The sequence below is a fragment of the Malania oleifera genome, chromosome 13 (assembly GCF_029873635.1).
Source record: "Malania oleifera isolate guangnan ecotype guangnan chromosome 13, ASM2987363v1, whole genome shotgun sequence".
NCBI lineage: Eukaryota > Viridiplantae > Streptophyta > Magnoliopsida > Santalales > Ximeniaceae > Malania > Malania oleifera.
Window position 1 is genome coordinate 46593438 of NC_080429.1, and position 72089 is coordinate 46665526.

The 72089-nt window shown below is 35.0% G+C and overlaps 2 protein-coding genes across 2 annotated transcripts; one reads left to right on the top strand and one right to left on the bottom strand.

The window, feature by feature from the left end:
- The first annotated feature begins 22341 nt into the window (after positions 1-22341).
- Positions 22342-25893, top strand: LOC131145998 (plant cysteine oxidase 2-like). Its single transcript, XM_058095215.1, has 5 exons — positions 22342-22955; positions 24298-24419; positions 24522-24666; positions 24811-25032; positions 25578-25893. Exons 1-5 carry the CDS (start codon positions 22691-22693, stop codon positions 25697-25699), a joined length of 876 nt encoding a protein of 291 aa, XP_057951198.1. The 5' UTR covers positions 22342-22690; the 3' UTR covers positions 25700-25893.
- LOC131145997 (delta-1-pyrroline-5-carboxylate dehydrogenase 12A1, mitochondrial) lies at positions 25805-44251 on the bottom strand. Its single transcript, XM_058095213.1, has 16 exons — positions 43979-44251; positions 36917-36996; positions 36080-36183; positions 35796-35863; positions 35512-35569; positions 35227-35340; positions 34783-34866; positions 34024-34128; positions 33640-33753; positions 29935-30066; positions 29732-29821; positions 29418-29507; positions 28627-28836; positions 27648-27758; positions 26348-26427; positions 25805-26086 (listed from the first exon to the last, which is right to left on the bottom strand). Exons 1-16 carry the CDS (start codon positions 44065-44067, stop codon positions 25948-25950), a joined length of 1668 nt encoding a protein of 555 aa, XP_057951196.1. The 5' UTR covers positions 44068-44251; the 3' UTR covers positions 25805-25947.
- Positions 44252-72089: the final 27838 nt, after the last annotated feature.

The window sequence follows — 72089 nt, forward strand, 5'->3', positions numbered from 1 at the left end:
TTTAACTCCAATAGTTGCAAGTTGTGGTTCCACTTATCATATATACAATTTATAACAAAACATGATAACATGTACAATTCCAGTATTTTCACAAACTCATATATCCATATCTGGTATAAACCGGCACACACCCTCTCGGTTTACCCTTTTTGCATAATTAGCACGGTATATAACCGGCACCTGTTTTTCAACATTTTCTAGTATAACAATTTGGAACTCCGTTCTCATAATCCATATCAATAATATCAAATGTTCACAAGTTCATTTTCATCCACATGTCACACTAATTTAAACAAAAATCCGCTATATAGTATATAATACAATAAACACCATTAAATAAAAATTAAAAAAAAAAAGGGATTCAGGCATCTCCTACATACATAATAATACAAATAAAGAAGTTTTGAAACATTTGGAGACCATACGCCAAAACCCGTATTTTTACCAAAATCGTAAAATCACGAAACGCGGCATTTCAACCCGGTGAAATTTAGTAAAATAGCATTCAAATCAATCATATGAATGTAAACTATCTTTTTAGCGGTTTGGTTTTACAAAATAACTGTTGTAATCAATTTCCCCTTACCTTAAACCTGAAATCGAAACACGAACGAACCGATCGAAAACAATGACTCGGGGTCCCCAAAACCTAAAAATCGAAGAACAGTACTTCAATATAATTTCCTATACTACCGATCTACCGAACCAAAATTGAATTCAAACCCTTACCTCGATTTTAGGGAAAATCCCAAAATTCCACAAATGAAGATTCGTTCCACAATAAACGTAGAGATTCTCCCCTTGACCCACGTGGTAACGACAGATCATGGATTCCAGAAACGGATGGAGCGAAATTCTAAAGAGAGAGAGAATGAGAGAGTTTATAGAGTAACACCTAACTTAGCCTTTAAGTAATCTAAATAAATATCTCCTCTAAGATATTTATATATAAATATCTCAAAATATCTTCTCTAAAACATCTCCTCCAAAATATCTCTTTATTTATTTATTTATTTATTTATTTATTTATTTATTTTTATTATTATTATTATTATTTATTATTCATTATTTATTTTTCTATTTTTTTATTATTTTATTTTATTTTTTTGGTCGGGTTACTACAATCTCCCCTCCATATAAGAATTTTGTTCCTGAAATTCACCCACCGATACCAAGCATACTCTACCTTATGTCGGAGACCTACAGAAGAGTCGGCAGCCACCCGCAAAGTAGCTCCGGCCCGAATTTATTATCTACCCTCGCTTATGGCGGAGGTATACCATTGTTACAATGCGATGCTTTGGAAGATTACACACATACACAAAACTATCTCGAAGACCACACCACCTATACTGCAACATAACTACGTACCATCAGAAAATAACTGCAGGTACTTCTGGCATATCTCTGACTCTAACTCCCTTGAAGCTTCCTCCACTGCATGGTTATGTCATAATACATTCACCAGCGACATTTCCCTAGTCCGTAACTGCTAAACTTTCCGATCTAATATCAGTACTAGCACCTCCTTATATGATAAAGCATCACTGATCTCTAAAGGTTCGTAACTCAGCACGTGCAAAGGATTCGACACATACTTCCTCAGCACCGAGACGTGAAACACGTCATGGACTCTATATAGTGTTGGAGGTAAAGCCACTTGATAAGCAACCTAACCTATCCTTTCTAGAATTTCAAAAGGCTCGATATATCAAGGACTTAGCTTCCCCCTCTTTCCGAACCTCATCATCCCTTTCATCGGTGCGATCCTTAGAAACACCATACCTCCTACCTTAAATTCCAGATCCCGTCGACAAGTATTAGCATAATTCTTCTGCCGACTCTGAGCTGCCTTAATTCTCTCCCTGATCAACTTGACCTTTGCGGAAGCCTGTTGAACCAGTTCCGGACCCAATATCTGCCGCTCAACAACCTGATCCCAGAATAACAAAGATCGACACTGGCGACCATACAATGCCTCATAAGGTGCCATCTCAATGCTAGCCTGGTAACAATTGTTATATGCAAACTTGACAAGCAGTAGATATGGTATCCAACTATCACCAATATCCAGTACACAAGCCCGCAACATATCCTCTAATGTCTGAATAGTCCTCTCAGACTGTCCATCCCTCTGCGGATGGAAAGACGTATTGAACGTAAGTTATGATCCCAAGGCATCCTGTAGACTCTTCCAGAATCGAAACGTAAAACGTGGATCTTGATCTGAAACTATAGAAACAGGAACACTGTGGAGTCGTACAATCTCCTACATGTATAACTTTTCCAGCCTATTCAGAAAATGGCTCACTCTGATTGGAATAAAATGTGCAGTTTTCGTCAACCGATCTACCACAACCCATATAGCATTCTACCACTTCCACTCAGGGATGGCAAGTAGCTGAAGTGGTCCTCCTTCTGCGCCGCACGGATCCTCTCTTGTAAGTTCGGTTGCACCACCAAGCTGGTAAGAATAGTCTAATGATTCCCTTCCACCACCTCCAAGCACAACCTTTTCAGGTCCATACAAATCTGATGTTGAACCCCCACTACTGAGACCAACGCATCAACAGATTTCCGACTTAGAGCGTCAACTACCACGTTAGCCTTTCCTGGGTGTTAGCTATTAGTGTAGTCGTAGTCTTTTATCAACTCAAGCCACCTGCGTTGTCTCATGTTCAGTTCTTTCTGGGTGAAGAAGTACTTCAGACTTTTATGATCTGTAAAAATCTTGCACCTTTCACCATACAAGTAATGCCTCCATATTTTTAATGCAAACACCACTGCTACTAATTCCATATCATGTGTCAGGTAAGTCTTCTCGTACTCTTTAAGTTGATGAGAAATGTAAGAAATTACTCTACCCTGATGCATTAGAACATAGCGAAGACCCTTTTTAGAGGCGTCACTGTAGATAACAAATCCGCCTTTCTCAGATGGAATGGTCAGGACTGGAGTAGTAACTAGTCGCCATTTCAGCTCCTAGAAACTCAGCTCACATTCATCAATCCAATCCTACCTCATGTTCTTCCTCGTGAGTCGTGTCAAAGGACCTGCTAAACTAAAGAACCCTTCTACAAAACGTTGGTAGTAACCTACAATACCTAGAAAAATTCTGACCTCCTAAACATTCTTTGATCTTGTCCAGTCCACTAATGCCTCAATCTTACTTGGCTCCACTAATACACCTTCTTTGGACACGTCGTGCCCTAGAAATGCAATTTGTTCCAGTCAGAACTCGCATTTCTTTAGTTTAGCATACAACCTTTTATCCCTAAGCATTTGCAATACCAACCTCAAATGAATTTCATGCTCTGCAGCACTCCTAGAATACACTAGGATGTCATCAATAAATACCACGACGAACTGGTCTAAATATTCGTGAAAGACCCTGTTCATCAAATCCATAAATGTTGCAGGTGCATTAGTCAAACCAAAAGGCATAACCATAAATTCATAATGGCCATACCAGGTTCAAAATGTTGTCTTCAGAATGTCCCCCACTTTCACCTTCAGCTGGTGATACCCAGATCGTAGATCAATTTTAGAGAAGATCTGCATGCCCTGAAGCTGGTCAAATAGATCATCAATCCTGGGTAGTGGATATTTATTCTTTATCGCTACCTTGTTAAGTTCTCTGTAATCGATGCACATTCTCATCAACCCATCTTTCTTTTTCACAAATAACACCGGTGCTCCCCGGGGAGAAACACTAGGTCGAATGTACCCCTTATCTAGTAGCTCTTGCAGTTGTTCTTTCAACTCTCTTAATTTAGCTAGAGCCATGCGATATGAAACTTTCGAAATTGGCACCGTATCTGTAGCTAACTCTATAGCGAATTCCACTTCACGGTCCGGAGGTAATCTTGGCGAGTCCTCTGGAAACACGTCAGGGAACTCGCGCACTAATGCAATCGTCTCCAGCTCACATTCTTCAGTCGGCGTTTCTTTCACAAATACCAGATACCCTTGGCAACTCTCCAGGAGTAACCTCCTAGCATGCAAATCTAAAAGGATCCGTGGTGCAGTTCCCACACACGATCCTAGGAATTTAAATTCCTACTGCCCTACCAGTCTAAATATCACCTCCCTCTTGCGGCAATTGATACTGGCATAACTGGAGGAAAGCCAATCCATCCCTAGGATGATATCAAAGCCATACATATCAAATGCCACAAGGTCAACTAGTAGTACCCTTCCCTGAATTTCAACCAGGAAGTCATAGACTACCTTACTACACCTGACAACTGATCCTGACAGCGTAGCCACTACCAGTTCATTATTTAAAAATTGAACCTCTAATCCACACAATTTAAAAAATTCTTGGGAAATAAAAGAATGTGTTGCCCCAGAATCAAATAATTCGACAGCTTTATGAGAAAACATGTAAATGATACCTGTGACTACATCACCAGTATTCTCTGCATCACCAAGTGTCAAAGAATACACCCTAGCTAACCACCACGCTGCACCTGAGTATTTCCTCTTTATGAATATTGCAAGGTTTCACTATTTCCTGGTAGCCAAAAATCTCTCGCCTTATGGCCTTGCCTACCACACCGCATACAAGCCCCCGTAGTCAGCCAACACTGACCAGTGTGTTTCCTACCACAAAGAGAGCAACCATGGGAAGCTATGGTGTTTAGAAACGTACCATCACTATTCATCTTCCAGTTACCCGACCTCGCCCTAGACGAAGAACTAGGAGGCGCTGGCCTCTTCTTCAGGAACTAAACCTCCATGTCCTCAAGTAGGCTCTCCTCTTCCACAGTGGCTTTGTCGACTAGTGTAGCAAAGTATTGCAACTGCAAGATCGTTGTCTATCTATGGATCTCCTTCCTCAGACCCCTTTGAAACTTCCAGGCCTTCCTCGCTTCATCCTGTATCATGAATGGAGCAAATCGGGATTGCTACTAGAATTTGGCAGCATAATGCTGCATCGATAGCAACTCCTGAGATGGGTTCATAAATTCCTCCATCTTTGTGTTTCTGACCGTGGTTGAAAAGTATCATTCAAAGAATAGATCTCTAAAACTGGACCACTTCATCACTAGTGGTATTGGTCGATGTTCCTCCATCTTCTTAACCGACACCCACCATCTCTCTGCCTCCCCTGACAACTTGAACGTTGCAAAGGTTACTTTCTACTTCTCCGTGCAGTTCAAAACATACAAGATTTTCTCGATCTCTTGGATCGAATTCTCAACATGAACTGGATCTGCACTCCCTACGAACATCGAAGGCTTCAACCTAGTGAACTAATCAATGGAGCATCTCAACTCAGATGTGAGATAGTCCTACCCCCAATTCGCTCACACCACCTCAGCCATAAGCTACCGTGTGAAATCCCGTAATACACTCATAGAGTCACTGCCAGCCTCATAGCCGGCACCCTCACTACTATTGCCTCCTATGTTGGCAGTAATGTCACTGGATCCCATTCTGAAAGGCAAAAATGAAAATCCATTAGAAGGGTAAAAGCCTAAATATCGGCTAATACTATTTTACTATAGACTCACTCCCCTAAAATCATATTTTCAATATTGACGTACTCCATTAATGTAACATCATCATTCTAACTCAAATCCTACCCTTCTGCTTGGAAACAACACCATTAATAGATTGCAGTGATTTTTTGAACCCTTCGAATGATCCAGAAAAACATAGAAGTCTACCAAGGGAATTCCGTCTCCAGGCATATAAAACAAAACCCAAGGTCTTATCTATGTCCTACACTCTGGTATATTCTAGATTACAAAACTAGAAAATTCTTAATTCTTAACATATCCCTAACCAAGTAGCATGATTTAAATCACACTTCCGACTGGTTAAGGGCTCTAATACCAATTGTAACGACTCGGCCCTTTAAACGGACCTAGGTTGCCAACCTACATACATAATAACTTGTACCTGATAGACATACATGAACAACCCACCCTAAATAGGGACATATGGGTGTAAATCATACAAAACTGGGATATAAATGTCGCGGAAAAACATAAATATCCATCGGTATTTATATTAGGTATATACCAGAGTCTACCAGCTGTATTCTTAAATTCTCAAACATCCAACTTAATACATAAATCAGTGTTTACAACCTCCAAAAAGATGCTTATAACTAAGTTTATTACATAACCGAATACTTACACAACTAAACCAAAAACCACCCTCCCAGTCGCTCTAGCAACTAGGACCGACGTCCTGAAGGACCTAAAAATAGAGGTTGTATAATGGGGTGAGACATTTCTCAGTAAGGAAGAAAGTATTACAATCAGTCTGTGACCACATGTAAGTATTTCAATTTAAAACATATATCGATATATATAAAACAAAGGTTTTCAATACTAAAGCACAACACATATATCAATATAAACAACACCGTTTTTTCATATCAGCTTTTAAATCATGTATATGAATATAGAACGACTAACAGCTTGGTATCACAAATAATGTTTATTTTACCCCATGGCACAGGTTGTGCATTGATATCTCTAAAAATGCCCTGTTAGTGCATGCACTATCTTGTATTTCATATATAGTCCGACTACCTGCCTTGGTCCATTATTCACCAGTGATTACAAACTCCTGCAAGCCAACCATCTCTGTACCCACACCACTTAGCGTGTGTTGTTGCACTGTACTCACTAGCAATGGAATCTGAGCCTTTTCGTATAGGGACTACAAACCCCTTTACCCTGAAGTATTTCAATTCTAATTCGGTAGTATCTTTCAACTCCTTAGTCGGTAGCATCTTTCAACCTCTTAGGTAGTAGTATCTTTCAACTCTAATAGTCGCAAGTTGTGGTTCCACTTATCATATAAACAATTTATAACAAAACATGATAATCTGTGCAATTCTGGTATTTTCACAAACTCATATATCCATATCTGGTATAAACCAACACACACCCTCTCGGTTTACCCTTTTTTACATAATTAGCACGGTATATAACCGGCACCTATTTTTCAATATTTTCCAGTATAACAATTTGAAACTCCGTTCCCATAATCCATATCAATAATATCAAATGTTCATAAGTTCATTTCCTATATACATAATAATACAAATAAAGAAGTTTTGAAACATTTGGAGACCATACGCCAATACCCATATTTTTACCAAAACCGTAAAATCACGAAACCTGGCATTTCAACTTGGTGAAATTCAGTAAAATAGCAGTCAAATCAATCATATGAATGTAAACTATTTTTTGGCAGTTTAGTTTTACGAAATAACTGTTGTAATCAATTTTCCCTTACCTTAAACCTGAAATCGAAACATGAACGAGCCGATTGAAAACAATGACTCGAGGTCCCCAAAACCTAAAAACCGAAGAACAATACTTCAATATAATTTCTTATACTACCGATCTACTGAACCGAAACCAAATTCAGACCCTTACCTCGATTTTAGGGAAAATCCCAAAATTCCACAAACAAAAATATGTTCCACAATAAACATAGAGATTCTCCTCCTGACCAACGTGGTAATGACGGATCGTGGATTCCGGCAACGGATGGCACGAAATCCTAGAGAGAGAGAGAGAGAGAGAGAGAGAAAGAGAATGAGAGAGTTTATAGAATAACACCTAACTTAACCTTTAAGTAATCTAAATAAATATCTCCTCCAAGATATTTATATGTAAATATCTCAAAATATCTTCTCCAAAATATCTCATCCAAAATATCTCTTTATTTATTTATTTATTATTTAGTATTTATTTATTGATTATTATTTATTTATTTATTTTTATTTTTTTGGGTCGGGTTACTACATCTCAAATCTGAGCAGTCATTTTCATCTAAATTTGTGAGCTACTCTCATGGTTCATGATATGATTTCCAAATCTGTGGTAGTAATCTTTTCCATTAACTATGACATTTTACACCTTACTCTATAAGTCTATGAGCTGGCTTAGGATTCCATACATCTTTGTAAATCAGTATCCTTCCTTTTTTAGGGAATTTTGTAATATAAGACCTAGTCCAAAATTTGTGTCTTTTATATTTATAGATTTGTTACTAAAAGACAACAAGAGACATGTCTTTTGTCATCTTCAGTAGCAAAACCTATAAAGAGAGGCAACTGTTGCCACCCCAATTTTTTCGGAGATCTTATATTACAAAAATAAAGAAATTTTTATTATATATAGGGAAAAAATATAAAAATAATACAAATACATAAAATAAAAAAATGCAAATACAATAAAAAAGGAAAATTGAAGTTCTTCATATTGGCACTTGCACACACGCACAATTCAAATTCAAATTAGAAAAAATCATAATTTAAAACTGATTTAGCTACTTAATTTGATTGAATAAATTTGAATTTGGTTAATCACATTTAAGTTAGTAAATTAGATCTAATTTGGATTTGTTTATTTGAATTTGATTAGTTAATTAGATTAGTCATCAAGTCCTATAAATAGAAGTCTCAGACAAGCAACAGACACACAAGATTGATATAATGACAGACAAATTCATATTGTGAGAGAGCCACGGTGAGAATTGCAAAAGACTTTACAAGTAGTGAGAGAATTCAAAAAAAACAAAAAAAAAAACACACACACACACACACACGACATTCACATAGCAAAAGCATGTGAGAAATTCAATGTGTGATTTGCTGTGAGAATTACAGAGAGAAAGTAAAAATAAGAGAAATTCAGACTGTAATTTGTAACTAGAAGCCCAAGCAAAATTTGAGTTGTAGAATTCAAAGCCCAAGGAGGTTGTTAGGGAAAATTGCTGGGTTCAGAGGTTCTAGAGATCAAAATTCGGAGTTCAAAGTTGCAAAAAAATGACTTAAAGATTGAAGGAGTTGAAGACTACAGTTATGGGTTTTCAAATTTTCTTTTTTAGTATTTAATTTGATATTTGAAATATGTTGAATTCAAAAAACTAAATCTGAGGCCCAGAGCCAATTTGCATTTGGGTCTATCAAATGTGTAGCCTAAAATATTGGACTGAACCAAGGTCTGAACCCAAACAGAATTTAACCTAGGTTTTGATTTAACTCAAAATCAAATCTTTTTGTTTTCATGAGAAGATCAAGGAAAAGCCAAGAAAAGAAAAAAAAATGTTTATTGACTTATGTATGAATTTTGGGTTATGATGTTTCTACTCTTTTGTATTCTCTATACTTTTGACCTGAAAAAATGAAAAAGAAAAAAACAAAAACATAATAAGAATTTGAGAGAAATAAAAATAAATGAGAAGAATAATTGGTGAGGGAAAAAAATCACCAATATTGAGAGGCCGAAAGAGGAAAGATCGGAGAGGAAAATAAAAAATAAAAAAATCAAGAAATAGGGGGAAAAAATAGAGAAAATTCGAGTGGGGAAATAGATCTGCAAGGTCATGGAGAAGAAGAAGGAAAAAAATAGGAAAAGAAAAGGAAAATAAGATAAAAAGGGAGTGAATCTGAGAAATGGGAGATGAAGAAGAAGTAGAAGAAGAAGAAGAAGAAGAAGAAGAAGAACAGAAAAAAATAGAAAAAAAAAAAAATTTGGTAGATCAGGCGCCTTAAAAAAGTGGAGAGGAAAAAAGGAGAAAAGAGAGTGTGGAGAGAGAGAGGTTTTTTATATTTATTTATTTATTTTATTTTATTTATTATTCTACTTAATATTTTAACATGTTTTTAATTTTAAAATTGGAGAAAAGTAGTAGAAAATCAAAAAAAAAAAAAATATTGAGGAAAATTTGGAAAAATATTTTTTAAGTCAATAAGAATATTTTGAATTATTTTGACTCGAAATAAAAAAAAATGGAAAACAAAAAATATAAAATATGAGGAAAAATATTTTAAAAATCCCCATAAAATTTTAGAAAAATATTGAAAATTTTTAGAAAAATTTTACAAAAATTTTGAAAATCCTGGGAATGTTTTCAATTTTATGATTTTATTTGTTTTTTGGGTGCGTGTGTCCCGATGAATTCAAAAAAGGTAACAAAGCATTTCAGACGTCACTTGTATTAAATGTGATGGGGGGTTTATCTAACAAGATCCCCTCATTTAGAGGTTTTATTAGACATTCCTAAATCCCCTAAATCGCAGACTAAAACTTATGGTTCCTTGGCTAAGGAATAGTCTAGAGACCAATCAATGAGTAGTAAATAGGTGTTTTGTTGACCTTATAGGTTACAACTAGTTTTGATAATGACAAATAATAAGGTATTTAATGTCAATCAAGCTTGTGTGCATGTCCATAATAGCATATCACTTGATGGCAGATGAAGACTCAAATTCTAAAGACCCAGATGATTTCCTTTTATTGTAATTTATATTATTGCTCTATTCGGGTCTATAATAGTAACATAGGAAAAGTGTTAGCTTTGGTGCAATCCCAAGAGGGGGGTGAATTGGAGATTTAAAAAATTTCCTCCTATGTTAAACTAATCTAGCAACAGTATAATGCAACCTAGGAGCAGTCCAAGTATATATGAAATTGTAGATATGATATATTAAACAGTTTTCAGTACATGCACCACAATTTCAATATTTCTCAACCAGATATAATTTAGGGTCAATTAGATATGTAGTATATTCAGTAGGGAAATTAAATCAAGCACAAAGCAGAATATAATGCAAGAAATGTAAAAGTGACACTGAATATGATATCAGGGTTCGACCAATCCTATCTACGTCCCTGCATTGGCTCACTAGCATAAGGATTACACTATGGGCTCATATAACGGGTGGAGTGGCACCTAAATACAACCAGGTCAATTAGCACAGGGCTTACCTCAACCTTTACATACAATCCTTACCAGACTGGATTATAACTTCCTCAGGCCACGCTTTGAATACAACAGTATTTCTCAATAGTAAACTAGGTACAGTGATTATGCTTCTCAATCAAGAAAATATGTATCAAATATAACCAATCAACCACACATCAACTGTATAGTAATTGTAAGTGTCACAACGTCCTTGGCACTGCCCAAAGAACCACTCTCGGGCAAATATGTGAGTACGGCTACGAACTGAGAAAAATGGATGTGTGATTTTGAAAAAGTTTTTCGTGAAAAAAAAATAATGTGTGATGGAGTCGCCACTAACGTTTTGAAGTGCGGTTAGAACACTTGATTGCTATCTCATTAGGGGTAGAATCGGTCTGCGTCACTAGAGTTAGGTTTGGGAGTACGATTATGCGAGGGGAAGGTAATAGCACCCCTACGCATCTGTTCTTACGAATGGTACCAGATTAATCAAGAATTATCCCCAAAATAAATCTAATAAGCTTGTCGAAACTACTTCCTTTCAAAAATTAAAAGAATGAAAATACTATATAGGTATTCCCTCATATATGGGGCAATCCAATACTCCAGAGAGTCTATACCCTTGATTGCAATCATCAAGAAGGAAAATCAAGAAAATAAAGTACAAAATACGCTCCTGGGGGTTTTAAAATTCTTAGGTTTTTATAAGTAGGAAAATACTATTCCGAGAGGTTTTTGAAGTTTGTTCGGGATGAAAATTATTTTATGTGCCTAAAAAAATATTTTTTGTGATTTTCTCCAAGTGTGAAAAACATTTTTGTGATTTTTTGTGATTTTTCCCAAAGTTCAAAATAGCACAAATAAAAACCATGGAAATCAAAGTATGAAAATAGTTTTTGGATTTTTGAGAATTTTGTGATTTTTTGTAAATTTTTGGATATCTAAATAAATATACAAGTGAAATGGAGAAAATCGGCATGAACCGGTTCCGGGGAGGAGCCAGTCAAGCAATGACCAGTCCAGGGGGAAAAACCAGTTTAAGGTCTTGGTCGAGACCATGAGTCAACACGCGTTGCCTAATGCGCAGGCTATGTGTTCAGGTGTATGCTGGCAGTATTGACCGAACCCCGATAACATATTTTGTGTCGGCTCTCTATTTAATTTCCGCACTTTCAATTCCACACATGTATGCTAGTACTTGAACTATTGTGAATGTTTTTATTGCTTTAAATATCTGAATACATATTTATTTGGGGAATACTGAGCTTGCTATATTTTTTTTTATCATTTGCTCAGTTTTATATTAGTCGTATTTTTGTTTGCATAGAAAGACCCTAAGTTGCGTATTACTATACGTGGATTCAAATTTGACCTAGGCATAATTTTTTTAAATACCCAATTCACCTCCCCCCCCCCCCCCTTTTTCTCTTAGGAATACACCAATTCCAACATTTTTTGTGCTGTTTGTTCTTTGATTTCTCATTTTTCTTTCTTTCATTAATTGGCTTGTTTGAAGTTTGCATAACAACTAGTATTAGAGCTCTAGGTTTGAGTGGGAGCGATGTATATGAAGTGCATAGGAAGATGGAGAAGTTCAATGGATCGAACTTTGGGTCATAAAAGCCTGCAAATCAAATATTATCTCTATGAGAAAAATTTGTATCTACCACTGTTAGGGACAAAACCAAACAAAATGAATGAGGATGAATGGAAAATATTGGATTGGAAGGCTCTAGTGCAAATCTGATTGTGTCTAACGAAGAAAGTAAGGTTTAACATCTCCAAGGAGACTACTAGTATAAGGATAATGGCAACCCTAACAAAGTTGTATAAAAAACTCTTTTCCTCTAATTATGTTTTTTCTTTTGAAGAAATTATTCCATATGAGAATGTCTAAATCTTGTGATGTTTTAGATCATTTTAATAATTTAATATATTGTAGAGTCAATTGGAATATATTGCTATTACCTTTAATGATGATATGGGGGCTTTGATTTTCTTGTGCTCCTTGCTTAATAATTGGAGTACTCTTGTCATGGTGACTATAACTAATTCTTCTACTGGATGGTTGAAGTTTAAGGATGTAGTTAGTGTTGTCATGAATGATGAGATGATGAAGGAAAGTATCAATGAAATCTTAACCAGCACTATTCTATCTATCGAAAGGGGGAGATATGAAGAAAAGGGAAGAAGTCTAGTCAGAGGAACTTTGATTCAAACTAGCATATCAAATCCAAGGGTAAGAAAAAAAAAATTTCTATTGGAATTGTAAGAAGGAAGGACATGTGAAGAAGTACTGTCTTGAACGAAAGAACAAGAAAGGTGGAGATAGGGCAAACATTGTGAGCCCAAATAATTAAAACATATGATGACTTGTGTTTATCAATATTTACATATGTTAAGTCAGATGTATGGTTTGTGAAATTTGGTGCTTCATTCCATTGTGTTGCATAGAAGGAATTCTTTTGTAATTATGGCCTAGGAGATTTTGTGTTGACCTTATGGGTCACGCCCAGTTTTGATTATGACAAATACTCATAATATCTAATGGGTATTTGAGGTTTTGTGCAGGAACTAATATTGTTAAGATCGAGATGTGCACAAAGCAAATAAATATTAAAGACCATTGTGTTGTAATATATATAGTTCATTCATGTAAATGGTCTATAATAGTAAAAAGGTCTTTGGTTTGTAATAAGCTCACACACATCACATGTATGATAATACGTAAGCTCGAACAAACCATAAATGAGGAAAGACCTTAGGGTTTACCCTCGGTCAACCGACACCGGACTTTTTCGGTGTCTTGATCTTGGATATAAATGACCCTAGGACACTCACATTTGCACATATGTTTGTTAGGCACTTGAATATGGTTCATATGTTTCAAAATGAGACCAAAAGGCACACTTGGTACACTTTTAGTCGACCGAACCAGGCAATTCATTCTGCCCTGGTCAGCCAAACCAGGCCTGGGTCAACAGTTGACCAAGGCCGTGGTCAATCGAACCAGGTAGTTCAAAAAGCCCTGGTCGACCGAAACCTCCCTAGGTCAAATATTTGACCATCTGGTCGATCGAGCAACTTTTGTACACCAACTACCTAGTCGACCGAGGGTCCTCAGGAGAAATACCAATGGTCTAGTCGACCGAACCAACCAGTTTAAAATGGTCTGGTCGATCGAACCTCTAAAAATTAAGAAATCGCCCTCTCTTGGTCGACCGAGCCTTTAGTTCAAAACTCCCCTGGTCTACCAAACCATATGAGTTCTGGTCGATCGAAACATTTCTAGTCGACCGGACCTCTCTGGTTGCCCTCATTTTTACCGTAGTTAAAAATTTTTTAAACAGGGTTAAAATGCTTTAATTGTCATTAAACTTTCTTAATAATACCCAATAGGTCCCCAACGGTCATATTTTCTCCCATGCCTATATATATGAGATCATTTGTGAAAATGAAACATGGATTAGCCACTTTGATTAAGGGAGAATTCTTTGAAAACCCAAAAACCTATACTACTCATTTTTTAGCCTCATTCACTCAAACTTACCTTCTATTAGTGTCTAAATCATTTGTAAATGGATTGAGTGTCTGTTTGCAAAGGTTTGCTCTCCTTGTTCTATTTGATAGATACAATTTTATTTGAGAGCACAACCTAAGGATTCTTAGGGGACTTTGGTTGATAAGTCTATCCTGAGAAGACTTTGATAGATCTTCTAAGCTTGCACCTTCATTGCAAGATCTTGAGAAGATTGTATTTGTTTTGGGTGCAAAATATTTTCAAAATACCTTCAAATATCTAGTGTGCTTTATCTTGATAAATATTTTAAAGAGATATTTGTTTGTGTAATAAAAATCTTTGTTGCAATATTCATTGATTCATACCTCTAACTGAATGCAAAGATTACACATCTTTTGCAAACCAAGCATATACTTCATTTGATACTTGCAAGCTTGAAACATCCTGCTGATTGAAATACTTAAGACTTGACATCTTTGTGTGAACTTATTGGCTAAACATCTTGTGATACAAAGATTGCTTGTTTGACACTCTCACGTATAAATACTTTTGAGAGTTGAACCATCTAGACCACACTGAGCTTACATATTGAATCATATTGTGGTGTATGTTATTGCGTGCATTTGGGTACATATTTCTTTACACCAAAGCACAATCACTGTACCATTTGATTGTAATACACATCTGTTGTATTTCTAGGCACGGACCTGAAGAGGGAGACTAGCCCTAGAATAGTCCCGGATTGGTTTAGACCCGATTATGAAAGTTAGGTGCGTTGTCCTATTAAGGCGTGTAGGTTGAGGTCAGCCCCACTAATTGACCTGGTTAAGGTTGAGGTTAGTCCTGTGTTAATTTGACCTGGTTGTAAACGGTGCCGCTCCACCCTTAAGTGAGCTATTAGTGGAATCTTTTGGCTTGCGAGTTAGAGGCGGGGACGTAGGCACAGTTGGTCGAGCCCTGATAACATATCGTGTGTTCATTTACATTTCTGCCCTTTATATTTACCGCACGTATATGTTATTGTGTGAATGATGCGTTTGATTTAATTTTCACATCACTTTTATCCACGCATTAGGAAATTGCATAGACAAACCCTAGGTCATGTATATATCGCCATTGGATAGATTTACTTAGGATAAAAAGTTTAAAATTCCAATTCACCCCCCTCCCCCCTCTTGGGAACACACCTTTTCTAACATTTTGGGTATGTCACTATTGGTAATGGTTAGGTGTGGAAGATTGTTGAAAAGGAACAATTTCTCTAAAATTGTCTAATGGTGGAGAATTTTTCTAAGTCTAGGAACATTCTAAATTTGAAAAAGAATCTCATAGTTCCTAGCAAGTTGGGCATTGAGGGCTATTATATGACTTTTGGCAACAATCGGTGGAAAGTGGCTAAAGGGGCAAGGGTAGTCACAAGAGGTGAGAAGGCTAGCTCATTATATATGCTTTTTAGTACCAATAACTACTTTGTTTCTTTGATTTTTTTTTTTAAAAAAAAGAGAAGGGTACATTATGACATCATAGACTAAGGCATTTAAGTGAAAGTGGTATGAGAATTCTACACTTAATCAAATGCATTGCGAGGTATGAAAAATGTTGAGTTTGATTTCTACGAGGATTGTGTCTATGGAGAAAAAAAAAACGAGGGTTAGCTTTTGGAAAGATGGAAGGGAAAAGAAGGTGGAAAGGTTGGACTTGGTTCACATAGATGCATGGGGGGCTTGCTCTTGTGACATTTTTTGGGGGAAATTCCTATTTTATATCCTTCATTCATGATACAAGTAGGAAAACTTGGATTTTTTCCATTAAAGAGAAGTATGATGTCATTGATGTTTTTAGGAAATGTAAAGCTATTGTGGAAAATAAAACATGATTAATGATTAAATGTCTCAAATCTTACAATAGTGGTGAATATTGTGATGGAAGGTTTGAAGAATACTTCCCTAATCATGGGCTTAAGAGGATTAGGACTATACCGATGATACCACAACAGAATGATGTGGCTAAGAGGATGAGTAGAACTATCTAAGAGCATGCTCGATGTTTGAGGATACACACTGGATTCCTCTAGATCTTTGGACAATAATTATGGATACTACAGTGTCTTGAATATTACATTGGTGGTGAGCATTATAATGGAAGGTTTAAAGAATACTACTCCAACAATGGGATTAAAAGGATTAAGACTTTACCAAGAACACCTCAACAAAATGATGTGATAGAGAGGATGAACAGAACTATCCTAGAGTCTGATTGGTGTCTGAGGATACATGCTAGATTGCCTTTGCCTCTTTGAATAGCAGCTTGTGGATACTACAGTGTTCTTGATTAACAAAGTTCCATCAAGTGCCTTGGATGGAGGGACTCCAAAGGAAGTATGGTCAAGTAAATTGTTGACCATAGTGTATACTGATGTTGGTGAAGTAGAGTATTGTCAAGAAGCTATCTTGGATGAATCTAGGTTAAAGTGGGAGCAATCCATAAAGGATAAGATGGCTCACTTAAGCAAAACCAAACATAGGAGTTGGTGAAGAAACTAGCCTGAAAAATAATCTTGTGCAAGAAATAGATATACGGAGTGCAAAATGAAGTTGGAGGAACAAAAAGGTACAAAGCAAGGCTTATGGTGAGAGGTTATCGAAAAAAGAAAGGTATTGATTTAATGAGATATTTGGTCATGTTTTGAAAATGACTATAATTCAAATAGTTTTTAGCATTATGACGATTACAGATTTGCATTGCCAACAATTAGTGTGAAGAATGCATTCCTTCATGGTGACTTAGAGGAGGGAACTTATATGTATAAACTTAAGGGTTTTGAATTCAAGGATAAATAGAAAATGGTTTTTTGTATGAAAAAGAGGTTGTATAGCCTCAAACAAGCTCTTAGACGGTGGTACTTGAAGTTTGATAGATTTATGCTAGAGTCTAAATTTACTAGATTTCACTAAGATTATATTTTGAGAAGTTTATATGTATATATATGATATGCTTGTGGTAGGTACAAGTGTGGAAAAGATCAATAAACTCAAGAAGAAGTTGGAAGGTGTATTCTCCATGAAAGACTTGAGTAAGGCAAAACAACTTCTTGGTATGAAGATAATAAGCGACAGAAATAGAAAAAGCTATAATTATCTCGGGAAGGGTATATTGAGGAGGTTCTAAAAAGGTTTAACCAGGATAAATCGAAGTCGGTGACAATTCTACTTGCAAGTTACTTAAGCTTTCAAAGGAGATGTGTTCCAATACAAAGGACGAGAAAGAATACATGGATAATGTGCCTTATACATTAGTTGTTGGCAATCTCATGTATGCCATGGTGAGTACACGACCGAATATGGCACATATAGTGGGAGTAGTGAGCAAATTCATGAAAAAAAAAATCCCCAAGGAAAGAACATTGACAAGCAGTTAAATGGATTCTTAGGTACTTGAGAGGAACATCTAGGCATTGTTTATGTTTTGATGGAGCTACTGTTAGCTTTACCGTGATCCCAAGAGGGGGGGTGAATTGGTATTTTTAAATTTAATCCCTAGGTGAATGTTCTAACACTAGTATGTTCACAACCTTAAGAACAAACTAATGCAACTAAAGTAAATATACCAAAATTTAAATAAAGAAATTTAATTAACGCCGCATGCACCAAAAAGTAGTAAAGTAAAAGTGAAACACAGAGATGTTATCGAGGTTCGGCCAATTGCCTACGTCCCCGCCTTGGCTAACAAGCACAAGGATTACCACTATAACTTACTCACTTAAACGGGTGGAGTGGCACCTATACAAATCGGGTCAATTCAAGGGCTAACCTCAACCGATACTTACAATCCTTACCGGGCTGAATTACCGCCCCCTCAGGTCATGCCTGGAAACACTCAGATTTTACAATCAAATGGTACAACAAATAAGTATTTTCACGTAAAGCAGATTTGTACCTAAATGCGCACAATCGCATACACATCAATAGCCTGGATATAGTGTAAGATCAGTGATGCTAGTTTTTTTCAATCAATACTCAATACAGTATACTCAATATGAAGCTCAAGAGTATTCAACGCAGTATAATCAGTATGATGCACAATCGTATTCAACACAAGCAAAGTCTCGGAATCTAAACAGGATATTTCAGTAGCACATCAATATTCCAAGTATACTGAACAGATAATCAAACTAGTTCCAAAAGGATTTTCCTCAATGAAAGATGCACAACACTAGTTTGAATAACACTTGCTTGTTTAAAAAACCTTTGCACACCAAAAAAACGAAGCTATTGGACACTTGCAATGGAATGCAAATATCCTAAGCTTTCTTGGTTCAATCCCACACAAGATTTATAAAAGAGAAATCCATGGGATAAACCTAAGCTAAAGCTCCCAAGGAAAAGGTTTCAAGCACACATACAAATGAGAGTATTAGTAACGAACAATAATCAATGAACACAAGAAACACTCTCACACTCTCAGATTTATCGAATGGATGCAAGATATGAGAGTATTTGGACAAAGGGTAATTTTTCAGTAGAGAGGATTTTTGCTTAATCACTTTTTGCTAATCTCTTTCTAATCATGCAAATGAAACTATATATATAGGCAGGTGAAAAATTATAACCGTTCGGGATAGAATGGGTATTATTAAAAAAGTCCCAAAAGGTTAAACTCCAATTAGCCCGAAATAACTCTCTTTTACCACAGTTAAACTAATTTTAACTGAGCGAGGTTTGGGTAGCTGAACCTTGGTTCGGTCGCCCGATCAGACACAGTTCAAAAAGTTATTCAACTAAGTTTGGTCACCCAGATATAAGTTTGGCAGCCCGAATCAAAGTCAGTAGCCAAGCTTTGTGACTTCAGGTGCCCGGTCAACTTTTGGATGGCTTGAAGATTAGTGTTTAGTCGTCCGGGGATATATTTGAACAAAAATCATAGGGCACTCGAGTTGGTGAACAGTCCTTTTTTAGGGGCTCGTGCGCCTAAGGAAGATGTGTGCATTTAGGGTTCGGTCACCCGAGGGCAAGTCAACATTTTGACTTTCAAGGTTTGGGCGCCTAAGGAGTTTTGTACTCCAAAGGTTCGGTCTCCCTACTCCTCTTAACTTGCTTAGATTTTCCAATTTTAAGCACAATTATAACACACTCATATATTTTATACTATGTGTATGAGTGTTGGAGCTTAGGGTCTTGCTATGGTCTAATTGAGCTTACGCTATATCCTATATGTATGATGTGCAGGTGATAAACATACAACCACAGTCTAGGTTACTATTACAGACTCATATAAATTATTACAGACCGATATGAATTACAATTACAGAAACAAGTTTTCATGGTCTTCTTGTTTCTTCAAGTGTCCTTCGTTGGAATATTTATTTGATCCTACACAAGCACTTGACAATCATCAAATATCAGTATTTGTCATTATCAAAACCGGATGCGACCTATGAAGTCAACATCTACCACTAATGTGCAGGGTTATGTAGACTTGGATCATGCAAATGATAAAGATAGTGGGAGGAGTATTATGAGACATGTGTTTATAGTAAAAGGAACAACAATTAGCTGGATCTCTAAGTTGCAGAAGTTTGTTATCTTATCTACTATAGAAGTTGAATATGTTGCTACTACTAAAGCTAGTAAGGAGATTATTTGGCTTCTGAGACTAATGAGGAACTAGGTTTTGAACAAGTGGATTGTGTGTTATAGAGTGATGGTTAGAGTACTATTCACCTTGCAGAGAACTCGACATGTCATTCAAGAACAACTTAAGCACATTTAGTTGAGATACCATTTCATACGGTCATTGTTGGAAACTTATCTTAGAGAAGATTGAGGATAGCAAGAATCCTGCAGACATGTTGAGGAAGGTGGTTGATTGATAGAAGTTGAGATTTTGCTCAACTTGGTTTGGCTAGGTTGATTTATGGAAGTTTTAGTTATGATTAATGTCACATGTTGCAAGGCCTTTAATAGTGAATGTCAATCAATCTCCAAATGGGAGATTGTTGTATTAGAGTCTGATATCTAGTATATAGAGTATAGTATGAACAATATATTTTGAGTGTGACGTTTGTTTGCAGCTATGCAAAGGGGAGGCAGAGGGGGTGCACCCCACTCCTAAGGGTGGTCATGCTAGCCACTTAGCAAGCAAAGGTCTAGGGAGCAATGCCTCCAAAACAAAATACTTTTTGGTTGAGAGTGATCCTTATGTAATTATGTAATTTTGTGAAGGAAATTGCTCTAAATTCCCGTAGAAATTATATTATTCTCAGTTAGAGCATTGCATTGTCGAACACGAAGAAAGTTAGGTAAAGGGGTTAGAGCATTCTGCTTGTAATTATTATTGAAAAGTAGAATTCGTGATTTGATTTGTCTTTAAAGATATAGACAAATTGTTGAACCTCATAAATCTGTATGTTTTATGTGTTGTTTGTTCTTTGAATTCTCGTTTTTCTTTCTTTCATTTGCTAGCTTTGTCACAAGTTTGAGTAACACTTTGCTCCACAAACAGTACTTTCATTTTTGGTTCCCATGAGGCCTACATTAGGCCTAGGCTACATAATGAGAAGTAACTATTCTCTCATCTATTATTTATTACTCCTCACTACCGGAAAAAATTCAAAAAAAAAGAAAATTTTCCTAAATTTTAATCATTAGAATGTCTCTTAAAGGACAACGATACAAATTGGCACCAATTGCTATTATATAAGTTTCAAGTTATCTATTTAATGTTGGATAAATAATCCTTAAATTTAGTGATACTTTTTGTTAGTATAAGGAGGGAGGGAATCGCCATAAGAGGAAATTTTTACTAGAATTCACTAGAATTTTAAGGAGATTTTAATCTCGAAGACATGATAAATAAATAGGAAGAAAAAAAATTAAAAAAGAAAAAAATTGCCAATTTAAAAAAGTTTCTCATCTTTGTGTCAGTGTTCTCATTTTGATTGGTTAGTTAATAGAAAAGTTCACCCATTCTAACCTAAATAGGTATGATAACTAATTTTCTATCTGAAAAATCTTTTATTATTAAAAGCATTAGACTAACTAACTATAAAATAATAGAAAGTCTCATAATTGTACATTTGAACCTTCAGATAAGAAAGGTGGCTCATATCATTACTTGAACATGAAGAAGTCCTGCTTTAGTCAATAAGATTATAATAATTGCACATTTTTATTTGTCAAACTTTGTTGTGCATATGTGAACCCAAAGGAAAACAACTTAGCATTCCAATCTATGAATTTGACTAAACACAATTACATGTATGTAATTTTTAGTAAAATTCAAAATGAAAAAAATTTTAGAGACACTAAATGAGCATACAAATCAGCATGCTCATCATTTTTGTCATCTTAAAATCCTCCCATACAACTCCTTTAGGTTATATTCATATATTAAAAAAATTTTAAGTATATTTTAATTTTAAATCACAACATTTTTTTATTTAAATATAATTTTAATTCTCACAAATTTGATCTAGTAATGATCGAGAGCTCAATTTCATTTTATAATATTGTCAACGTATCACAATAATTTTCTTTTAAAAATGAAAAAACATCTCCTATATACAGCGTGTTAAATAAACAAATAATATATATATGTATGTATATATAACTACAGTTATAAATATGACTACAATTGGCCTAGTTGGTTTAAATGATTGTTTCCGATCTAAGATTCTCTCTTTAGCACAGTGGCAAAGAAGCAACATTTATCTACATTATATTGAATAATCACGTGAAGAACGTGACTCAAAATTTTAATAAAAAGAGAATATTTGACGATTCAAGCCTTAATAATTTCCTGAAGTCTCGAGTTCGAGTTTCATGTGGTGGTTTCCTTTTAACCTAAACTTTTTTTTTTTACTTATATATAATTATATTACATATATTAATTAATTGGGGAGTTGGTTTGGCGTGGAAGAATGGAGAGGGTGGCATTTACCGGTTCACAGGTTAAATGGAATAGGATTGCACACTTCACCATGAAGTGTGTGACTTTTCAAAGGTGACAACGTCAATCTAACTGGCCGGATTTAAACTATTAAAACTAAATCCGCCATCCGTACCATCCCCACCCCGCCCACTGGAAACGCCTTTGCATGGCCCCTGGTTTTGCTTCTTTAATTTTCGACTTCTCCCCCACCAATACCATTCTCTCTCTCTCTCACTCACCACAATTCCTACATGCCTTCGCTATTAATTAATATATAACCTATATTATATATACAGATTCATTTATATAATAAATACTCACTCATATATATATATATATATATATATATATATCCCATCCGGCCATCAATCTCTGAGGCTAATGTCCTTTCCACAGTAAACCAAATCTCAACATTTTCCTTCCTCTTTATAAAAAAACGACCCAGAAATCATTTCTAATTCCGGCCAATCCCAGTGAGGCTGAACTATATATATATACATACTTGACTGTATCTGTATGAGGGTGGAGGCGAGGGAGGGCGATGAAGAAGTGCAGAATGGGAGCGAGTTGACGTCGGAGAAGAAGCAGAATAAGAAGAGTAAGAAGAAGAAGAAGAATAACGGCGGCAGCGACGAGAGGGAGAAGAAGAAGAGTAAGAACAGGAAATCGATGCCCAACGTTGTTCAGGAGCTCTTCGAGACGTGCAGGCAGGTCTTTAGAACTGGCCGCGCTGACTACATCCCTCCTCCTGAAGACATTCAACGGATACGCCATGTCTTAGGTATATATTTCTTATAATTTTAATATGTATGTGTAGTTTTAGGTTGATTCAGTAGAACTCCTCCTGAAGACATTCAACGGATACGCCAGGGCTTAGGGATATATTTCTTATAATTTTAATATGTATGTGTAGTTTTAGGTTGATTCATTAGAACTCAATTTGATTCGTTTAATTTTTTTTTTTTTTGGGGTGGGGGGGTGGGGCGTGGGTGGGTCTTTTTTCTTGAATCCTAAGCATGTGTGGGTGTTGGGGTTTAGCTAGATTTGGCTTTGTACAGCATTTATGGATATGCTAACTTTAGCTTTCATTTTGTGCTGCTGTTTGAGAAATTCAATTGAGTTGCTTAGACAAATCTCGTAATTAAGGAATTAGATCGCGAGTTATGTAGAAATTCTAGTGTTTAGTTGAACCCTTTCTAATCAATTTATTTCCTAGCTTGTTAATTTCCTGTTTCTACATTCATTTGGTGACTCATGCCTCTCTCTCTCTCTCTCTCTCTCTCTCTCTCTCTCTCGGTAACTCATGCAATAATAGAATCTTAACAGTCAAGGCCTCTGACCTCGAAAGCAATGCAACATAATATAATACTTATTAGAGAATTGTTTTTCATGAGCTCTCTCCCTCTCTCTCTCCCCCCCTCTCCACTAGCTTAATTTTCTTTTCATGGGACTCCCATTATGCTGAAATTTTTAATTGATTGAGTTAAAATATTTCTATTGCCCGGACAGCAGAAACCTGTCCGGGGTTTACTTTTTTGAGAATAATTGTTGCATCATTCACTGTTAAGTATATATGTCGGATAAAAAAAGCATATTAGTGCTTAAAAACTGTTTCTAATCAGTGCTGCACATGCAAAAAAAGACACGACCCTTATGCTGGAAAAAGGTAAAAAATAAGATCTCTTGTTGCAGTGTATGATCTTTCCAGCTGCCCCTCCTTTAATGATCACCCTTTTGTTTTTGTTTTTTGTTTTTTTGTTTTCCAATTTTTCCTTTTTGTTCTTGTTTTGATCAAATCTTGATTAGCACTTACTCTAACCAAGACGAATGGAAATCCTCTTCTGTAAAGCAGCTTTTGTCCTACATCTCGCGTGCATTGTTTCTAAATTTGCAGCTTAATGCATATCAAGCACATTCGTTTTGGATTTGGTAGAGCAACACTAATCAAAGTGTATCTGAAATTGACAACAAAAAATCATGCATTTTCTCTCATTTTTTTTAAAGATTTTTTATGTGTATATATACACACACAAGCTTCTTATGACTGTCTTATTAAAGATCTATTTTCCTCAATTTTTCTTCTAAATGTTAAATTGGTAAGCATATATAATTTCTTCATGCAGACTGCATGAGCCCACAAGATGTGGGGCTGCGTCCAGACATGCCATATTTCACCGAAAATGATCCGACTGAAGGAGCTCCTCCAGTAACATACATACATGTCTACGAATGTGAAAAATTCTCGGTAACCCATCATATCCTCTCCCTTACACTACTTATCTGGTATGTAGAGAAAGGAAATCGAATGGAATTCTAAACCTGATGTTAACTTCATTTTCATGTTCAGATGGGGATCTTCTGCTTGCCCCCGTCTGGTGTTATCCCCCTTCACAATCACCCCGGCATGACTGTTTTCGGCAAGCTGCTTTTTGGGTCTATGCACGTCAAATCTTATGACTGGGTGCATGCGAATATCAGCTCCTCGACTTATTGTGAGTTATCCCTAATTTTCTCCCATTCTCAGTGTCTTTATGTAGACGTATATATTCTGTGTAAACCTAGATTCTCATTGCACATGCAAGGGGAATAGGCATATTGTGAATGTCTTGAGCTTAATGATGTTAATGGTTGCATAGCCCGACAGCCTGGGTTGCGGCTGGCAAAGGTGCAAGTGGATTCACAGTTCACAGCCCCCTGCAGCCCCTCCATACTGTATCCAGCTGAGGGGGGCAACATGCACTGCTTCACTGCCTTGACTTCATGTGCAATATTGGATGTTTTGGGTCCTCCCTACTCGGATTCCCAAGGCCGCCCGTGTACTTACTACCAGGAGTGTCCCTTAGCGAGTTTTCCTGCAGGTACAATTTTATTCTTCCTTAATCATTTTACATGAGCAAAAGTCCTTAACCATTTTCCACGAGCAAAAGTTTCCAAATTATAGGCGATATTTTTGTGTTTAATGATGGCTCTTAGACTAAGTTGTCTTCTATGTTGTTTTGGGCCTTTGAGGGGAGGGGGGTCGGTGTTGAAGGAAATTTTCTGGGCTTTCCCTACCCGAGCCATGGTCAGAACCTAGCATCGTAAAAAGAATTTAAAATATGAATAACAATAAAAATAATGATCTCCATTTTAGGGCGCCTGTTGCTATTGTTTGTGTTGGCTTCAATTCATGCCAAACACCTTTCTTGGATCCTTAACCCAAAAAATTAAAGGACACACATTTGTTCCTACTCATGCAGCAACCAGGCAGACAATTTGGGAGAACCCCACAAGCTCACTTTTTTCATCTCTCTCTCTCTAGGATTAGGACAAATATATTAAAAGGAAGACAGCTTCCAAGGTGGAATAAAAGATTACACGTATTGTTTGCTGAATTTGATACTGATGTGTTAGATATATACAGGTGAAACAGGGCTGTTGCCAGACGAAGAGGAAGGACATGCATGGCTCGAGGAGTGGGAGAAACCTGAAAGCTTTGTTGTTGTTGGAGATGACTATAGAGGCCTGGAAATTGTGGAGAATTAAATTTTCATGCCTTATTACTTTTTATTTTTATTTTTTATTTTTGGTCCAGATAGGGGATGGAATTGAAATGAAATTTCACAAAAGGGTACAGAGAGCTCTATGCTATGTATAAAATATTATTTTCTTATTAAACACTACCAATCAGTCATTGTCCCCAAAATAGACATGTCAATAAAGATCGTCTCTCAGCCCAATTTGCATTTCTCATCGGGTTTATTAGCCGCAGAGTTCTCTGTCAACGTGATGCCTCAGGTTGCTGGTGGAATTTCCCAGGGTTTTGGCACGGGACCCAAATCGTATATGATTTCTCTGTGGCAAGACCAAACAAGCCTTATTGCTTCTGGGGTTCCAATTCCTGCACCCCTTGGATCTCCGGATGGTCCAAACCTGTGGCACATAAATTCTCTTTTTCAGAACCTTGCAAGCACATGGAAATGCCCTTCAATCAGCATGCACAACAAAATTGACTTGAATTGTGTTTGGAAGTACAGTTTACACACATTGCATTTAAAATTTTTTGGTGCATTTAGACAAAACTCAATATAATATTATACTCAAATTTATTCAAATTCACACATTAAAATTTATTTCCAAACCCCACAAAACATAAGACCAGAATTTTTTTTTCTTTTTTTTTTTTTAACTCACCAGTGATTCTGTGGAGCCCCTGTTGTTCTTGCTCGCAGTCCAACATAAGTCGTCCCGTTCACTGATTTTCCAACAACCTCCTGCCGAATAAAATTGAATTTTGATTATAGATAAATTGAAATACTGAATAATCTAATTTAGAAGTCATTGCTTAAGGGACCATTGGACTTGATTCTTCAAAAAAGTATTTTCTTTTCAAAAGCAAGAAAAGTGACACTTAAATCAAACAGAGCGGATAATTTCAGTTTTCATGTGGAACGGATCTGCAGCTAGGGTTAGAGAACCATAGAGCTGCAAGAGACAGGATAACTTTTTGAAATAAAGTAAACAAGCTTCACGCTCTTTTGTTTAAAGTTCTATATTTGCTCTTGGTATTTAGTTTAATTTTACCTCATTACACAAAAGCAGTCCATAGAATTCTGGATTGTCACAGCTAATGCATATATGGTAAGCCATACGTAACACTACACGTAACAAAAGCTTGTCAAGGTTGAGAATTTTTACTCTAGCTAAATCCATTTATGAAGAATAACTAAGTCAAATTTTTTACCCTTGTATCAAAAGTCAAATTCCTCAACTGAAAAATGGTAGGTGGGTTTGTTGAGATTAGTGGGTTTGACAAAAAACACAACAGCAGACCTATGCCTCCACCATATTTTGAAGACATAAAAGTATCGTAAAGCACCCTGTTACAAGTTTTGCTTCCATACACACTTTTCTAATTTCTTAAACAATCCCCCTTCTGTGCTGAGTCAGTAGTAAATTCTTATTCTATCAGCATTTTCCTTGTACAACCTCTCTCTCTCTCTCTCTCTCTCCTGAGTCGATAACAAATTCTTATGCTATCTGCATTTTTCTTCTACAATCTATCATTAATTGTAAAAAGGAAACTAGTCAAACTTCAACCCATCCTCTTCCATTTTATTAATAACTTACATCTTCTTCACATTATTTTCCACAAAATCTATCATGCACGTTCAGTAAGAACTTAAGCAATCTCAGTAAAGTATATTGTAAAGTATATTCAACAATATCAGTTGATTAATGACAGCTGCGGGCCACAGCCAAAAAATTACCACTTGTTTGATAATCAAAGGATCCTCTTCAGATCTCTTGATAGCCCAAGTTCAGTTTATATCAGATTCGTCCCAGTTGAGTATTCAATGCAACAATATGGTCATCTTCATCTAGAATGCGCACACAATTAAGAGGTAAAAAAAAAAAAAAGGCAAAGAGAAAAATAAAAACAAATCTAACGCTGAATTTTGCCCAAAGGTGGGAAAAAGAAATTAATTCTTGCCTGCAGAAACAGTGGATCATTTGAGACTACAGCAGCCGTTAGATGCGCATGCATCCTCTCAAGAGCATCCAACACCAGCAGCAGTTGATCTTCTTTATAGTCAGTTACAATCTGTCAGAAAATACAGTTACATTACTAACTGCTAACTATCAGCTGAGAGAAAAGCCTATTAAAATGAAAATGCATCCTTTAAAAAAAAATCCTCTGATAAGGCTTGAATTATATTTTTGGTCCACAACCATATATTTCTATGTATAGGCCCCATCTGAGACTGCAGGCTACATGTTAAGAAGTGTTAAAAGTTTGATATCCTTGGATTCATTTTATACCATAAATATATGCATACATATACATACATACATACATACATATATATATATATATATATATATTGCAATTTCCTTTCCTCCCTATTCCTTTATATCTGAACAGAGCTTTTTAGTTGCACACATCTACAAGATTAACTGGACCTCATTTCTCAAACTTGGTTGGTTTCATCTTCAAAGAAGCTGAAGCCATAAAAACAATGGGTTAATTCAGAACACCACATATGTTCTGAGGCTGTCTTTTATTAGTCAAAGCAGATCCATGAAATGGTAAACTCCAGCTCCTCATGATTGAGCATGAGAAAATCGGTACCTAATTGGCTAGTTGTAATCATGATTGAAGCATTCAAGGGAGTGGGTCTACATCCCGCCTATATCCATTAACTCATTGTGTTAAAATATGACAAATAGTTTGATCACAATTTGTTTTCAGTATAACTCCTTGCTCCAAGAAAGAAAGTATTTGGGTTAACAAGATGCATTTTGCATTTTCAGAATTCCTATCTCTACCCTTTTACAAATAGCAATCAGCTCTCTGAGATTTACTCAAAACCCAATAAATGAAGGATCAATTTTAGATAACCTCCTACAAGCTCATCAAACAGACTAGATGTAGATTGTATACAAAGATCAGAAAGGTGCAATCTCTTTACCTGGAATGGTCCAAAAATTTCTCTCGTCACAAGTTCATAATTGCTGTCCTTTAATATTTCTTCAAGTGGAATGTAAATGGCTGTTGGTTTTAGAGCACCATATATTGGTGGAATCGAATGATTTTCTAAAGCCTCACCACCGAAAAGCAGCTTTGATCCAGATATCTGAAGCAGGTTATTCATGTGTTCAAGCATGGCTTCAGTTGTAAACTGCAACAACAGAAAGTAAATGCCAAATTAACATACAGATGTCAAACTTTAAACAATATATGCAGTCATGCAATATTGACTCTGTAGGAAAAATGGTTTGGCGGCATTATTAAAAACTTCAAGTGAATACATCATATATTTATAGAGTTGGCAAGTAAATTTGAACGCAAATTCGCTTTGGGATGAAAGTTCATTGTTCAAGCTTTCTACAAAGCTGATGTTAGAAAAAGGTCACTCCACAACAAAATTATTGCATGCTAATCTAAAAGTAATTTTACACTCCACTTTAACTTCAAAGCTGCCCAAATGGACCCTGATTAAATATGACAGCAAATATAAAAGTTTAATCAATGTTTCAATTTCACAAAACAGCATTTATTTTTCTGAACCATTTACTCTCCCTTAACAATACAAAACAATAGCCTCGCAAGTATATAATTAAAAAAAAAAAAAAAGGAAAAAAGAAAACAGTGTCTCTGCACATCAGTTGGGTGCATAAACAGCAGACAGGAGCAATACTTGGTTAAGAATCAAACAAGATACTAAATTATAAGCTATAACAAAAGTATCAGTTTACTTACAGTAAGAACTGGGCCAATTGTTAAATCTTCTAACTTTCTTCTCTCAGCCAGATCTTTCATTTTGGAAATAAGTGAACTTTTAGACCAGTTCTGTTGAAGAAATATCATAAAAAGACAAGGGTAGTGGAAGAAGAGGTAAGCAACCTATTCAGAGTTCCAATATTACTATCAATGAATATGGCAAAAAGTACTCAAAACACGTGATCTAAGATGGAAGTTTAGGGAGAGGGAGAGGGAGAGAGAGAGAAAGAGAGAGAGATTGCGTAACCTGTTATAACCTGCCAAGACAATAATATCAAACAAAAGCAGCTAACCTCATGCATGAAAAGGATTGATTGTGCAGAGCACTTTTGACCACTGCATGCATACGCATCTTGGTCACAGACCCATGCAACATAATCCACCTGCCATTTAGAAACCAAAAAAGAATGAATTAGAAATGACATTGCAAGTAGAGTCTAATGATCCACATATAGTGAAGCTAAGTGATAAAATAAAAAAATAGTGCATAGCAAACCTCCTGAACATCAGGCCCCAGGACTTTCCAGTCAAATCCTGCATCTTCCAATTTAACACGGCCCTTGAGGTCAACAGCTAACTTATCAGCCACCCTTGAGCTACCAGTAAAGAGAGTCATTCGTGGCTTTGCCTGTGAAAATAAAAATTGTGGGCAGTCACAAAGCAGTGCTGTCATATATAAGCAGCAAGTTAAGAAAAATGCAAATAGAGTAGCACTCTCCCTGCACTTCCTAACTCCTACCTTCTTTCCGCTTTTCATCCTATCAATAGTATGGTATTGCCAATGGATGAAACACGCCGGTCCTAACTTGCAATAGACACTAGGGACAAAATCAATGATTTCATTGATCACAAAATTTTTCAAAAACAATTAACTCACTAACCCATCCAAAGATCTGTTTATCCACTGGAAGAGAACTGAGACAAAACACCCATTTTCTCTTACACTAACAAAAGCACCACAACCACCACCAGTACCAAGTATCTCCTACCAATATGCTTGCATATGCTCCTTTTATTCCTTTCTATGTAGTACTTCTATAAAACAAGATTTAGGTTTTTCTTTCCCACAAATATGCATGGCACAAAGGTAAAACATTGATTTTCTTGCTTTTTTTTTGGGATAAACAAAGAAATGTATTAAAAGAATAAAGGAGTACAAAAAAGAAAACAGAAGAAAAAACAAGGAAAACAAGAAATCCTCTCATTACAAAAGGAAAGCAGTGAAACAAGAAGAAAGTAAAAACATGAAAAACCTAACATAGGAATGCCAACCAATCCCGCAACAAGTCTACCAAAGAATGGCGAAAGAATCCATTAGCCAAGCGCCAAAGGGATGCAAGGAAGACAACTCTTCTCCAAAGAATACTACTAGAAGTGGCAATACCTATAAATTTTCTAGCATTTCTTTCCAACCTAATGCACCAAATAATAGCCAGAACAGTACACTTGTCACAAAATTTTCCTCTCTTTCCTCTAACCAAAACCTCTAAACATAATAAAAATGCTCCAAAGTAGCTAAGCACACACCAAATATTCCAACCAAATTATCCCCAAGACCCCAAGAGAAAGGACAATGTAAGAACAAGTGAGAGCAATTCTCTCCATTCCTAAAACAGAGGACACTAACATTGAAAGACAGGGCCTTGTTATGTCTTCGCTTCTGAATTAAATCATTAGTATTAATTTTCACAAGGATAGCAATCCAATAAAGGCCTTCTTTGAAGGAATTTTAACTTTCCAGATTAGTGAACAAAGGGCAAACCGGGAAAGGGGCTAACATTAGGGTCATGGATCAAAAATGAGGAAATAAAGATTTGCACAAGAATCCCCAGATGAATATTAGGACTGCAAATGAGCTGAACCGAGCCGAGCTTTCACATGTTCAAGCTCGGCTCAAAGAAAGAATAGCTCAGCTCGGATTAGGTCTCAATTCAATTCGAGTGCCAAATATTAAGCTAGAGCTCGACTCAAAAAATTTATCATAGGCTCGGGCTTGGGCTCGAACTCAGCTTGGTTTAAACCACAAACATGTCAAGCCCAGCCAACTTTTGAACTTTCAAAGGACTTTTATCGCCTGGGGTTAGAAAGGAATTTTTGGAAGCCCATCAATAAACGGATCCAAATGACTCAAAATATCCTAAATATAACCCATAACCCATAATATTAAAAGCCCATGACTGCAGTAAAATAATAAGCAGGCCCGCAATGGAGCAAGCCCGCAGCAATGGGAGAGGTGGAGAAATTGGGTAGCTGGACAAGAGGTTTTATATAAGCTGCTGAGGCAGAAAATTTGTGGATTTCCGAAATGAGGGACAAAAATGTGTAGGTGCAGCCTCTCTCCCCATGCTTTCTCTTTCTCCCCACTTCAACTCCATGTCCCACATTGGAAGATTGAAAATCTTCCTTGGTGAGCCTCTTCTATATTAGCCTCATTTGTTTCACATTTATTCACTTGATAAATAAATATATTACTAAATAAATAAAGTAATAGTTATTAGTTATAATTTTAGTTTATTTTGTTGACTTATGTGAAGTAATACATAATAAATAAATAAAATAAAATATTTTAAGAATTAAATATAAAATTGAGCTCATTATCGAGCCTAATCGAGCTGCTCACGAGCCTAAACAAGTTGAGCCCGACTATGTTCAGGCTCGGCTCATTTATTAAACGAGCCTAAAAATTGAGCTCAGGAATTGCTTATTTAAATCATAAACGAGCCCAAACAAGCTCTTATTGAGCTGAGCTCCTCATGAGTGACTTGGTTTGTTTGCAGCCCTAATGAATATAGACTCCAAACATGTTTATCACTACCCAACTGGACATGTAAAGAATCGAGCACAATAGTCAAAGAAGCAAGCTCATTAGTTTCTCTCTCATTCAGATTCCTCCCAAAATGAAAATCCCACAAATGGCCATCCTCTTGCAAAACAAGGACGGCAGCAATAGGGGGCTCATGAAGATTAGATAATTGGAAAAACAAAGGAAAAACAAATAAAAGGCACATTCCCAGTCCAATTATCCTCCCAGAAACAGATTCTCTCCCCATTACCTAGTTTATAACAAACATAAGGAAATAGATGTGAGAAATAATTGTCCAAGGACTCAAGTAAGTAATATAAACTCCTGCAATACTAAATTACTAACAGCTCGTTTCGTTTGCAGAATAGTTATTCCTTGGAATAGGATGGAATATGGTGAAAATTTTGGGAATGTAGGTAATAGTTTTCCTTGTACGTTCCTTATTATTTCATTCAACATATAAGAAAGAATTAGATATTCCCATGATTAAATATGGGAATAGTTATTCCATGTCTATTCCTTGTCATAGACTCATAAAAAGTCTCACATTGTTATTTGTTTTACAGTATCGACATAATTTTTTGTATAACTAATTGTAACTAACTTATTATAATTAATCAATTCCTAGGAATTGACATTCTGCAAACCAAACATAGGGTAATAGAATATGAGAAATGCTAACAGAATATTTGAGAAACAAAAACTAACCTGTGTTTTTTTTTTTTTTGTCTAAAAACTCCCCTTTAGATAAAATTTTTATTCAATATGATTCATGTTTCACACTATGAGAACAAAGAGCATGCAGTAATATTCTGGATAGCACGTTTAATGTTAAGGATGGAAACCCATTCATAATTGGAAATTTAAAATGTACAAACTACAAACCAAGAGATTGATAGGGTATGGGGGCTTTCTGGTTTCGCACATAGGTGTCATTTTTTGTAATAATCATATCTGCCTGCCCCAAACTCAAGACTCTAATTTAGCACATTCTTATTCCACGCTGACATCTGGTTCATGCTAGAGGAACCTTTGCTTGGTTTTGTAAAGGTATTCAATGAAGAGTTCAGGAACAAATGACGAATCAGTCCTGTTCTAAGCTGTGAAACCTGTTCTTTCAATTCAACTTAAGCTTCCAACACGGATTTTTTTAAGGATTTGCACATGCCTTTTAATAGGCCTACTTATGCATCCAAAAAAAAATAATTGCATATTGTGGCAACATAAACATGTTAAGAGATTGTCAAGACTTGAACAATAAAAAGCAATGAAAGCAACTCACAATTCAACAAGAATAAACTACTAGCCTCCAATAATGTTAAGGGCTAATAATTGAGAAGCAAATGGATCTAGTATTTAAGTCAATCTATCAATATGAGGGTGTCTGGAAAAATTAACCTCCAATAATAATTTATTCATTGTCTTCCCATCAGAATTGATGAAGTCCACATCTTCCACAGGTAACCCGCAATAATGAAGCAAACGAATCATTTGCTCCATCACAATGCTCACCTAATGAAAAGTTTTAGTTAATAAATCAATATGCATGGTCATAGGAACTTAAGTGGGTACAATTGAAAAACAGAACTTCATTTTCTTAAGGTTTGTTTCCAAAAGAGGAAGAAACATTATCATAAATTTAAAGAACAAAAAATAAATAAATGGAGTCTGATGCTAGCTAATTCCTAATTGATATCAATAGAGTAATTGATCAATATTATGTCAAATAAGTGGAATTTAACACTATCTCAAGACTTTCTGAAAGAACTTGCAAGAGCATACCTTGCTATCGACTTTAAGAATGGGTTTGTTGCCCATATAAAGTGCACCCATCAATTGAAGTACAGGAATCTCCAGAGGGAAATTGAAGGGAGTGACAATTGCCACCTGCAGAAACAATATCTTAGAAATTGCATTTCATAAACAAAATTTGCATCATAATTATTTCGTGAAAGAAAGTCATTGTGACAAGCCTAATAGAGAAGAATGCAAGAAGGGAAGCTTATCAGAGGAAGATTGCATACATATTTCATATTGATAAATTTTTCAGAAGACCAAGCCTGAACTGAATTTTGTTGATATTTTCAATGAAAAATAAATTATGCTGGTTAAAATAGGGAGATATACAAGAAAATTATTTCTTAGATATTCAGAAAAATTACGGAGTATATAAATAAGATGCATTTGAATGTGCTTCATCTCTCGTGAGTCAAAAGTCTAATTGTACAACATAGATGCTAAAGAAAAGAATTTAACTTGCCCACTCCATAAGGTTTTCCATCAAATACACATGACACTACAAAACAGCACCCAGGTTTCAGTTAAACATTTACAAAACATTGTGTTGCTTAGTTAAATATCATCAGGAGACTCCTATATTAAAGATATTAGAATAAAATGCTATATACGTCATTTACACGATAAGAATCAGTTAATACCAAAACTTTTTCCAATGGTAGAAAGGAAATGCAATCTTCAAAGGTCTAACAACATGGCATTCAGAAATATGAATTTAATATTGTCAAAGAGGGTAGGTCTTACAGGACCATAAGGCCACCTAAAACCATGACTCTGCTGCCCGAGATGATTTCCTGGTACTGCAAAAGATCTCGCCAAGAAACGAACCTGCCAGATGCATAAAATATGGAAAGAGAAAAGATAAAGCAATAAGCTACTCCAGAAACTTCTTAAACAGATCATAGATGAATTGCAACTATTTAATAACAAAAATGGCTTTTATGCTGTTGAAGAGAGTGTATATTCATCAAGTCTATGGAAAGATTGGACTGTATTAACAAAAAATATTAAAAGATTGCAATAGAAAAGAATATTAGGTATATAGCCAAAACTAATACATAAAAGAAAATTTTATCAATGGTCATTCAACCAATCAGGTTGCCACACAACTGGTGTTATTTTGCAGGGCTTTTTTCTCGATTGAAAACAGGAAGGTTCAACGCTTCAACTTCACTAACATCAACAGACCTGATCACCAGAGAAATTCTCAAAAAACTTTTGCGTGACATAAACTTCACCCAGGGCCTGCTGGTAACTTTTTGGAGAAACCCTTTGTATCAACCTAGAGAAAAAATTGGAAACCTGAAAATCATACGAAGCTGAGGTTATTGCAAAACTAGAAATTTTTAAAAGCCAAAAAAAAATAAAAAATAAAAGAAACATTGCAAAAGCCTTCACTCAATAACATAAAACAGAAAATTTAAAACAAGAAAAAAAAACAAAAAAAAATCTTTATTTCTTTTCCTGGCATACCTTTGGCAGAGAAAGCATGTGAGCTGCCTTTGTCGATATGTCTCCAAATAAAAGATACCTGACAAAACACAGCTGTGATGAACAGTTTTGACTCCAAAGTATTGGAATATCATTAACAAGATTTTTTTCTCAGTTAAAAGGGGAAAAACCATTTAACAGTACTCATATTCTCTGCCAAATAATCTCCATTGCACTCCAATTGCAACAAAATTAACCAAAAATAAGCAAAGAGTAATTAAAATATAAAAAGAAAAATAAACAAAAATAGAATATGCAACACAAACCTCTCTGGCGCTTTAAATGGATTGTGTAGACCATGTTTGGGGCACCTAGACAAGCTCTCCACAAATGGCTAAATAAGCAGTCAACAGTTAGAAAAACTTGGATTAGGAACGTGCACAGTGCGAGAAATGAAAAAAAAGCAGAATATATTTAATGCCTAAAAGGTCAATGCCTACAGATAGGAACCAAGAAATGCACTTAATTAAATTAAACAGAGTCCATGCGCACAACCAAGGGCTTGAAAAGAAATCAGAATATCCATCATATAGCTTATGCGGATCACTACCTGTATCCCTGTTTCAGCTACCTCAGCAACTTTAATGAATGATTCTCCATTTAAAGGATCCACAACTGAATTCGAGCAAGAGGATCCAATCCATTTACCCTGAGCTAAAACAAAAATTCCATGATCATAATACCTGATTGTTGTGGGTTATACCAAGACATAGATATAGAGCTGAACAAAGGTTTTGACATTTGGAAGCATGGAGTTAAAGTCATGGATTTGGAATTATGTGGATATGGATAAGATACAATTCAATTGACTTTTGAAGAATTCCACACAATTCTGAATCCAAGGCTCTGACTCAATGCTCCCATATGCAGCATTAATAAAAAATCTGAACCACAGGGACTTCTCAATGCAGCTTCACCTTTTCTATATCATGTACATCCAACACAGTGGAGTTTACATTTTATTCCACATGTTTAACAAATTCTCTCTCTCTCTCTCTCTCTCTCTCTGAAAGCCAATGTATACAACTGCACAATATTATATGCATAAACTCATGATTGGTTTGATAACTGAGATATCATGGCAGAAGAGAAAAAAATTGGATTTACAACAGTAATTCCAGTTCCATTAGGACATACAACAGTAATGCCAGGCCCAACTTCTAATCAAAACTCTGATTTTCCATTTTTTCCCTACACTTTTAAATAATTAAACCTACTAAAAGCCACTGGAGAATATGTAACATGAAGGTGAGAGTCACCAATGACCAAAAGGTCATTAGGGAAGCATGTGTGGTTTGGCCTTTCTCCCCCACTTTCCAGTCTGCACCATTAACAGGCAACCTGATCAAACATGAATGAGAAATGCTACTAAAGTTGCAGTACCTACCCAAGTTTAGTACTTCAGCAGGCTGAGAACCCGATATCTCTTCAACTTCTACGGTTGCAAAAGATAAGGTGTGAATTGTTCTGTAGAACAAAGAGAGTTACTTTTTTAAAAAGGAAAAAAAGGGGGGGGGGGGGGTGGAAATGACCAAGGGAAACCATTGAAAGTACAATATAAAAGCTGACACATGCAGCACTTCACAATATCTGCACAGATGGCATGATGCCATAATCAATTCTTCCATAATAGGGGCACATCCTCCTAGATAAGGTTATATGCTATCATCAGAGGGATCAAGGGATGCAGATATTTTTCTTGCAACAAATGCAAAACTTCAAAACATGTGTTAAGTTGTTGAGGCTCGAGATACATTGTTGGCTCACAACATAACAACTAAGCTTCTAGATAAGTGGTGACCTACAATGGTATCAAACCCATGATTGTTAGGAGGTCCTAGGTTCAATTCTAACTACCTACATTTATCTTCTTTTGTTAAATTATGTTAGTCCTCTTTGGCTGTTATTGATTGTTTTTTCGCCTCTCCATGTATGATTAGGCCACAAAATTCAGGGGAATGTTTAGGCTTGAAACATACGTGCTCAAATTTTTAGGTGAAGTGGTGTGAGGAGAAACTTCTCTTCCAACAGAAGTTGAGGTTGAACATCTATTTATGCAAATTTCAAGGGGCTGAGAAACTTTTGCATACCCAAATTGATCAATATTGAACTGCTTCCCAGTGTAGTATAAAATCTAATGTACAAATTCATCATCATAAATTTGTAGATAACATAAATGACAGCCACAACAGTCAATGGAGAAAGCTTAAGTGACATTTCGGTAATTGTAAAAGTCAAGTCATAATGAAGCCAAGGGCTAGCTCAGTTATAAGAGAAATCCTTACCATGACCAGGTTATGGGCTCAGGCTTCATTCCCCTCCCCATCATTGTACCCAAAAACATTTATTTATTGCTCCCTAGGCAAATGACTAATATCCATCTTAAAATGCTTTAAAATACAATGGGGTATTTGTTGGAGTATAGCCTCACAGATTGAGAAAATGGAATTAAATTCTAAAGAAGCATGTGTCAAAGTAGGAAAACAGGAAGAAAATTAGTTATTCTTTCTGTTATTGTATTTTAACTCTATAGATACTTCTTTGTACCTAATTAATTCATCAAGTAAAATTTCCATTCTTCCTCTCAGTTTCTGTTTCTGTTTTCTGTTCATCAGAAACTTGAGATGGTATCAGAGCAAGCTTTCTGATTCTTGCTTCCGCATATTTTTTTTTTCTCTTTCCCTATTCTGCTCTGGAATTTTTCTCATAGAATTGTCTGCTCTTTTTGCTCTGCAATGCTTCATATTCTGCTCTGGAATTTTCTGCTCCTATGATTCTTGTATACATTCTAATCTCAATTTTTCCAATTCAATTTTTCTGGAATTTTCTGCTCTGGAATTCTTTTCTTGAATTCTGAAACTCAAGAATTTTCTGATTCTTGCATTTTCTTGAAAAATGGCTGCATCAAATCCTCCAAATTCTTCAGATTCTTCTCGTTTATCAGCTGATTCACCTGTAAATCCTTCAGATGATTCTTCAAGCCCATATTATCTTCATCCCATTGATAATTCAGGTTCTTTATTGGTCTCAGTAGTCTTTGTAGGAGACAACTACATTGCTTCAAGTTGATCGATCACTATGGCTCTAACTGTCAAGAACAAAATAGCTTTCATTGATGGTTCGATTACTGCTCCTCCTACAAATCAGCATGTTCATCATACTGCTTGGCTTTGTGCCAATAATTTGGTACTTTCTTGGCTCATGAATTCTATTTCTAAGGATATTAGAAATAGTTTGCTTTATGTAGCATCTGCTATGGATCTCTGGAATGAATTAAAAACAAGATTTGAGAAGTGATGGCCCAAGGGTTTTTCATCTTGAAAAATTTCTAAGTTCTATAACTCAGGGTTCTTCATCAATCACAGAATACTTTAGTGCTTTCAAAACCTTATGGGATGAGTATGTTAGCTACAGGCCATTGCCAACTTGCACCTGTGGAAAGATGGCATCATGCACCTGCAATCTTTTTTATTTCTTGCTACTTCGACAGCAATCTAACTATGTGTTAAAGTTCTTGGTTGGGTTAAATGATTCCTATGCTTAAGTCAGGAGTCATTTACTTCTTGTTTTCCCATTGCCAAGCACGGCTAAAGTTTTTTCTTTATTGCTTCAAGAGGAAAGTCAAAGACAACTAACCAATTCGGTAAGTCATGAAACCCATGCCTTGTTAGTCAAATAGAATACTCAACCATTTCCTCAGACAAAGGTCTCTAAAGACAAGCAGAAGAAATCTTCTTTACACTGCACTCACTGTGGATATAATGGACATACAGTGGACAAATGCTTCCAACTTCATGGTTACCCTCCTGGTTGGATTGGACCTAAAGGGAAGCGAAATCTTCCTACTGCCCATGCTGCCATTTCATCTAGAGAAGTCTACATTCAAAACAGTAATGAGAATCAACAGTTTTCTTTAACTTCTGAGGAATTTACTAAACTATTAGCACTTGCAAATTCAAATCCATCACTTACACCAGCTGTGAATCTTGCTACTTCTCAATTCTCTGGTAAATTAGTACATTCTTGTTATTCAGTTTCTTCAACTTCACAGCATAATTTCTCTTGGATTTTGGATACTGGTGCAACAGTTCACATGATCTGTTCACCCCTCTTATATTCTTTTGCACCCAAGCAAATTAATACTTCCATTAATTTTCCTAATGACATTTCTGTCCCAACTACTCATATTGGTACTGTCTGCCTCTCGAAAACATTATTTTTGCATAATGTGTTGTGTGTTCCAAGTTTTTCATTCAATTTGCTATATGTTTCCAAATTAACAAAAGAATCTAATCTCTCTGTATTTTTTTCTTTATTCTTATTGCCTTTTACAGGACCAATCAGTAAAGAAGGTGATTGGGATTGCATTTGAAAAGCATGGACTCTACCATTTATCCCCAACTACCTCAAAAGAGGCTACCTGCAATCCACAATAGTTTAATTCTTCATTTTTTGTTTCAGCCATTACTCAACCTCAATTAGATCTCTAGCATTATAGATTAGGTCATGTTTCTACCTCAAGATTACCTTTTCTTGGACAATTAGAATCATCCATATCTCTTGGTTCCTCAGATGTTTGTGATATATGTCATTTAGCAAAGCAAAGAAAGCTTTCTTTCCCTACATCTCAAACTAATTCTAATAAAATGTTTGATTTGATTCATTGTGATATATGGCGTCCTTTTGGTATTATTTCATACTCTGGTTACAAATTCTTTCTCACTATAGTTGATGACTTCACAAGATGCACTTGGGTTTATATGCTCAAAACAAATTCTAAAGCTCCTTCTATACTTAAAAGTTTTTATAAAATGGTAGAAACACAATTTAATGTTTCTGTCAAAACATTAAGGACAAACAATGGACCAGAATTTTCTCCAACCCAATTCTATAATGATCATGGCATCATACATCAAAGAAGTTGTGTGGAAACTCCACAACAAAATGAAGTTGTGAAGAGGAAGCATCAACATTTGTTAAACACTGCCAGAGCCTTAATGTTTCAAGCAAATATGCCTTTAACCTTTTGGAGTGATTGTGTGTTAACTGTTGCACACATCATAAACAGAATTCCCACCCCCCTCCTCAAAAATAAAACACCATTTGAAATGCTTTTTAACAAGCACCTAATCTCTTCCATCTCAAAGTCTTTGGTTGTCTTTGCTTTGCCTCAACACTTACAAATCACAGACATAAATTTGATCCAAGAGCCACAAAATGCCTTTTCTTAGGTTACCCCTCTGATATAAAAGGCTATAAACTGATGGACCTCAATACAAACAAGATATTCATCTCGAGAAATGTAGTTTTCTGTGAAAACAGTTTTCCTTTCAAAGCTCTTCCACCTATTTCATATTCTGAGACACACTCCTTTTTATTTCCTCCAACCAATTCTACTTCAGATTTTTTTTTTTTTTTATCAAATGAAAAATAATCAAATTTCTCCTTCTCTAATTCAGAAAAATCAGAATCTACCTTCTAATAACCCAATTTTACATACTTATTCATCTTCTTTTCCCAATGCTCAGGATTGTTCCAATATTACTCAATCCTACCAATCTGTCCCAAACACACAGCAACTAAGAAAATCTTCAAGAATTAAACAACGACCAATTTTCTTGCAGGACTACTATTGTGGTAATGTTCTTACTGCTTCAAATACAACTCAATCATCTACTTCTGCTGGTTTGTTCTATTCATTCAGGTACTCTCTATCCTATTTCTGATTTCCTTTCTGTCAATCGATTATCCACATCTCATAAAGCCTTTCTAGCATCCATTTCAACCTCCCAAGAACCCGAAACCTACAAACAAGCTGCCAAAATACTTGAATGACAAGTTGCTATGCAAAATGAATTAAATGCCTTAGAGTTAAACAAAAGTTGGGAACTTGTTACTCTTCCTAAAAACAAACAAACCATAGGCTGCAAATGGGCATTTCGAATTAAGTACAAGGCAGATGGCACTATAGAAAGGCACAAAGCCAGATTAGTGGCTAAAGGCTACACTCAACAAGAAGGCTTAGATTTTTTTGATACATTTTCTCCAGTAGCCAAGATCACATCTATAAGGTTGATTCTTGCTATAGCAGCAATTAAAAATTGGCATATTTACCAACTAGATGTAAATGCCTTTTTACATGATGACTTACATGAAGAAGTTTGTATAGAATTGCCCCCTGGATTGGCTGTCAAAGGAGAACACAAAGTTTGTAAACTTCTCAAAAGCCTTTGTGGTTTAAAACAGGCCTATAGACAATGGTTTGCAAAACTGTCCACTGCTTTACTTGGTTATGGTTTCACTCAAGGAAATTCATATCGTTCTTTGTTCATTAAGAAATCTGAATCCTCTTTTATAGCACTCCTAGTATATGTCAATGATGTTTTGCTGGCTAGTGACAGTTTACTAGAGATTGACTTGCTCAAAAATTTCTTACATGACAAGTTCACAATAAAAGATTTGGGGGAACTCAAATATTTTCTTGGCTTGTAAGTGGCAAGGTCAAAAAAGGCATATCACTCTATCAAAGAAAGTATGCCTTAGATATACTTCAAAACACTAGAATTCTTGGTGCTAAACCTGCTGCCTTCCCAATGGATTCGAATCTTAAACTTACAGCAGCATATTCTGATCTCTATGAAGATCCTTCAGCCTATAGAAGGATGATTGGAAGATTATTGTACTTATCAATCACTAGACCTGATCTTCCATATTCAGTTCAAGTTCTAAGTCAATTCCTTGCCAAACCAGCTGTTAGTCATTACCAAGCAGCTATTAGAGTTCTCAGATATCTAAAAGTTACACTTAGGCAAGGTCTATTCTTTTCCTCTTCATCAGAATTGCAGCTAAAGGCCTTCTCATACAGTGACTGGGCATAGTTTGTTGCTACTAGAAGGAGTGTAATAGGTTTTTCCATTTTCCTAGGCAACTCATTGATCTCGTTGAAAAGAAAAAAGCAGGCTACCATTAGCAGATCTTCTGCAGAAGCAGAATATAGAGCCCTTGCTACAACAACATGTGAGATCCAATGGCTCCTTTTCGCCTTGCAAGACTTAAATATCAGCCACCAACAGCCAACACTACTTTATACTGACAGTAAATCAGCATTATCTATTGCTACCAACACAGTTCAGCATGAGAGGACAAAGCACATACAAATTGACTATCATCTTGTTAGAGAAAAGCTGCAGCAAAACATTATTAAAATTTTCCATATTCCTTCAAGATTGCAACTAGCAGATATATTCACAAAGCCTTTAGGCTATCTTCATTTTCATTGCACTCTTCGCAAGATGAACATCCTTAATATACATGTTCATCTTGAGGGGGGTGTTGGAGTATAGCCTCACAGATTCAGAAAATGGAATTAAATTTTAAAGAAGCATGTGTCAAAGTAGGAAAACATGAAGAAAATTAGTTATTCTTTCTGTTATTGTATTTTAACTCTATAAATACTTCTTTGTACCTAATTAATTCATCAAGTAAAATTTCCATTCTTCCTCTTAGTTTCTGTTTTCTGTTCATCAGAAACTTGACAGTATTGATTTTTTAGAGGAAAAAGAAGCACCCTCAAGAATGTTTACGACCCAAACCTCCTTCAACCATTAAATTGCCAAAAAAAAAAAAAAGAAACATTACAATGCACTCTTTCAAACAATACGTAGAACGAGCAGAAAATATGGCAAATGTCACTGCAGAAGCGTGTGTGCATGTGTGTAAATCCCAACAACTCAACAAATGAAGAAAAAAGAAGAGAGATTATTTACAAAATCTCATCACAGAAAAATTAAATCAATTAGAATAACAACTTTTTTTTGTACCATTTAGAACTTCCGGTAGAACACCTTGACATGCTCTGAAACCCAACAACACCAGGACTCCATCAGGGGGGCAAACTCCCCACCCCTTATTCCAGGTGCATCAGGGTGTAACCCAGGTGCCATTCAATCAAAACAGATGAGTAATCACAGAAAACACTGTTGAAATCTCACCCAATACCCAGCTACTATTGATAGAACATGGAACATCACTGAATTTTAAAGTACTCAACGACATCTATTGATTGCATCTAAAACAGTGCTACTGGAATTTTTTTTCTTTTTCAGTAAAACTGATATACCCCATACACATTGATTGAAAATAAGTAGGAACCGATCGGGATTTTTTTTTCCCCCTAAAATTTCTTCTCGTAATTAAAAAAAAAAATGAAAACCATTATAAACACCCGATAATAAACTGTGCCTGAAATGCAGCCAATTTTTATGATTTTTTTCAAAAAAAAAAAAAATTTGATTATACCAACACGAATGAAAACAAAAATAAAACCAATTGTTTACAGGGAATAGGAGAGATCCATTCATCCTCAGCAGTCATCAATTTTTCAGAAACAAAACAAACTCTATCAACACTACAAACACTCAAAAACTCAAAAATTGCAGAAGCAAAGTACCTCGGCAAGCTAAATGAGCTGAACCAACTTGAAGCAACGGCTTGAGCTACTCTTGGTCTCATTTCTCTGCATCGCAGAACTCGGTACATGGCGTGTGATGAGTGAAATAGGGTGTGATGCCTTAAACCCTCAGACCTTTATAGGGTTTTATATGTCGTCTAACGTTTTCTTTTCCCTTTTTCCCAACTCTTGTCCCAGTCACTCCCACGTTTGATTCCCCATAAATGGGGCCACAGCTTCAATAATGATACACACCCACAGAAGAGTTTTCCCACTTTTTCAAAAAAAAATGCTTAATAAAAACTTTCCATATACATTAAATATATATTTCACTACATAAATGCAATGTATATGCTTGATAAAAACTTTCCATATATAGACATATGCATAGACATACATAAATATCTCTCTAAAGAATATTGTGAAAGTAATTTTATAATTTTCAATGAATTTTAGATATATATTTAAAATAAATTAATAATTTTAATTATAAATATTAATGTATGAACATTCAAAGTTATTTTTAAAAAATAATACTTGTTTTAAAATATACTAATACAAACATTAACATGAGATATTATTACGGGCACCATGCAAATACAAAAACATGAGAAAATTTTAAAAATATAATATATGATATGACATTATAGACATTGGACACGGAATGACTGCTCTTTAATTTTTTGGGTTTTTGAAAATGAAATAGCTATAGAAGATCTATCCATCGATTTCCTAACTTATTATTTTATTTTTGAAAAATGGGGCCGTCATTTTTTTTTTTTTTTTTTTTTGAAAATGTATAAATAAAGGAAAAAATCTTTTTAGAACCTGAGGTAGGAATACATCTGTAAATAGGGAAAAGTAATCCGTTAATTTTTTAAAATAGAAAATCGATTGGCTAGCACCCTACTAACACATGTTTTAAGAATCATTATCGCACTTATAATGCTTGTGTCTCTCCATTAAAAAAGAAATGCTTTTCTAAAATTAAAATTTAAAAATTTTGCATAAAAGTGAGAGTACGGAGGAGTTAGCTAACCATCCCTAGGACCGATCAACCATGTCTTACTCTCGGTTAGGCTAGTCAAGTAGCCCTCAGTGGGTGATCGACCGCCTATAGCAGGTTGCAAAGTCTTTTTTGATTTTTTTTTTCAAAGAAAATGTTACAAATATCCCCTACAAAGGTATTTCATAGAATCTATGTAAAGGCATAAAGTCTAATGGAAGCTCAACTACTTTGGTTACCTTTCTAATTTTATTTATTTTTATTAAATTTACAAAACACATCAAAAGTAAAAGAAAATATATATTTTTTTAAAAAAATTTGGATGAACCTACTCTACATTAACTACTTACATACCCTCAGAAAAGGCATGAAGAATATTGTAGTTCCCAAAAATATTTTTAAAATTCAGTGAATTTTATTTGAAAACACCTTGAATTTATTATTAAAAAATATTTTTTTGAAAAAAAAACTTTATTTTTTTTAAATCACCTTGAGAATGCTGCAACTTGAAAATGAAAAGCTTTTAGAAAAAATCATTTTTTATCTATCTTAAAGTCACAACAAGGGTAATTCTCTTAAAAAGGTAAATTTTTTTTTTTCTAAAAAAGAAGAATTTTAGCTTTTTTAAGAAAGGAAAACCATAAAATTTACATAAAAAAACACTTTCAACCTTGAAACTATAAAATTATTCAAAAAAAAAGTTTATTTTTAAAATGTGTCCAAAAGTTGTTTCATAAATAATCATTTTTAAATCCTTTTTTCGAAAAAGATTTATTTTTGGTTCTTTAAGTGAAAAACCATGCAACTACCACAAATTAATTATTCAAAAGACTCGACTAATCACTTCAGGGGACAAATAAACATAGAAACATCTAAAAAATAAAGAAAAAGTCTAGAATATGACTAAAATTGACCTCTGAATTGGTCAATTGACCGTGTCTTAATGGTCGACCAACCACCTATAGTGAGTTATTCGATCGACCCTGCCTTCGAGGCCAGTCAACCAATTGCATGTAATCTCTAAATTTTTACAAATTTCATACTTTTTTTTTGTTTTTTTGTGAAACTAGAACATCAACCTATTTTGAACCTAACCCAGATGATGTGTCAAGACTTAGTATTAACATGCATATTTAAGAATCATATGAAATTCTCGACATAATATTTCATGCATTTATAGAAATATGACACGAATTATGAATGGAAAACATAAAGAGTTAAAGTATAGGACTAACTTGAAGATATTTTCTGTGTAGAACAGAAGGGAGACATTCATTCAATAAAAGATGAAAGGAAAGAGTATGATGAAGAAATGTAAATTCTAAGAATATAAACCTTTTAGAAAATATGCACGATGATATGTCTTAAATATATCAGTTTATAAAAGGAAGTCAAAACCCAGTAATCACTACCCAAGTCAAATTCTCTTGTAAGAGCAATTAACTCTAATCCAATAATGAAGGGAAAGATTCACGATAGCACTTTAAATCTCCGGAGTGATCCAAGCCCCTGCATCATAATGACAGATCACCCCAAGGATCAAATCTCGTCACTATAAAGAAGGATGATGCAAATAAACCAAGGTAACTCACTCTTAACTCACTTTACTGTTGCATTCAACATCTTTAAAGCGTTCATTTACTTAGACATCGGAGTGATCCCCCACAGTACACCCCGAATCCTCCAAGCCTGTTGTGTTTCCATCCTTTTCAGGTCATCGAAAGTCGGAGAGCGACGGTCATAGGTCATCACCAATTTTATCCCGCAACACACGAAATTCCCTATATTTCTCTACAATTCCTCTCTTTTCTTCTTATATGGCATGTCCAAAAATATCCTTCTCATAGTCTATTTATCGAAAAATCAAAGAGAAAAAAAAATTATTTGAATTTTTAATTTAAAAATTCAAAATCTAACTAGCAATTAACACAAAACGGTTACTGGATAAACCAATCAATCAATCAGAACTAGAAGATAAGAATTTAAATTTAAAAAATTAACGGGACTGGTTGATGGCTCAATGGGTTAATGTCAATTGCTTTGCTAATGTAAGAGGGATCAGTCTGTTGTCCATAAGTGCCTCCTATGGAATTTCATTTTTCTCTTTCCTTTTACCTTAGAAATTGCTTTTTTAGTTGGGTTATTATTTGTTTGATAAATAAAAATGACTATTGAAAGACATAAATGCTTTAACTGAGATCATGGGAAATATTAAATTTTAATTTGTCATGAAAAATTAATGAGTAGTTTTTCGTTATTTTTTATTATATAAAAATATGTGAATAATATTATATAAGATATTTTTAAAATTATTAGTAATATATATATATATATATATATGTTTAAAATAAATTAATAATATAATGTCATACTTTATTGAAAAATATATTTTTTAAAACTATAAAATATAAACATCGACCATATAAATACAAAAACATGAGAAATCTTTAAAATATAGAATATGATATGACAAGAATGTGATTTTTAAAATATTTATGATATGACAATAAAATTATGTAAAATATTAGATTTTAATATTCATATAAAATTATAAATATGATTTTTAATAAATACATATATATTTTTCATTCTTTTATATTTTTTGAAAATCTAATAAATGACTTCACATAATCAAAATATTAATATGGTTATTGCAATTTTCTAAATTTGATTTTCTTATAAACTTATTTTTTTTAACCATAAAAATGTAAACATAGAGATCTGATACTACCATATAGATACAAGAAAATGACAAATCTTTAAAATATAGGATATGATATAATAAAAATGCTCTAAATAAAATTATGTAAATATATATTTTAATATTTATGCAAAAATAGAACTACGATTTTAATAAACATATATATATATATATATATATATATATATATACACATTCATTTTTTATTTTGTAAATAAGGTTATTGTAATTTCTAAATTGTGATTTGTTATCTAAAATATTTAAATTAAGTTTATTTTTTGTTTACTTAATAATCAATTAAGGATTTTTTTTGTATTTCAAATAAATTTTTATTATTTGGGGTACTTCTCCATTTATAATTTTAATTCAAAAGTTTATTTTCTAGAAGTTATATTATTATTTGTTTAAATAATGTTAGACAATACTTCAAAATAATTATAAAGAGAAATTTACTTATTTTATTTTGGAGTATACTTTTTATTTATAATTTATAGTAATATTATATTTTAATTAAATAATCTTAACTTATTTAAGATAAAAATCTTGAATGTAAAGTAATCTAATTTTATTGAATTTAATTTCTTTAGAAATAAAGCTTTCGTCTACAAAATGACTTGTACTATTTTTTATTATTATTATTATTATTATTATTATTATTATATATATACATTTATATAATACTGTCAGCATCGGGCTATCTAATTGACTCCTTTTATTTTAGAAAATGGGGTCGCCACTCTATTTTAGCTTTTGTTGACTTTTTAAGTTTAATCCTTGTTTTGATGCTGACAAAGCATAAGTTTCTTATATATGTATTTAGCATGTGAACATGTCTATTATTTTAACACACACATAAGGGAATAGAAATGGAAGCTTGAGGAACGTAAAGCTCACGTCATCTGGCGTACTCCATGAAGAATCAAAAGAGCAAAAGAAAAAGAAGAATACATGTTTTGAATTGTAAATGCATTTAATTTTTATATTTGGTATGTAATAATGTATTTTCATGCATGATATGGTTGTGTTGGAATTGATATGATCCCAAGAGGTGGGTGAATTGGAGATTTAAAAAATGCTTCAGCTAATTCATACATTTCGTCGATTCACCACAAATTATATCTCATTCAAATATATTTGTGTATGTAAAGTGATTAATCTATGTGTGCAGACACACACATATGAAGAAAATCTCATTCAACTTAAATGTGTGCATGCAAAATAATTGTATTCATGAATGAAAAAGCATACACATACAAAATTTAAAAGTACAGTAATTAAGTGAGATGGAGAGAGAGTGAAATACGATATTTGTTATTGAGATTTGGTCAAACCAACCTATGTCCCTACCTTGGGCATACCCCTCAAGGATTGTACTATCCCTGTTCACTTAAACGAGCGGAGTAGAAGTCATTACAACCTTTCCTTACGGGGCAAGATAAATCTCAACTCAATTATCAGGCTGAACTCAACTGGTCTCCCTTACAGGGCGGAGATACCTCAGTTCAATTATGGGCTGAACCTAACCGGTCCCACTTACGAGGCTGAGACTCCCCCGTTCAATTAACGGGCTGAACCCAATCGATCTAATAAAAATATTTTTGTACACAATAAAATGCTTTTAAATACAAGTAAAGATGTACACATTTAAATTCAAAATGCACTCTCTAATGATATGAAATATGCTTAGGGAGTAAGGATGTTTTACTTAAAATAATATTTTCAATCTTGAAATGGATGTATATGATAAGCACATAAAGATTTAGACCCTAATAAGATTTTCTTAAACAAAATATTTTTCAATAAAGAATATAAAAAAAACCTAGAGTTTTTAGTTCAAAAAGATATTTGTCAATAAGCACAAGTGAGCTTATGAATCTTTGCAATGAGTTGTGCAAAGATTCACAATGCCATAAACAATTTCTCCACAAGAATATTTATCAAAGAAACTATGGGAGAAACCCTAAGTATACTCTCCAAATGATTTTGAAATAAAAACTTGAGCGAGAGTATATGCTATGGATACAAACTAAATGCCCAAAGTAAAATACTCTCTTCTAAAAAAAAAAAAAATTCAAAAGAAAGATTGCAAGAGAGTATGAGAGAGTTTAAAATATTTTACCCCCAAAAAAAGATTTTTGCATTAAAAACGGTTTGAGGGAACTTTGATTAAGAAATAATTTGAGAGGTTTCTAAAGCTAATTAAAGTTGCTAATTTGAGGTTATGAGGGGGTATATATAGAGTTTCAAAAAATTTTGACTATTGGGGACACGCTTGGTATTTTTTAATTTATTTAATAAAAATTTAAGCGTGTTTAGGCACTAAAAATTAACCCAACTCGAGAGGTTCGGTCAACAAAGGGTAAGGGCCGGTCGACCACTTTTATAAGTTTGGTCGACCAAGGCAAATTTGAACTACAGGTTTGGTCGACCATATCAGGGTATTTCTGAACCCTTTGTGGGTTCGGTCGACCATGGTAAGAGGCCGGTTGACCATTCATGAGATTCGGCCAACCGAGGCAATTTTAAACTACAAGGCCGATTGACCAAGTAATTGGAAAAGAAAATTATAATGGAATGGTTGACCAAGGAAGATTAATTCAAAAACAGGTCGGTCAACCAAAACAAGTCAAACTGTTGACTTTTCCAAGGTATGGTCGACCAAGGCATTTAACACACCAAGAGGTCGATCGACCGAGCTATGGTCAACATTTTTTACTCCGGGGCAAACAGTGGTTTGGTCGACCATGAGATATGGTCGGTCAACCAAGGGCGTTAAAATTCCAATTTTTCCCCTTAATTTGACCTTAATTATTTCTAAATCTTTTGTATGATTTTTATGTTTATGAAAAAAATTTTTTCTTAGGAATGTTAAGTACCCTAAGGTCATTTGGTTCCCTATGGTCAAACTATAGTCCTGTCTGAGCATATAACCATATCATACAGATGCAAGCACTATTATAGACCAAGTATAAAAAATTAAATGCATTTAAAAATTAAAATTAATTGTCTTCTTCTTCTTCCTCTTCATTGCTCTTCTCTCCACGGAATGCGCCAGTTGAATTAAGCTTTAAGTCTTCTGGCTTCCATTTCCCTTTTGCCTTATGTGTGTGTTCAATAGTAAAAAAACACACATAAGAAACTGGTGCTTTGTCAGCATCAAGGCAAAGATTGGACTCAAAAGTCAACAATCTCCCCCTTTTTGATAATGACGAACACCCAAGAGTAAAATGGGTACAACTTGAAAAGGCTCTCCCTAAGAATATGCATAATGTAAAAATAAACATAGTAGCTCAAGCATATTCATGAAAAAAGACAAAACGAATAAAATTATGCATTTAATTTTTCTTTAAGACGCATGCTCAGATATTTGCCCCTAAAATTTTTCCCTTTTAAAATATTTCCCTTTTTGGTCATTAGCATTTTACTCATAAAACATTCTCCCCCTTTTGGTATCAACAAAAAGGGATAAGTTAAGTATAAAATATTTTTATCATTTGAAACAGACTTAGCAAAGAGAATCCCCATTTTTAAAATAATTTTTATTTTTCTGAGAAAAACTCTCCCTCCTTTTGGCATAGGATTTGAGCATAGAAATAATTGAACTGATTTGAAAGATATGATAACTAAGCATATAAAACAGTATAACTGGTCATTTAAAAGATTAAAATGACATGTTAACAAGATCAGACCAGAAATATTGTCGAACCATTGCAATTTAAGCACAACGTAAGACACGCAAAAGATTTGAATTTAAAGCATACGACATATAAAAAATAGGTTTGAGCATAAGATTGATCTAACCAGTTCGCATGTATTTCCATGTAAGATCCATGAACATACAATTTTTAACACAGAATAACACAAGTCATGAAGGCATTTAAGCACACAAGTAAGACATAAAATATATTCCATATAAGTTCATTTCTTGCAATTGAAAATAAAAATATAATATAATATAATATATATATATATATATATATATATATATATATATATATATATCTCCCTTATGATTTTCAATAAATGCTTGGGAGCAATGTTTGCTGAAAAAGAAACTTTAACATGGGAGTTTGAGCAAGCAATGTTTTTATGATTTAACACATAAGCACAAAGCATTTCAATAATTACCCAGAAAAACCAACTATATAGATCCTAAAAGTATTATAATAATTTTAAAAACAAGGATCACATGGTAGAGCAAAGAGCTGTGGCTAAGTAGTAAATTTCAATAAAATTATCACATTTAAGCACATGCCACAATAAATTCAAAACAGATCTAAACCTATAATGTTGGTGAGTATAACAAGATAGAATTTTAGTTAAGATGCTCCCCCTATCAATTTGAATATGTGCTTAGATTCGATTAATTACTTATATTGTTTACTAATTGTGAAACTTTGTTAAGCGATTAAACATTATAAGTCCTATAACCCTCATGCACTAGAAGTCTAACATTTTAGGTCATGTGCAGTATTATGTGCCCTAAGAACAATCCATATCAAATGTTGATTCAATAGGTGAAGGATATGATGTTCATGGTACCTAAAATAAACTTTAGACTCAAAAAGTAGAAACAATAAGAATGTGAGTCCACGGGGCAGGTGATTTTTATCTTTTTCTTAAGAATGAGTCTTAAACTCCCCTGTATGGTCTCAAGCTGACATAAGAGCATTTACATTCAAGGATGAATTTCATTCGAACGCATCCAACATATGTTCATCCTTTTTTATATTACTTAGCATGGAGGAGATTATAGACATTAAGGTTTTATTCATTTTTCCTAAAAGTGGCGCTTAACCTCCTCGATATATTCTCAAGCACACATTAGTGCATTTAAGGGCAAGGATGAATTTTCATTTAAGCACATTTAACATATGGTCTTATGACAAAACTTAGTATGCAAGAGACTATAGGCATTAAGCTCTTACGAATTTTCTTAAGAGTGGGGCTTAAGCTCCTCTGTATATTTGCATACATGCTTACTTGCATTTAATTTAAGGATGATGTTCATTGAAGAGCAATCGTCATATATTCATCCTTTCAAAGGATTTTAGCATGCATAAAATACTAGATGTTGTAACCTGGATAATTATAGGAATTAAATAATAAATAAATGAGAGGAAAAAGGAAATTTTAAAGGAGGACGCAGTAGGGCCTCGTCGGCGAACAGTCTTCTTGGGCTCTTCGACGTGGACGCGTGTCTCGTTGATGAGAATGTACTGAGGGGCTATTTTCAGGAACTGAAACTTGTCGACGAGAGTTGTGTGTTTGTCGATGAACCTCCCTACTGCACTCGTCGCTTGTCGACGAGTTGTCATGGCTCGTCGACGAGTTCATGTGGACAACATTTTATATATAGCCCCAAATCCAATTTTCAGTAAGAGAATTCATTTTACCTGTTTTCTTTCTCTCACTAACTCAGTTTCTCTCACTTCTCTCTACGATTTCTGCCCTGTTTCCCCCCATTTCGACAATCAGAAGCCGCCACGTTGATCCTAGGGAGATTCTCTATAAGTCTGCTGGAACAGATTGTTGATTAGGGCAACTTGGGCATCATTCCACAATCAGGGTAAGTAGATTATTTAGGTATTTTTAGTATTAGCAAGCTTATTTGAGTCCAAATTTTGTATTATGTGAGAATATACTTGAGCTTTGTAGAGTAAAACTAGGGTGTTACGTTTTTAGAGTTAGGGTGCTTTTGAGACCCTACAAGCATGGGTTGAGGTCCCCAATGGATATTTTTCCAAGAGCCCATGTAAATTATAGTTTAGAAAATTATGAGTCTGTAGGTTTGGGAAATTTAGTTAATTTATTGAAAATATGATTATATGCATTACTTCAGGATTTTAGGAATAGTACGCCGTGAGCGTCAGAATAGAGTTGGAGGCGAGCCTCCTAGCCAGTTGGGTAAGGGAAATATGCTATGCTAGGAACTTCAGAATGTTTATAGAAATTATGTGTTTTCCAGATTATTATTCAGTTTACAAATTATCAGTATATCAGAAAATACAGTAATATGAGGTATTTACTAGTTTTGTTGTGTGGCATGAGAATTTAACAGATAAATACAGAAATTATACAGTTTCTTGATTATTATGATTTATAGTATCTACAAAGAAATATGTTTATGACACCTTATTAGATTAGTATAAAAATGATATACTTTCAGATTGGTATGATTTATATTATTATGTAGAGATATGTTTTATCAAATTTTACATGAGTATGAATTACAGTGTTTATACAGACAGATATTTTACAGTATATATAGATTACCATGATTTCCAAAATGCTAAAATCATAACACTACGTTATTACAATTTATACAATTCAAAGAATACAATATTTTCATATCAGTTTCCGGTGTTATAGTTATTTTCCATAACACTATGGTATTACGGTCTATACAGTACATATATTATAGTATTTTCAGATTAGCTTTCGGTGTTATGGTTATTTTGGAATCATGATGAAACAACAAGATAATTAGGTATATCAGTACTATATAGTATTAGATCCTGATGAATTAGCTCAGTAAATATTCAGTTATCAGAGCATGGTACCATTGCTATTATAGATCAGAGTGCAACCACACATCTTAGATAGTGTGTGGAAGGTTTCCGTCAACTGTGCCTGGAGGGATTGTAGGGTCCCCAGAAGTATGAGTTAAGGTGGCCGGTTTGATGAGGTAGATACCAGTACCGTGCCTAGGAGAGGTTGTAGATTGGTCGGGCTGATGATTGGTAGAATTACAATTGACTTACCTAGTAGGCCAACCAGAGTTTAAATCCCGCCTACGGACCGCACAACCCTGTCATGAGGGGTTAAATCATGACATATAGTTTTCCAAGGTATTATTATTATAGTGATCTATATGTATATAGTTTTACAGAACAACAACTAATATATTATATTACTAGAAGTATGAATAAATAGAAAACTCTGATGCTACGGTTGTATTTTAAAGCATATAGGTGTGTGTTGTACAATGTATTGTTTTGTCAGTTAAACTTAGTTTTAGATATTTATCAGTATAATATTTGTGAAAGATTAGTTGCCACACACTAGTAATAGCATATTTCCTCTTATTGAGCATTGTCTCATCCCAGTGATTTAATATTTTTAGGTGACCTAGTTAGGCGAGCGGATTAGGCTTGCCAATAGAGAAGGGGACTGCACTACTCTGTCTGTAGGGTAAGTGTATTCAGGTGATTGTATTTTTGAGTGGATGATATTGGGGTGATGTGTAAATATGTATGTATGGTCTGGGAAGAATTACTAAATTTTGGTATTATTTATATGGATGAATAGTTTTATGTTTTTCCACTACATAGGTGTGTAATATAATCAGGTTTTCCTTAGTGCTCGCTTGGGGCCTAAGATGTTATAGTAGATTATACAGGAGTATCATAATGTTATATTTTGTAGTTTATTTTATTTATAAAAAAAATTATAGATTTTCGGGTTGTTACAATTTGGTATCAGAGCCTAGGTTGTTAGGTTTTGCAGACTCTAGAGTACAACGGAAAATAATACCAGAAAATAGGAATGAAATTTGAGAAGAGTGGAATAGGATATCAGTGAATTGATGTTGAGGAATTAGGACGACAATTTAGGGTTCTGTTTTGTGGTGTGGAAGCAGAATTTTGGGGTAGTTTCTGTGATTTCCTAGGGTGACGATTTCAGGAAAACCATAGTAAACTATCATCGATTTTTATTTTCATGTGGTAGGACTAGACCTTAAATTAGTGATAGGAAGTGTGGGGTATTTTAGATAGAATAATAGTATAAGGTTTGGATCCTTAGGATAATTTAATGTTATTGCAGGATGGATCCAAGAGGTAGTAGTGCCCATGCTAGTGGCGACGATGAAGCAGGGCCTTCTGGTGCAGGAGGCGGGGACTCAGATGCTGTCTTATGCAATGTAGCTCAGCAAGTAATGACTGAGATTGCTCAGAGCTCCAGGGAGTACGGAGGTCCATCTACAATTCAGGGATGCACGATAGAGAAGTTCACAAAGATGCATCCTCCGACGTTTTTAGGAGGAGTTGACCCTGTAGCTGCTGATAACTAGATGTAGGAGATCGAGAAAATACCGACGGCGCTCTAGTGCACCGATGAGCAACGGGTTCTTTATGCCTCGTATAAGTTGACAGGCGAGGCTGAGAGATGGTGGGTAGCTACGAAGTTGTTGGAGGAACAGAGGCCTATGCTCGTGGATATGATCTGGAGCAGATTCATGGAGACATTTTTTTATAGATATTTTCCTGCCACAGTTAGAGAGGCTAAAGTACAGGAATTTCTAAGTCTTTCCAGGGATCAATGATAGTCCGACAGTACGCGGTGAAATTTATTGAGTTGCCGTGCTTATGCCCTTATATCGTTCTGGATGAAGCTAAGAAGATTAGGATGCTCGAGAGAAATTTGAGGCGAGATATATACAGGCAGGTGGCAGTATTAAAGATGCAAGATTTTTCTAAGCTGGTTGATAGAGCCACGATAGCAGAGGAGAGTGCGCAAGCAGATGTAGGAGGATCGAGCCAGAGGAAGAGGCCCACACCTCCAGATTTTCAGACTGGGTCTAATCGGGATCTATGGAGAGGAGGCGGTACTGGTGGGGGTCAGAGGCAGACAATAGGACACAGTGGATATCAGGGAAGATAGATTTACCCTACATACCCTAGGTGTGGTCGGAGACATCCGGGCGAGTGTCAGTTTGGTGAGAATGTCTGTTACTGATGTGGGAGACCTGGCCATATGGCTCGATCATATTGGGGACCACCAAACTATGCACCAGCTCCTAGACCATATTGGGATGGACAACAACAGGCGCCCCGTGGAGGCCAATAGAGGAACACTGCACTGACGAGAGTCTATGCATTGAAGTCAGGAGATGCTGAGACTGCTGGAGACGTTGTCACAGGTATACTTACTATTTTACCATATAAAGTTGTTGTTTTGTTTGACATAGGTGCCACCCATTCCTTTGTATCGTCGGGGTATGTTAAAGTAGCTGGGATAGGAGCTAGTTGTTAGATATTGAGTTGTTGGTATCCACGCCTATTGGATCTATTGTGAGGTGTAGGAGGGTTCTTAGAAATTTTTCAGTGGCCATTCAAAAGGATAGTGCTACCAGCTGATCTTGTGATACTAGATATGCAGGGATTTGACGTAATATTGGGTATGGATTGGCTAGCAGCTAATCATGTCAGCATAGATTGCCATTAGAAAGAAGTAATTTTCAGACCCCCATATGAGCAAGAATTTAGATATATGGGTTCATGTGTGCACGCCTCGCCACAGCTAGTGTCAGCTATTCAGGCGAGGAGATTGATACAGGGTGGATGCCAAGGATATGTAGCTTACATAAAGGAGTTGCTGAGGGAAGAACTGAAATAGGCTTGTTAGCTTTGGTGTATTCCCAAGAGGGGGGGGGGTGAATTGGAACTTTAAAATTTATTCCCAGGTTTAGCAAATCTAACAACAGTATATTCGCAACCCAGGGTCTATCTATATAGTTCCAAATGCGCAGATAAATATAACGTTCGAAAATTAAATCATGCGTGGTATTCACAAAATAACATACACATGCGATAAATAAATTACGAAAAAATAAAATGCACACACGATATGTTATCAAGGTTCGACCAACTGTGCCTATGTCCCCGCCTCTAGATCGCAAGCCCAAAGATTCCACTAATGGCTCACTTAATGGGTGGAGCGGCACCTGTTACAACCAAGTCAATTCAAGGGGCTGACCTCAACCAACATGCCTTACCAGAATGGCGCACCTAACTTTCCTAATCGGGTCTAAGCCAGTCCAGGACTATTTAACAGGGCTAGTCTCCTTTTTCAGGCCCGTTCCTAGAATACAACCAATTTATATAAAATTTTGCGTACAAGTAAAGTTCTTCTTACACTAAGCAGATTTGCACCAATATGCTCAATCAAATAATACACTCACATATGATAGGATATTAAGCTCAAGTGAGATTTTGTTAACTCAAGTGTTAACTCTCAATCAAATGTATATCAATGTATGTGTGTGAGAGTGAGACTTTTGATATCAAGCTAATATGCTTATTGTGGGAACAATCAAATAGTCTTAACAACCTTAAATTGATATCACAAAAATATTTCTCAAATATTAAGTACAGTAGATAATGAGGTTTATAAGCTTGCTAAAGATGTTATCGTCAAAGCACAAATCAAACTTATGATACTTGCAATGAGGATGCAAGATCTTAAGCCACATAAGGGTTTTTCCCAATCAAATATTTATGAATGAAATATTATGGGAAAAACCTTAAGCAACTCTCCAAAAATCAATACACAATCAAATAAAAACTAGGGAGAGTTTAGCATATGCAAAGAGTATAAAGAATACTACCTTTTTTCAAGATAAATAATTGGATGAGTATAGGAGGTAGATTTTTGAAATAGGATTGAAGAGATATGAAAATATAGAGATTTTGGACAAAAATATTTTCAGAGAATTTTTCCTAATCTCAAATCCTAATCCATGCTTAATCTTAGCAAATGAGGGGTTATATATAGAAGTGGGAAGAATTATAGTCGTTGGGGACATACAAGGTATTATTATAATTGTTTTAAAATATTTTAACCCAATTAACCCTGTTTAAATATTTTAACCTTGGTAAAAATAATGGGGCAACCTGAGAGCATCGGTCGACCAAAGCAAGGTTTGGTTGACCGAGTTGTGCACGTTCGGTAGATCGGGCATACATTGAACTTGAAGTTTGGTTGACCGGATACTAGGGTTCCAAGGGCAATTTCCTTTTTAGTGCGGTTCGGTCGATCGGGAGCTTTTGAACTGAGTAGTTCGGTCGACCGGAGCGTTGAATTCTCACACGTGGGAACTCGGTCGACTAGAGCGTTGGCTTAAGAATTTGGCTCGGTCGACCATATGGTCAAAGTGTTGACTTAGTGGGAGTTCGGTCAACCGGGCAGTGGTCAAAGTGTTGACTCGGTCCCGGTTCAGTCGACTGATAGATATATGCTCGAGAGGTTCGGTCGACCGAACATGCATATTTAGTGCATTTTGGTTCTTTTCACTTATACGATCACCCTTTCCATATAATCATATATATGTGCATGAATGGGTGTCCTAGGGTCATTCTAGGCCCTTTTGAAGACACCGAAAAAGTCCGGTGTTGGTCGACTGATCCCTAAGGTTCTATGGCCCCCTATGGTCAGTCTATGGTTATCATCGAGCTTTTATCCATATCATGCATGCAATGCATTAATTATTACAGACCACATCCTATTTACTATTACAGACCAAATAGAAAGACTAAATGTAATACAAGTGAAATTTAAATGTCTTCAATCTCCTTTACTCTTGTGACTTCCTTGGAATACGCCAGTTGATGTACATGTCCTTCGAGTTTCTTCTGGATTCCATTTTCAGTCTCCTTATGTGTGCGCTAACATATCAAGTCTGCTTAAACAGTGGATATACACATAAGAACCTTGCGATTTGTCATTATCAAAACTAGGTATCAGACTCAAAAAGTCAACAATCTCCCCCTTTTTGATGATGACAAACGCACCAGAGCAAAATGGGGTTGAGCCTAAAAAGGCTTCCCTTAAGAATATGCATAAATTAAATTTAAGCAATATGACTTAAGCATAAATACCAAAGAAGACATTTTAACTTATATGCATTTAGCTTTTAACAATAAGACACAAATACATACATGCATGCAACTCAGATACTTACCCCATTTAAAATATTGTCCCTATAAAAAATTTCCCATTTAGTCAAACATTTTGCATATATAACAAGTTCTCCCCCTTTTGGCATCAGCTTAAAGGGCCAAGTATAAAGATTTTTCATTTAAAACAAACTTAGTAAAAGAGAACTCCCCCTTTTTAATGTTTAAGCACAAAACATTCTTCCCTTTTTATTATATAGTGTTTGGGTATATAAAACAATTTTAAATATATAGCATTTAGGCACAAAAGCAAGAAAATAAGATATGTATCATTTAAAATCATTTCTTGCCATAAAAATATAAATATATATATATATATATATATATATAAGTAAATAAATATATATATTCCCCTTATGATTATCTGAAATTAGGATAGCTTCCCAAGAGGGGGGGGTGAATTGGGATTTAAAATTTTTATTTTCAATTTAATACTTCTGAGTTATAACAATAAATACACTTCAAACACAATCAAAAAATTAATTCAAATCAACTGCAACTAAGATAAAATAACCAATCACGTGCTTCTTGTAGCAATAGCCCTGTAGCAATGTGTAAAGCTTGCTGGATTTGTATAAGTCCTGTTGTTAAAATTCACAAACACACTTCTTCCCAATGTTCAGCTTTTAAATAAACTTTCAATTTAACAAGTTAAGGATGATTAACCAACGTAGTCCCTTTCGATTTCCACAATCAATGTTGATCAAACCAAAACAAATTATCTTTCGATCTATTTAACAACCAAACACTCAGAATTCAGAGATTTATAAAGCATCCACGTAGTTTGTAAATTTTGCTGAAAAATAAAGAGTAGGGAAGAAAGATAGAAACACAAGGTTTTACGAGGTTTGGCTTCAACATAGCCTACGTCCTCGCCTTTGGCAAAACACCAAAGGATTCACTATCGTAGTTCCTTTACCGGGCGGAACAACACTGATTTACAGCACTCCCTGGTTAAGGCTAGCGCCGACCTTCTCCAAACAATATTCCCTTGTTTGGTCCAATGATTCAACACTTGAACTATCTATCAATCTGCTACAAAGATTTGAATTAAGACGTACAAGAATTGCTCCTCAAACAACTGATTAGTACAAATAAAAAACTATATACTTCAATAAAATTCACAATACGAAATTCAGATTGAAGCTCTAGAAATTTTTCACTGTATAATTCTTTCAATGGACGAAAGAATTAGCAATTGTGGCTCAATATTAGTGAGAAAACCAGCAAGACTTTAGGAAACTTCGTGGGAGTTGTGAGCAACAAAGAGCTTTGTGATTTTCAGAATGCTTGAGAGAGAGTTTAATTGCTGAAATTGAATTCTTGGTAATCAAATCAATGTATCTTGAGGGTATTTATAGATGTAGAAAGGTATTTAACTTGTTCACCAAGTTTACTTGGAGCAGGGTCCAAGTTTTATATTAGTTTGAGCCTCAAGTAATTGAAATTTTAAGAATATGTCCGTTGAGTATTTTAAAAATTTTCCCAAGACAAATGACTATGTGGTCTTTGGTAGTTGGCTGTCCATGCATTTCAAGTATAAACTTCACAAACAGTAAGGTGGCAGTCGTCTGTCATTAGGGGAGAAAGTCGCCTGTCACTGGATAACCAAGTTCTTAAAAACTAACCAGAAGGGTGATAGACGACTAGCAAAACACACACAATCGTCTCAATTGTCACTGATAGTCATCTATCTAGTACTTGACAGTCGTCTGTCATGCTTCTGTCTACTTAATTAAAGTCCTTTAACATGCCCGTTAACTGACCATTGAAAGTCAGTCATCTGTCAAACACTCATTTTTCATTTTAAGACATTTTTAATTTCTCTCTTCTTTATTGCTTATTTTATCTTGGAATATTAACTTGTTTAACTTTTGAAAAATATGTTCCAAGACTTTAAAAATCAGGTCTCTAAGTATTTTTGTCTAATGAGCTTCAAAATGAAAAATCATACTTGAATCATATTTGAAGTACTTACAAAGTTTGTCCTAAAAACTGATTTGACTCCTTTTTGCTTTGAGTTCTCTTTGTCGCAAATGTTTGATCTTTCAAACTTCGTTGATGCTTTCATTATGGATCATTTTCTTTTATGTAAGGCCTTCCATATTCCTTGATCCTTGTGAGCTTTCAAGATATGTCATTTAAAGTCTAAGTTGAACAAGCTTTCAGAATTATCCTTTTTATCATCTGAAATCATCTTTGCCTTCAATAATTGAATTAACATCATTTGGAAGAAAATTAGATAGCCTTTTCTTTGTTATCATCAAAATCAAGAGTTGTAAGCCTAGCTAGGCCAACATTATCAATGAATACTGGGGGCTGCTTGCGGAAAAAGAAGCTTTAAAGATCAAGCAAGCACTAATTTTCTAGTTTGTCAATTAAGCACAAACAAAAATATAACCAGAAAACCATAATCATGATGATCCTAAAGATTTAATAATTATATGCAAGATCATATGGTAAATCAAATGACTGTGGTAGATCAACATGTTTCAGATTATGATTTTTAATTTAAACAATTCATTCAATCACATGCCACACTTAATTCAATAACAGATCTAAGCAAACAAGTTTGTGAGCATAATATGATAGACATTTTAGTTTTAGATGCTCCCCTTATCAATTTGAATACATTCTTAGACACTGTTAACTACTTATACTGATATTAATTATGAGAATTCATTAAGTTTTTAACAGAGTATAAGTATTAGAACAAATCAGACTCAAAAAGTAAAACCAATAATAGTATGAGTCCACGGAGCTTGGTGATTTATAATCCTTTTCTCAAGGATGGGGCTTAAACTCCCCGGTATAGTCTCATGCATACATAAGTGCATTTACGCTCAAGAATGAATTTCATTTAAGCACATCCATCATATGTTCATCCTTCTTAGTATTAGTTAGCATGCAAGAGATTTTAGGCATTAAGTTCTTATTGATTTGTCCTAAGATTAGGACTTAAACTCCCTTGTATATTTGCATGCATGCTTACTTGAATTAAGCTCAAGGATGATGTTCATTTAAGTGCATACTCATCCTATCAAATAAATTCAGCATGCAGCAATCATTCAACACATATACATGACATATTGCATTTTATTTTAAATGCACGATAGTCAATCAAGACTATACTCAAAGGTATGCAATAGGGGTTCAAAAAGGATGACACAACTCAAAACACAATGAGTGTGTGCAAAATGAAAAACTCCCCGTAAATCATGCAAATTCTTTAGTCAATGGACCATCATCAACATATGGGACGTTCAATTTAAAAGATGCTCTACCATTTAGGTCCGGAGTGAAATTACATAACCCAAAGAATTTAACCAAATGGTGTCCATGAACTAAGTTCATCCTAAGACACAAACTAAATGTGTACATGTCTTCAAAATATATAGCGGTTTGGATTTCATATGTACTATCCTATGCAATTATTGTGCATCCAAGGAAGGGAAATGTGTTACTTATACTAATCAAAAATTGATTTCACTAAGTATACCAAACAGTATAAGCGATCCTTTTAATGCAACTATACTAATTATCTGTTAAGGGATTTTATCATATGTTCAGTATAATCTTCCTTATAAGCCATAGATGCATCAGAGAGTATATATTAATCCATACTTTAGAATTAATGACCCATAAACATTCCATATCAAATTATAAAGCTTTAAGCACTAGATATAATGTTTAGGGTATTCTCAAGAGCCTCGATATTCAGCAGACGAAAGTGATGCATATGGATCATTTATGTGCTTCCTATAGGGATGGATTTGAGCCTTTCTAAATGGTTGATCCTTATGCTAGGATGAAGTTTAATTATTTATTAGGTTTCACTCATCCTTTAAAAAATGTTTTAATATTAACTTTATCATAATCATCTTTAGCACAAGATTTTATATGGGAAAATCCTGATGAAATTTTGGTAGCATGTCGTTTGTATATAGGACATTTTTCCCATAAAACTTGTACTTTATAGGTTCAAACAAGCAATTTATATTTCAGTTCAAGGCACACGAGAACCTATATCCACTACCAATATGCAATACACATTAACTGCATTCGCCATGCAGAAGGCATTCTAAACTAAGCATGCAATCAGGTAGTAAGCAACAATTCATAAAATATAATCTATGCAACAAAGAATATATATGGTAGAGAGTAAAGGATAGATTTGAGTTCAATACAGTGTTGTCATTCATTAAGGCATATAAACTATGATCATGAGAGCATTTAATATAAATAGTCATAAAAGAGAGATGCTCCCCCTAAGTTATGTACTTATTCATTTTCCGCCTTCTCTTAATTTCTAATTACTTAGCCAAGTGTTTTAGACTTTTTTATGATTATATCTTCGCTTTAAATGCTTTCAACTTATTGGACCAAAAAGTCACAATGAATATTTCTTTAAATGTACTAAGCCAATATTGCCTCTATTTATATGAATTTCAATACGTATGAGAGGCATACGATTAAGTACTCTCAAGGATTAAAATTTATGTTAAGTTCGAAGAGTATTCATTATGAGTGGACATTTTCAAAAATGTTTTCGTGCTTAGTAATGATGTCCAGGTATGCGCAAAGAGCATCTAGGAGAGTATGAATTTTGAAAACAGCTTTTTGAACGGTGGTATGTATCCTTTAGATATAATTATAATTATGAAGTAAGGATACAACTGGTGAGTAGAAGGAATGTCTTGTGATGAACACGCAATATATATTAGTCATTTATGATCAGTAGTGCCTTAAGCCTAGAGTGATGACTTGATTTTGATTTAAGCATTTCATATTCAAAGATGTGTTTAGGACAAGATGATTAAATTCATTTCCTAAAACTCAAACTTGTGTAATGGACAGAGTATATTTAAGCGAGAGTTAAGCAACTTGAATTGTTTACCAATCAAAAGTGCTTTGTCCATTTTAAAAGTGGATTTTAATCTTAGTATAACAAAATAGTATACAAAGAATGCAAATACTAAGTTTTGGAATTTTAAGCACAGACCACTTCCTAGCCTTTTAATCATCACTACCCCCTAAATCCAGTCTTAAGATCTAAAAAAAATAACTAATTTGATAATTTTAATTTAAATCCATTTTTCCTTAGGACTTACAGGGTTTGCCTTACTGATTATCCATTTCTTTTCCTTTTCTAAGCCTCCTACACTTCTAAATAGACATTTAAACCACATGTGCCACATAGTTTTGCAAAATAAGCAGGTATTGAAAATACATAAAAGAGTATATTTATTTAATCTGTTTTTACTCAATAAGGCATGACAGTGGGATTCGCAAGATGCACCCTTTTCAAAAGATTTATTTCTTTCAGCTCCTAAGGGTTTATTTGAACTATACTTCTTAGATTTGAAAATTATTTCAGAATAATTGTCAAATTTTCTTTCTAAGCAGATGATTTTCAAGACCTTCTTAATCTTTTTTTTTCTCAAGGGTAGCATTATGTTCCTTTAATTTTTCTAATTGTTGAGCTATCCTTTTATTTTCATTTTTGAAAGCTACCTTCTTCTTGTTCACCCTAACTAGAAACTTATTCATTTTCAATAAAGCATTTTCCAGTTTCTTACACGAAGGCATGCTTTCATTTATCAATTTAGCACATGATTCATCAAACGAATTAACACAATAATTTTCACATGAATCATTGCATGCAATAACAACAATATTTTCACAAGGAATACCAGATGATTCATCATACAATATATTGCAATATTTTTCATAAGAATCATCACGTGCATCAATAACAAGATTATCACAATATTCAATAGATGATTCAGCACATGTAGCAACACAACATTCAGCACATGAATATTCAAACGAGCTAGAGTGAGAATCATATACCTCATGTTCTGTTGATGCACTATCCCTATCACTTACCACTCCCTGATCATTTGAACATGACATCTTTGGAGTGATGGTTTCCTTTTCCTGGGTCTCTCCATATCCGAGTTCCAACTCAACCCAGATTTCCCTCACATTTGTACATGCCATAATCTCAAGCAAAATATTAGAGTCTAAAGCACAATACAACTTGTCCATGGCATGTGAATTTGCATGCAACAAATTAATATTATTTTCTACTGGCATACAAATTCTCTTATCAATCACCTTCCAGGCCCTCCAATTCATATATTTTACAAATATGCACATTCTAATTTTCCAAGCCGTGTAATCAACACCACAAAATAATGGAGGATTGGAAGGTGATTGCCCCTCTCCGAATGGGGATACACCAAATTGAGTCATTGTGATCCTTTTGCAAAAACATTTAAGTCTAGTGCAACAAGGCTCTGATACCAATTGTTAGTTTTGGTGTATTCCCAAGAGGGGGGGGGGGTGAATTGGAACTTTGAAATTTATTCCCAGGTTTAGTAACAACAGTATATTCGCAACCTAAGGTCTGTCTATACAGTTCCAAATGCGCAGATAAATATAACGTTAGAAAATTAAATCATGTGCGGTATTCACAATATAAAATACATGTGCGATAAATACATCACAAAAAAAAAAATATGCACACACGATATGTTATTGGGGTTTGGCCAACTGTGCCTATGTCCCCCCCTCTAGATTGTAAGCCCAAGGATTCAACTAATGACTCACTTAACGGGTGGAGCGGCACCTGTTACAGCCAGGTCAATTCAAGGGGCTGACCTCAATCAACACGCCTTACTAGGATGGCGCACCTAACTTTCCTAACCGAGTCTAAGCTAGTCTAGGACTATTTAACAGGGCTAGTCTCCCTCTTCAGGCACGTGCCTGGAATATAACCAATGTATATAAAATTTTGCGTACAAGTAAAGTGCTTCTTACACTAAGCAGATTTGCACCAATATGCTCAATCAAATAATACACTCACATATGATAGGATATTAAGCTCAAGTGAGATTTTGTTAACTCAAGTGTTAACTCTCAATCAAATGTATATCAACGTATGTGTGTGAGAGTGAGACATTTGATATCAAGCTAATATGCTTATTGTGGGAACAATCAAATTGTCTCAACAACCCTAAATCGATATCACAAAAATATTTCTCAAATATTAAGTACAGTAGATAATGGGGTTTATAAGCTTGCTAAAGATGTTATCGTGAAAGCACAAATCAAACTTATGGTACTTGCAACGAGGATACAAGATCTTAAGCCACACAAAGGTTTTTCCTAATCAAATATTTATGAATAAAATATTATGGGAAAAACCTTAAGCAACTCTCCAAAAATCAATACACAATCAAATTAAAACTAGGGAGAATTTAGCCTTTGCAAAGAGTATAAAGAATACTACCTTCTTTCAAGATAAATAATTGGATGAGTATCGAAGGTAGATTTTTGCAATAGGATTAAAGAGATATGAAAATATAGAGATTTTGGACAAAAATATTTTCAGAGTATTTTCCTAATCTCAATTCCTAATCCATGCTTAATCTTAGCAAATGAGGGGCTATATATAGAAGTGAGAAGAATTATAGTCGTTGGGGACATATAGGGTATTATTATAATTATTTTAAAACATTTTAACCCAATTAACCCTGTTTAAATATTTTAACCATGGTAAAAATAATAGGGCAACCCGAGAGCACAGTCGACTAAAGCAAGGTTCGGTTGACCGAGTTGTGCATGTTTGGTCGATCGAGTATAAATTGAACTAGAAGTTCGGTCGACTGGATACCAGTGTTCCAAAGACGATTTCCTTTTTAGCACGATTTGGTCGACTGGGAGCTTTTGAACTGAGTAGTTCAGTTGACCGGAGCGTTGAGTTCTCACACGTGGCAACTCGGTCGACCAGGGCATTGGCTTAAGAATTTGGCTTGGTCGACCATATAGTCAAAGTGTTGACTCAGAGGGAGTTCGGTCGACTGGGTGAGAATGAACTAGCAAGTTTGGTCGACCGGGTTGTGGTCAAAGTGTTGACCCGATCTCGATTCGGTCAATTGACAGATATATACTCGAGAGGTTCGGTCGACCAAACATGCATATTTTGGGCATTTCGGTTCTTTTCACTTATACAATCACCCTTTCCATATAACCATATATATATATATATATATATATGTGCACGTATGAGTGTCCTAGGGTCATTCTAGATCCCTAAGGTTCTATGGCCCCCTATGGTTAGTCTATGGTCATCACTGAATTTTTATCCCTATCATGCATGTAATGCATTAATTATTAAAGACCATTTCCTATTTACTGTTACAAACCAAATAGAAAGACTAAATGCAATACAAGTGAAATTTAAATATCTTTAATCTTCTTTGGTCTTGTGACTTCCTTGGAATACGCCAGCTGATATACATGTCCTTCGAGTTTCTTCTGGCTTCCATTTTCAGTCTCCTTATGTGTGCGCTAACATATCAAGCCTGTTTAAATACTGGATACACACATAAGAACCTTACGGTTTGTCATTATCAAAACTAGGGATCAAACTCAAAAAGTCAACAAGGCTGATATTCCAGTAGTTAAAGAATTTTCAGATGTCTTTCCAGAGGAATTACCTAGTTTACCACCAGACCGTGAGATTAAATTTACTGTGGATCGGCTACCAGAGTCGGCACTAGTGTCTAAAGCACCATACTGTATGGTTCCAATCGAATTAAGGGAATTGCAAGATCAGTTGCAAAATTTGTTGGATAAAGGGTTTATTAGACCTAGCGTGTCACCTTAAGGAGCACCAATCTTGTTCGTGAAAAAGAAATATGGGACCATGAGAATGTGTATATATTATAGGGAAATAAACAAATTTATAGTCAAGAATAAATATCCTCTTCCTAGGATTGATGACTTATTTGATCAGCTTTAGGGGGCCCAGGTCTACTCTAAAATTGACCTTCGGTCAGGTTATCACTAGGTGAAAATCAAGGCAGAGAACGTATCAAAGACGACTTTTCGAACCAGATATGGGCACTATGAGTTCCTGGTAATGTCTTTCAGATTGACTAATGCACCAGCAGTATTAATGGATTTAATGAATCGGGTGTTCCATCAATACGTGGACCAGTTCGTTGTGCTTTTTATAGATGATATATTGGTTTACTTGAGGAGTTTTGAGGAGCATGAGCATCATTTGTGGCTGGTGTTGCAGGTATTAAGAGAAAAGAAACTTTACGTGAAGTTAAAGAAATGTGAATTCTAGTTGAGGTAGGTTACTTTCCTCAGGCATGTGATCTCCGGGAACGGTATATCAGTTGACCCGAGTAAGATAGAGGCAGTGGTGAGTTGGGTAAGACTAGGAAATGTCCAAGAGGTCAGAAGCTTTTTGGGTCTAGCAGGCTATTACCGATGCTTTGTGGATGGTTTTTCCAGATTGTTGGGTCCGCTAACACAACTCACAAGGAAAAATGTGAGGTTTGAATGAACCGATGATTGTGAGCAGAGCTTCCAGGAGTTAAAGCGGCGGTTGGTCTCTACACCGGTACTTTCTATTCCGCTAGGGGAGGATGGATTTATGATATACAGTGATACATTTTTAGAGGGACTCGGATGTGTGATAATGCAGCATGGAAGGGTCATCACCTATGCATCTAGATAGCTTAAAAAGTATGAAAAGAATTACCCTGTGCACGACCTAGAGTTAGCAGCAGTGGTGTATGCTTTGAAGATCTGGAGGCACTATCTTTATGGTGGGAAATGCGAGATTTTCACCGATTATAAAAGTTTAAAGTATTTCTTCACCTAGAAAGATTTGAATATGCTGCAGAGAAGATGGTTGGAGCTTATCAAGGACATGACTATACTATCAGTTTCCACCTAGGGAAAGCAAATGTGGTGGCTGATGCACTGAACAGGAAGACAACAGGAGCAATGGTGTCAGTAGTGGAGATTCAGCATCCTATCTAGATGGATTTGGAGTGGTTAGGTGTGGAGCTGATAAAGGGTGATCACCAGGCATTTATTGCCAACTTGGTGTTATAGCCTACATTGCAAGAAAGGATTAAAGCTTCCCAGAGAACTAATCCTGAACTAGTAGAGTTGATAGAGAAAGTGCAAGACGGGAAGGAGGAAGAGAATGATGGAGCCCTGCGGTTTCATACCAGATTATGCGTTCTTACAGATGCTCAGAACAGGAGGGTTATCTTGGACGAGGCTCACAAATCCCTATAGACCGTGTATCCAGATAGTACTAAAATGTATCGGGATCTTTAAGAGTCTTTTTGGTGGAGTGGAATGAAGAGGGAGATAGCCGAATACGTGCAGCGGTGTTTGATGTGCCAGCAGACGAAGGCTGAGCACCAGAGGTCGGTAGGACAATTGCAGCTGTTGACCTAACTAGGCTTTTCAATCCTATTTTGATGATAACAAAATGAAGAATGCTTTAACATATGATATTAAGTGATGTGTTTTAGGTAAAAGAACTCTCAAGGTTGATAGGTTGAAGCTCAATGTTAATCTAGTGAAAGCTCCTCAGAATGTTGAAGGCAATGAATGACAAATGAAAAAGTTTAAGGGTAAGCAAACCCAGAGTCAAAAGTGAACCTCAAAAGGCTGAAGGAGGCTGAAGAATTTAAGAAGACCATAATTAGAAGAACTGTTGTAAGTACTTCAAAGCCAAATGCTAGTTAGATATGTGAAGCTCTCATAAGTCAAAAGAAACTAAGAAACACCTTGTTAAAAGAGCTTAAAATATGTTTTTTTTTTTTTTTTTTCATTTTGAAGCTCATTAGGCAAAGAGACTTATAGACTTTAGTTTAAGTCTTGGAACACATTTTTCAAGGTTAAACAAGTTAATATTTCAAGATTAATTGAGCAAAGAAGAGTTTAATTTAACAATTTAATTAAATGAGGAAATTGTTCTTTGGAAAAATTTTGAATTTCAAAGTTAATTCAATAATTTAATGCTACCTAATTAAATGAGGAAATTATTCCTTGGAAAAATTTTGAATTTCAAAATTAATTCAATAATTTAATTAAATGAGGAAATTGTTCTTTGGAAAAATTTTAAATTTCAAAATTAATTCAATAATTTATTGCTACCTAATTAAATGAGAAAATTGTTTTTTGAAATTTTGAATTTCAAAATTATTTCAATAATTTAATGCTACCTAATTTAATGAGGACATTATTCTTTGAAAAAGCCTATAAATACCTCTTTGGGTAATGAAAAAAACATGATAGAGAAAACACAAGAAAAGAGAGAAATCAGATAAAATTTGAAATTCATCTTGTGTTGGAATTCTCCTGAAGTTCTTGTTTGTTCACATCTTTTGCTTAAGAGGAATTTTACAATTTTGGTAGATTGAAAATATCAAAGCTTGGTACCGGGTTGCAATTTCATTTCTCTTTTAAACGAACCATTGGTGACTTCTAAAAACTTTAGAGCTTCATATATTCTAATTTGTTTTGGTTTTTTGAAGTACAATTTACATCTCAATTTGTACAACCTGCTCTAAATTTTGAGAGTATTTTTTGTACGCGGAATTTATATTATATTCTTGTAGATTGTGACGATTCCAGGTTTTCTGGAACGTTGGCTAGGCGAGGGATTATCGCTTAGAGAGGTGCTGCTCTAGCCTTCTGAAGGAGTGTGTAAAGGTATTATTCCGCCCGGGTAAAGGAACAGGTTTAGTAAATCCTTTGGTGGTTTTTCCAAAGGCAAGGACACAGGCTGTGTTGAAGCCAAACCTCGTAAAATCCTGTGTCTCACTCTCTCTTTCCCTTACTCTTTATTTTCAGCATATTTATATTGCGTGGATGGTTTAAATTTGAAATCATATACACTACGTATATTTGGAAATCAAACAAAATAAAAGTTTATTTTTGATTTGGGTTGCAGAAACCAAAAGGGAGTATGTTGGTTAAACCATACTTTGTGGAAACCATACGGGTGTACGTTACTTGGTTAAAACACGCAATGAAAATTAACTAATAGTTTACTTGAATTTTGAATTTTGGGAAGAGTGTGGATGTGTGGTTGTAAGTCATATAAAAGAAGCAAATTTATTTTAACAAGCATATCATTCAACTACAGGGCTTGATTCATATTTATAAGGCATACATAAACAAACAACTGTCCTAATTTCTTACTACTGTATATCTTAATTTTGGTTTGGTTGTTTGCTTTCAAATTGTGTTTGATTAGTTTGGATAGTGTGGTTGATTGAAAGGTTGTTTGGTGATTTAGTTGTTTAAGTGCTTGTGTTGTTGATTGTATAAAAGAAACCAAGTTATTGTGTGTTTGAAAAATTAAACAAACAAGTAAAAGAATTGGTTAAACAATAAAAGAACTTAAGTATTCTTAAAAGGAATTAAAAAGAAAGTTTTTAAATTCCCAATTCACCCCCGTCTTGGGAAGCTATCTTAATTTCAGCAGCCACTCTACATCCCTGAGTGGAAATGGGATCACGTCTTCATGGACTTTGTAAGAAGGCTACCACTAGCGCGACAAGGACAAAACGCTATTTGGGTTGTCATAGATCGACTAATGAAGACCGCTCACTTCATCCCTATCAAAGTCAACTATTCTATGGGCAGGCTAGCAGAGTTGTATATTTAGGAGATAGTTCACTCCCATGGTGTGTCAGTATCTATAGTCTCGGACAGTGACCCCCGATTTATATCATGGTTTTGGAAGAGTTTTTAGGAGGCTATGGGGTCACAGTTAGCATTCAGCTAGCTTTTCATCCTTAGACTGATGGGCAGACAAAAAGGACGAATCAG

What these genes read in the sequence shown, in the direction of transcription:
- LOC131145998 (XM_058095215.1), top strand. Translation starts at nt 22,691, where the DNA reads ATGAGGGTGGAGGCGAGGGAGGGCGATGAAGAAGTGCAGAATGGGAGC. An exon ending in ACGAATGTGAAAAATTCTCG is followed by an intron (nt 24,420 to 24,521) that starts GTAACCCATCAT and finishes TTTCATGTTCAG; the next exon opens with ATGGGGATCTTCTGCTTGCC. An exon ending in CTTAGCGAGTTTTCCTGCAG is followed by an intron (nt 25,033 to 25,577) that starts GTACAATTTTAT and finishes AGATATATACAG; the next exon opens with GTGAAACAGGGCTGTTGCCA.
- LOC131145997 (XM_058095213.1), bottom strand. Translation starts at nt 44,067, where the DNA reads ATGTACCGAGTTCTGCGATGCAGAGAAATGAGACCAAGAGTAGCTCAA. An exon ending in TGGGGCCTGATGTTCAGGAG is followed by an intron (nt 29,822 to 29,934) that starts GTTTGCTATGCA and finishes TCTAAATGGCAG; the next exon opens with GTGGATTATGTTGCATGGGT. An exon ending in CAATTGGCCCAGTTCTTACT is followed by an intron (nt 28,837 to 29,417) that starts GTAAGTAAACTG and finishes CTGTTGTTGCAG; the next exon opens with TTTACAACTGAAGCCATGCT.